Source organism: Lytechinus pictus, chromosome 5 (assembly GCF_037042905.1).
Source record: "Lytechinus pictus isolate F3 Inbred chromosome 5, Lp3.0, whole genome shotgun sequence".
NCBI classification, from domain to species: Eukaryota; Metazoa; Echinodermata; class Echinoidea; order Temnopleuroida; family Toxopneustidae; genus Lytechinus; species Lytechinus pictus.
This window is the reverse complement of record NC_087249.1, coordinates 10110-82198: the sequence shown is the minus strand read 5'-3', so window position 1 is coordinate 82198 and position 72089 is coordinate 10110. Positions and strand designations below refer to the sequence as shown.

Here is a 72089-nt window from a genome sequence, read left to right as displayed (position 1 = left end):
TAATTTTTTTTCTTATCCCTTTTCTTTGTTTTCCAATTTAGCTTTTGACTAATTCCATTCTACCTTCATTTCCCGCTATTGTTTGGCATTTTGTCATCTTTTCATTTATTTCCCATCACGCTATTGCATTACATAGGCCTATTTTGGAATGATTTGTTTCTCAAATAATTTATTCTTTCGTTCCTTTTCCCGCTTTCCTTCCTTTTCCATTAAAAATATTTTTTTCTTTTCACTTTTCCCTTTCCTTTTCCTCCTTTCCTTTTCCCCTTTCCTTCTTCTTTCCCTTTCTTTCTCCCTCCCTTTTCTTTTTTTCCCGTTTTTTTTTTTTCCCGCTGAAATCCGCTAGGGGGGGGGGGGCAACTTGCCCCCCTGCACCCTGCCCCCCGCCTGTTACGCCACTGGTTATTTTGCACGCAGAGAAAAACTCGTCTAGGGGGTGTGTACAGTAATACATTTGACGGCCCCCTGACTTGAACCTGACTTTTTAGGTCTACGTTGTCTATTGTTCGTTAGCAACAACTCTTGTTTGCCATTTTGAGTTCAATGGTCAAGCCGGTGTGGGACCACTATTGGGGGTGATACATATACCAATTGCTAGACTAAAGCCGGTGTGAAGGCGCCTTCAAACCACATCCATGACATCCAAAGGTGGACTCACTCCGACCATGGACCTATGTGTACGAAACAAGTTCAAGGTCAAACGGTCATCGTGACGTCATCTAGCCGCCATTTTGTAAATTTACATTATCAATCATATCTCCATTATCAATTATTAGAAATCAACCATATTTACATCACATTAACTTCAGGTCAAGAGTCAACTGTTCATGTCATCAAAGTTTAAGTAAAGGTCACGACGTGCGCGTACGCGCGGGTCAAAATTTTTAAATGCTCAAAATCACTTTTTGACCAAAGTAGAGTACGTTTCAGGTAATTCTAAGCATTTCAAAATTTTGCGCACGCTCACAGTTACGCGCGCGTTTTCGCGCGTAAAGGCATTACGGAACATAAAATCGCCGTCTGTGTTATATTAATGCATCGATAATATAATTCTTAGCAATTTGATACCTTAATCAACCTTCTACGACAAGTAATAACGGAATTAGCCTCCATCATATTATGTGCATGCTTATACATAATTCACTATTGCTCCTCATAAAGTCCGTTGACCCCCAATTTCTTTTCATATTCGAATAGAGTATGGATGGGAGATCACATTTGACCCTAAATTTTATCATGACGTCATCAATATGATGTAGGAACTCAAAATGTCAATTTTGCTACATATGACATCATCACAGTTATGCAATTGTGACTCTAACTCCATAAATATTGTTCAATTTTCGCTCAGTTTTCGATATGTTGTAGCTGAGAACATACTCTATCTAATGTGTTGGCTATATAACCCTTTTAAGGAACTAATTATCCTTTAAAATGGCAATTTATAGAGGCATGTCATTTTCGCTCATTATGCATGCAATCTCCATGGGAAATTACTTTTTCTCAAAACTGGAATCTACATTCCTCTATTTCGCGAGCAATTTTTCCATTATTTCTTTTCGGCTTTATCTGAGCTTTGAGTTTGCTGTAGCTCAGATTCTAAGCTATCGAAAATGTTTCTCCATTTTCAGATCAGATGCCGGGATCATGCCTGTATTTCACTTGCAAAATTGGATTTGAAATTCTTGTATTTTGCTTATGTGTAAAGTCTATGGGAAATGGTGTAGCTCAATTGGTAAGGCATCAGACTTGCGTTTCAAGGGTCCACGGTTCGAGCCCAAGGGTAAACATGATAATTTGTGTTTCTCTTTTGTTTCTTTTCAACATTTCACAAATGGTCCTTTATGACCATTACAAGGTACATAAAATAAAATATTGCACAATAAAATATATCAAAATCCCTTTTAATATAACTTGTACCATTGTCGCCTACACTTATTTCACAAATGGAACCCATGGAAGAACAGAGTCATTATGTCAATGACTCTGAAATGGGCAATCCATTCGATTATTTTATTTATTTTATCTATTCAACATATTTGCAATTCATTTTGTTTATTTCAATTAATGCCATTTATGTTATTCATTTATGTTATATGTATTTACATATTGTGTTTTTTTAATAATCGGAAAATAAATAAACACACAAACAAACAAACACAAACAAACAAATCTTCTCATTTCCCTCTTTTCAAGAGTTTGACATGTTCTTTTATCGCAAGAAAAATTCAGTTTTCATCATGATGATCATATTGATCTGAATAAACATGGTGATTGTATTCGTGATCATGAGATCAGAGACAGATCACTTTATTCGTCCTCATAACGAATTAAAATCTAGTTCTTCTTCCTCTGCTTCTTCTTTTTCCCCTCCTTCTTCTTCCTCTTCTTCTCCTCCTCCTTCACAAAATATTCCTCAACTTAAACATTAAATAACATAGGGTTAACCATAACCCTATGGATTGTGATAAAATTTGTTTATTTTGATAATATTTACTGAGATGTAAATGTTTTCAGCCCGGATAATCCTTTTAAAAAAAAGCTGCGTATCTGAATAAAAATTCGTGCGCGTGTTAAATTTAGACCTAGAATTTGGGCATTCTAACTAAATTATACTATTATGAAAATCAATTCGCGCGAACAGAAAAAAAAATTATATTCCGATCTGAAAAAGGGTGAATTTAAATACTATTTCAAGCAATGTGGAGGAAAATTCGAAAGTGAGGGGGGGGGGGGGTCTAACATTCGCCGTTTATTTTAATTACATTTCTGTCATTTATTATACCTACCAGATTGCCAGGGGGTGCTGCTTATGGAAAATAAAACACGCAGCACCCCCGCTTCCCAGGGCCATGCCTTCAGAACCCCGAACACTTTCTACTATTATCCGATCACGTTCTTACTCCGATGATTGTGTCCGAGGTTAAAATAATCTTTCTTGTCTGTCTGTCTGCCTCTCTCTCTCTCTCTTTCTCGCTCTCTTACTCCATATGATTCGAAACAATGCTTTTAAATTTACCAATATCCGGATGATTGTATTATTTCCAATTTAGTTTTTGCTTTCGCTAATTTTAAAGGATTTCGTTGGTCAGGTTTTTGACAAGTTTGCTTCGATTGATAAAATGTCCTTCTTTGTGACATTATATAGATAATGATTAACATGTATTTTTTTATCTAAAAGGTGGAATTATATCATCTCTCCGAATAGATATAATTACATGTCTCAAGACACTAAATATAATACAGGGCTTAATTCGTCCTCACTGCAAAGATTATTAACGTTCATAATACTGAATGGTACACATTATAACTCATTAAGAGGACATAATGAAATGTCATAATTGTGGTTGTATAATCGATATCATTTCATTTTAAGTCGTTATCCTTATTTTGTGCAGCCTTCGAATCGAAGTCTATTTTCCGCTTATATATAAGGGGGGGGGGTGCAATTCATGCATCTTATATTACATAGGGCAGCTGCTCGTTTATGACGTCACAAATCAAAAACTTAAGATTCTTATAACTTTCTTAATCTTGAACGGATTTTCCTCAAACCTTCACCAGTTTTTTTGTTGTTGTTATTTTTACGTTAAACTTACATTAAGGGTAAACTTTCCTTTTGAATGTTCGGTCAAAAGCTGATGTACAACAGAAAAAAAGTCGTGCCGTCTGTTAAAAAACGCTATGCATCCGTTGTGTACTCATTGCATACGTGCTTCATACGCTCTATCCATCGAGCATCCGTCTACTGTGATTTAAATAATAATAATATATGATTTGTATAGCGCACGTATCCACCTAGCTAGGTGCTCAATGTGCTCATATATAGCCCAACAATTGCAGTGCGCACAGTTTGTTGAGGAATTACTTCCTGCCGGTACCCATTTACAGCACAATGTTGGTAAATTTCTTGCTGAAGGAAAACACGCCATGGCTTGAAGTCGAACCCACGTCCTTCAGATTGAAAGACGACAGTCTCAACCTCTAGACCAAGAGGTGAATTATCGGATGGTCTAATACCACTTGGTCTACTTGGTCTATCAGTTTGTTCAACTTCACAAAGCATAAACTCATTTCGTCTACAACCAGTTCGTCTGGACATCGTTCTCAAGCTCATAGAGCTTATGATGCTCCACTCATGTATATAATTATATAAAATGAATGATTATACTAATATGAATATTATGTAATGTTGAAAATGATGTATATATATATGAATAAAATAAAATCAAACCAGTTCGTCTGATATTAGTCTCCGGACTTTGAAACACAGGGACGTGGGTTGAAATCCCAGCCATGGCGTAGTTTCCTTCAGCAAGAAATTAATCCACATTGTACTGCACTCAACCAAGGTGAGGTGGATGGGTACCTGGCAGGAATCTATTCCTTCACACTTGGTGTAATATCTATTTATTCTAATATAACTTCATTCATTATTATTTATTTGATCTAGAATTAACAAATATGGTAATAGATAAATACCATGCATCGGTTAATACATGTCGCCAGGATTCGGAGGGGTAAAGCCGGGGTAGAGCTGATGGGCGCAAAACCTCACCGTGAAGGACTATCGATGACGAGTTAGTTAAACCGCTCATCGAATGAATTATTCTAATCAAATATAATTCTTATAATTAGGCCCATATATCGATTATAAAGATGATGATGAAAATTATATCATACTCATAATCATTACATCACCACACGCACATTTACAGAACAATAAGTTGGGGAACGTGTAGCTTATAATGGTCAAATGGCGGGGTTTCATCAGGGAACAAGAAAGGAACAAAAATATAATGTAATTAATTGTGTGGATACGTATCTGGTAACGTAAACATGTTTATGCCTATTTTAAATCATTGTTATGCACCATTACGGACGATACTTGAACTTGATGGAATATAAACAATATAGTTATGCAGTTTGGGGGATTCCAAATGTTACAAAGCCATAAGATCATGTAATTTTGTTATGAATATTTTGTTTAGTTATTTCTATAGTAAGTTTGGAGGCAAATAACAGACCAGTTAGATATAGTGGGGTAGCTGCGACAACATCACTGCGACCATCCTTGTAGCAGCCATGACTCATTCTGACGCGTAATAACATAGTATAGTCTACGCTTGCAGGCCTTTATCAGTCATAACCGCATTGCTTATTCATCTTATCTTGTCATTGTGGCTTTTTTTGGTTCTACTTCTTCGCCTCCTCCTTAAAATGGATTGGCAGGGTTTCCAGCCCATCAGGGAAAGCAAAGAAATCAGGGATTTTTAAAAGATATTTTTCCAGTCAGGGAAAAATCAGGGAAGTACCTCAAATCAGGGAAAATGCCTCAATGAGGGCAAAATCAGGGAATTTCGATCGGCCCAAAAACGAAAGCATGATAGTCAGTCAGACTCTGTTTATATTTTGTTGTATATTAAAACAACATTCATTGAATGACATGTTATGGTATGTTGTTAGTGTAGCCTTTTTTACTACAGTACAAGTAGGCCTACTGGTACTTATAATTAAAAATAATAATAGGCCTACATGTATTAAAAAAAAATGTAATTCACTGCAACAACTTAGAAAAAATGAGAAACTGGGAATGGGTTTAAATAATTATCAGGGAATTTCTAAACTTCATCAGAGAAAAATCAGGAGTTTTTGTTTTCTTGAAAAGCTGGGAACCAGCCGTTGACTATGCAGTGCGTCCCAGAAAAAACGAAACCGAGATTAAGCGACGATTTATCATAACTTAGTCACAAATACAATAGACAAATGACCTACCAATGTAAAGCTTAGAATCTCCTCTGTCATCTGATATTACTTAGATTATTCCTTATTCACGCATGAGTGAGCAAAAACAATTTGAAGAAAGGATACCAAAAAATCATTTGGCGGGGGTATCTGAATTTCAAAAAGAAAATCACATGCCTAAAAAGTTCAATATCTGCTCTTTCATTTGATACCTTAATCACAAAAAATGGTCAAGAGGTAAAAAAGTTATGTTCCTTCGAAACAATGCTTGTATTTCCATAATTTCATTAAATAAACGTATTTTCACCGGTTTCCCACAGAAGCTATCGCATGGCTAACAAAAGACTTAATGCATGGATGATTGTCAACAAAGCAGAGTGTCGAGTGAGTTTGAACGCTAGCCTGTAAAACCTCTTCATTTTATGAAATTATTTAAATTCAAGCCTTATTTCAAATAACCAGAACTTTGTTATTTCTTAACCATTTTCTGTAATTGAGGTATCAAATAAAAGAGCAGATATTGAACTTCTTAGGCATGTGATTTTCTTTTTGAAATTCAGATACCCCCCGCCAAATGATTTTTTGGTATCCCCACTTCAAATTGTTTTTGCTCACTTATGCACACGCTATATACTACCCACGTCAGTTCTTTTCCGTTATGTTTTTTAATGTTTTTTCGCTATTTTTGTCCATTTCTGGAACGGTTGGAGCCACCCCCGAAATTGTGGTAGTCCGCTGTGTCCTGAATACGTTTTGTGTTCCTCGGCCTGTGGAGCCAGGCCTTTAGTTGTCTAGAGTATACAGATAAAAATGGAAATCAAATATTAACAATGATAACGTCAATGAAATTATTCAGAGGTCGGTCTTTGTTCTCGGTGATGAATTATCATTATCATCATTATTATTATTATTATTATGATGATTATTATTATCATTATTGTTATTATTTTTGATATAATTATTATCATTATCATTATTATTACTAAAAATAATATTTGTCCAGATTTTCTATAAAATTAAGAAATAAAAGAAATGTTTGCATCAAGTCTAGCATGCAAATGGATGAAATTAGTATGTTTGCAATATCATGTGGATATGTTTTTTCTTGCATTTTATTGTACTCGATAGCAATTGTAAACTAAACTCTGAATCCGACTTTTGAATAATGTTTGATAAATTTACTTCAACTTGTGTTGATATAATTGTATGAAAGAAGAAGGGAAATGGTGTTACCGTAATGATCAGGATTCCATGAACACTTGATATATCAGAAAGATTGTTCAATATACGAGGGCCACTATGCCTTAATGAATTAAGTAGAATTTGGGTTTTAACTTGGGGATAATGAAATTTATTGCCTGACCGAGTATTATGAGAATGTACTGAACGATTTGGAGAAACATTTGACAGATTTCAGAAGAAATTATGTTACTTTCTGTTTGGAACACCACAGATGCAATATGAAATTTATGAATGTCATATACAATATTTAAAGTTTTAAGACGGAAAAATAAAGGTCGTGCCAATGGGATCTAAAAGGTAAATTCGTACATATTCTTAGAAAATTATTTTGCACTTTATGAGAGGGTTCCAATTTTGTTGTTCCAGTATTTGCCCAAACTATATTGCGCTATTGGAAATAAGGTAAGGTAAGACTATTATAAATCATAAACAACTCTTTTTGTGGCAAAAAGCTACTAAGCTTTAAAATAATACTATCATTTTTTGCAATTTTTTTGCTGTAATTCCAAGAAATTCAGTGGTTTTCAAAGTACTCAAAGGGATTCCATTCGTGAATATGTTAACATCAGAAATGCAATGTTTTATATAATCTTTACTAAAATAAATAAAGTCTGTCTTATCATAGTTTATTACTAATTCATTGCCTTGGAACCAATTCGTAATTTTAGTTCATTCTTCATTTGTATTTTTCACAAGAATATCAAAATTAAAATTGAAAGCAATGAAGTTTGGTCATCTGCAGGACAAAATGAAAAAAAAAATTAATAACGTTGCATAAATCAGTAGTATTATTATCATTATTATTGGGCCCGTCGTGGTCTAGTGATTCTGACTCTCGCCTTTCAAACAGAGGGTCGTGGGTTCGAATCCTAGCCGTGGCGTGTTTTCCTTCAGCAAGAAATTTATCCACACTGTGCTGCACTCAATCCAGGTGAGGTAAATGGGTATCGGCAGGAAATAACTCCTCAAAACGTTGTGTGCACCTGAATCGGTAGCCTAGCTTAGTCGGGTAATGATAATAGCAGGGCCCGCTTGGAGAACAATTTTCGGAACTGAAGTGGCTACCCTGGGTAAATATACCGTTATTATTATTATTATTATCATCATCAATATCATTATATACATAAAAAGCAAGAGAGGGCCTTGTTTGGAGCCCTGAGGGACTCCACACTGGACCCTCTCATGACGAGAGACAGCATTATTATATACAGTATAACTGAAACGATCAGATAAATCATCCTTAAACCACTTAAACGCAACACCACGTATACCAATATAATAAAGTTTAGAAAGTAAAATATTATGATTAATTACATCAAACGCCTTACTACGATCAAAAGGTATACCAAATAAATGTAAGTTTTTATCGGTATTATTGAGGAGATGATCGTAGAGGTCAATAAGTACCAGATCACACGATGAATTTGATCTGAAACCGTATTGAAAATCGCTAAAAAGGTTATTTTTATGACTTATAAGTCTAATATACATTGGCCTGTAACTAGAAAATGTGAGGGTCTCTTTTTTTGAAGATCGGAATAATCTTGCCAATTTTCATGTCTTTGGGAAATTAACCAGAACCCTGCAGAAGAAAATGCCAGATTTATTATATGTACAAGAGGCTTTGTAATGAAATGTATGATATCTTTAATTACAGACAGACTAATGCCATCGAACCCTGAACTTTTACTTGCTTTTAAATGCTTTGCAACTTCAATAATTTCAATATCGTTTGTAACCAACTGCTGTTTAATGTTTAAACAGCCATTGTTTAAATATTTTAAGCAACCACACCTGATTGGGCAGTTTAAAAAAGGTGAGTAGTTTACAGTATCTTTGAGCATAGTGTTCACCGTAGTATCAAGAACAATATACTCTAAAATTTGTTATTCTATTTTGTGAAATTTGACGATATTGTTGCTTTGGCTCGTCATGGCTCATGGCTTGTTGACGAGAAACCGCAGTCATGTGACTCATTTTTATTCAATGTTGAATACTTTTAGATTTCTTTTCCGCGAAAATATCGGTCACGTAACTTGTTGTAGTGAATGTTTACTAATTTTTAGGTTTGATCAATACATCTTTCTATTTTTTTCTATTCATCGCAAAGTTATAAAGCAACTAACTTCTTTTTATACAACTTTCGCGATTTATTTAAAATACAATTCTAATTTAACTCTTGCAATTTTATACGTCGCTTTGTGTGTGTACCTTAATTGCAGCACTATACAATCTAATCTAGTTAAATCATGATTATTGACATGATCGACTTCAAATTAGACCAATTAATTGCCTGGTTAAATTGTTTGTAAATGTTCAAATGACCAATAATTGTTCAAGGAATCGTCTTACAAGCAGTTGAAATTGCTCCAATCAATATTAATCATGTTATTTAAATGGCCGACGTCATCATCTAAATGACGAGTCCATCCCAAGTGTTCGTGAATATGGTGACTACACTTTGTGCCCGTTTTCGAAAAATCAACATTATCAAGCCGCCAGAGTTTGATTATGACATATGTATATGGCGTGGTATTTTGAGCAGTTTGGATCAATTGCAACCATTTTGCAGGAGGGATTTTGTTTGTCATCCACATTAATGTGACCATAGACATGATAAGGGAAACTCCCCTTTCTTGACAGATGATATTGGTCCTCTTTCAACTGTGTGCGTGTGTGTGTGGGGGTTCACATGCTTAGATTGGCGAAAGCATCGTTCTTGTGATAATCGAATAATTTAGGAGTGTATATCAAACGAACTTCCAAGGACCTGCCAACCTCAACAACAAATAGATTGAAATCAAACGAATATTGCGCTGCATATTTCATAAATATCGGATAACAAATATAAAAGTTTTGCTTCATCATGGTGATATCTCTCGCTCATTATGCATTTTATTATAGTTATAATATGAAAGATAATCTTATCAATTTCTGTAGATTTGACTTTAAGAGACTATTCATTGCATTATAAACATGTTAAGTTGCTATGATCAGTAATGGTGATTTTTTTATGGTATTCATAAAAAAGTGTATTTTTGCGCCTTTTCCACCTAGGGTGCAAGATTACACCCCCAAAAAAGTTGGTACAATGTTTCATTTAGGGTTCAAAAAATCATTCTTCTCCCTTATTTTTTATAAGTTTCCATTTCCATTTTAAAAACCTATTTGAATCATTGCAGTTTACTTTGAGCCGGTTAAGGCAGAATGCGTTGAGAAATTGATTTTAAAGTGAGATATGAATAAATCAACAGGATCTGGTGATATTGATGCAATATATGAAGCTTTTATCTTTTCTTCTATAACTAGGTTGATTAATTTGTCATTTGCATCCGATGTTTTTCCCGATGACTGAAAGTATGCTCAGGCTTTTCCATTATTAAGAAAAGTGACATTAATTCTATTGGCACTTTTCGACCAATTTCTATTTTACCGACCGTAAGCAAGATCATTGAAAGGATTGTACATCGCAGTTATATGACTATTTGATTTCCAAAATATCCTTAGCATGGCTAAGAATATTTTTCGACTAGGTTATTCTATAGCTTTGGCTCTCGGTTTTTAACTGATGATTAGATAAATTCTATTAGACAAAGGCCACATTACAGCAGCGATTTTTCATTGATTTAAGACGTGCTTTTGATATTGTTAATATGTCTATTTCATTGAATAAATTAGAAAATATTTTTTTTAAGTGATTGGTTATTAGCATGGTTTGATTCGTATTTAAATAACACAAAACATTATGTTGCGGTGAAAAATGCTGAATCAAATGATCGATGTATATACAACAAAAAAAGTAAGTCCCCCCTAATTCAAATTGCTGTAACTTTTGAACGGAATTATTTTGAGATATGATATTTCGTAGGTGATTTTTTACACTCATTAAGCAACTCCTGGTGAAAAATGAGATTGATCGGAATAGTCATGCATGAGTAATTAAAGATTGAATTAAGAGTCGTTTTTCAGATTGTGCAAATACAAAGTTGGGCAAAAGTTGTTTTTAGGTGAATTTTATGGTGTTATGCTGTTTTACTATCCATCATTTAGCCACTCCACACACAATTTTGATATCGTATGTTCATGGTTGAGTGAGCACAATGTATTGCAGGGGCCGCGGAAGCAGGGTGGGGGGGGGGGGGCTTTAGCCCCCCTCCCCCACTTTTTTCCAAAAGCATGGACAAAAATGTAAAAATGACCATACGATTTTTATTTTTTTGCATGGTCAGCCCCCCCCCCCCCTTTGAAAACCGTTCCGCGGCCCCTGTATTATGACGTATTATGATAGGGGTTTATGGTAATATTCTCTACAACTTGTTAGATCATGTTAAAATTTTAAAATGTTGGTGTCTCCCCCGATTATAGGCCTCTTCCCCATTTTAAAATTCTGGATCCACCACTGATTTGTCCATAAATTAAACTGATCATGAGAAATTGTTAGGAAAGAATACATTTATGCAGTATAAAGAGTATTCATTCCTAAGTTTTCGAATGTGCTCGCTCAACCATGAAAATGTTTAAAGTTCGGAAATTGTGTGGTGATAGAAATGATGGATGATAAAAACACAGCAATTAAAGTCACATTTGAAACCGAATTTGCCCCCAATATTCACTTTATTACCCTTTAAAATGAGTCTGTGACATTGAAAATACAAATTTTCCCACTTTGATGCGTGCTCACTCATCCATAAATAAACAAATCGATTTCATTTTTGCACAGAATTCTGCCCATGGGTTGATAAACAATACTACCAAATGACATCGAAAAAGACAGCCTTGAAAAAAAGTTCCACCATATTGAATAAGGGGTTACGTATTCTTAAAACATATGCACCCATAATATACACAAGTCTATGAGAGAGGAAGTCAACATTCTAACAAATATGAAATGAGGGATTGTTTCATGGACGGTTTTTGTTACTTCTGCCAACACTTATTTCATGAAACTTCGCACATGGCTTCAGAGTAACACTATCCAAAAGGCGCGCACACCAAAATAACCATTCGATACGGCACAGAGTGGGGCCAAGGCCTTGAACTTTTTTCTCATTTGCATAATTTTCGAATATTGTGTGCTCACTGATGCATTAAACATCGGGATTTTCATAAAAATCGAATCAAATGAACTATGCATGGAGGTTTGTGACAGATATCCATAGTTACAAATTGCATTTTTCCAATAACGTAAAAAAGAGCTAATCACATTCCACATGTTCATTCAAGCGTGAACGTTAATTAAACGCCTTTGAATCATTGAAGCATGTTAATTGGTCATGAACATAACGAAAAAGTTGAGAAAAGATCATTTTCAGTTACCAAAATGAAACAATACATGCCTATGATATTTGAAAATCGTATCTTTTGTATTCAATAAATGTTTATTGAACCGTGAAACGATGAATATTGCTGAAGATACTCTTCCCAAAAATAACTGTCATCATATTTTATCATTTTTATTTATAGAAATGTGTAAAAAATCCAATTATAGCAAATTTGGACTTGTGTTTATTCAACCGTGAAATTTAGCCAAAAAGTTGTATCGTCTTTTAGAAAGTACCTTTTACAAGCCTTCTGACTATTTTTCATGATGAGAATGTGGAATTAGTTCCAATAAAATGGAATCAAAGTAATGATATTTGGCTTGTGACTTTTGAAAAGTGAAATTTGCCTTCTGACGGTGCTCACTAAAGCATGACGTAAATATGTCCATAAGATTAACTCAAAGGATAGCTTATAAAATTACCTACACGCTCATGTAAAAATATATTAAAAACTCGCATTGGTTCGGAAATTATTGATGTTTGTTTAACGGGGGACTTACTTTTTTTGTTGTATATATTTCAATTGGAGTTCCACAAGGATCTATATTACGTTTCTTACTTTTTAAAACTTTATATTGATGATATGTTAAACGTTTTGAATTATGGAGAGAAAGTAATGTACACTGATGATACTACCATATGTGTACATGATGTAAGTGCTACGTACGTCTTTTATGATAATACAAAATCAGAATGATTTTGATGCTATCGCTAAGTGGATTAAGTTATTAAAATAAGCTATGGTTAAATGGTGATAAAACGAAATATATGATCGTTGGGAGCAGTGGCATAACTACGGGGGGCACTTAATTGCCCCCCCCCCTCCAATCGGCTGGCCTCAAAAACGGGGGAAAAGAAGAAAAGAAGGATAGAGAAAGAGAAACGTAGTGGGGGGGAACCCCTATGGAACTTTTTGAAACATAATATGCTTAGGGCCTGTGTGTTCACCATTCCTGGTGCTCGCATTGTCTGTTTAACATGTTTAATTTGTTTATATAATCATTATGTAGTAATCCCATTTTCAAGTCAATAAACACCAAATACACCTATATTTCCTCGTACTTCGAGTTATTGTTTTATGTAGTGACATGTGCTTCTTTTTCATGACAACTTTAAAGTGATTGCCCCCATTATTAAAGGATCGGAATATTTAATATTTCCGGTCCGTGCTTACATGCACATTAGTGAATTAGCGAGATCTGGCTGCTCTTCATCAATTCCTAGAAACGGTCCACAAAATTTTCAATTTTCAATTCGCGTTTCGCGCTCACTTCATTTGGTTAGTGAAATACGTATTGTTTACGTGATTTCCTGTAAACAAGCCTTAGAAAGCCCCTCTTAAAGTCTGAATTTCAAACATTTTTAGCTCGCGCTTCGCGCTCGCAATATTTGATTAGTGAGGTACGTTTCATTTGTGTGATTGCAATGACTACAAAAAGAGCTACAAGCTTATAGGTGTAATTTTAACAAATCAACAGGCACTTGGCGCTCGCATTAGATGACTATGGTGAGATATGTATGCTCTTCATGAATTCCTTGAAAAAGTCCTTAAAATGTCTCTGTTTGGGGTCAATATATATATGAATATATATATATATATATATATATATATATAAATCAGCTCGCGCTTAGCGCGCGCATTGTTTGTTTAGTGACGCAGGTACGTATCATGGGGAAAAATATGCTTTAGTCCTGAATATCAAAACTTTTCAGCTCGCGCTTCGCGCTTGCATTATTTGATCAGTGAGATACATATCTGTTTGATGGCACTGTCCTTATAGACTGTGGGATGGACAAGGAAAATGTCTCTAGTTTTTCATTTCCGTGGGGCAGCAAATGCAACCACGGACATGATAATATGTAAAATATTATGAGTGAATACATGCAACATGTTGCCATCGCTAAATTCTGCTCCTGACCTCCAAATTAAAAAAATAATATGCAAAATCGTACCCTTGATTTGACTGGAAATGCCGCCATTCACCCCGTGTGTTAAGGACTTCCGCGAACGCGCGCAAGCGTGTACAATGCATGTAACCTCGTTCGCGTTTATTTATTTTTATTCGCTGTACATGCTTTACGTTATATACAGAATCTACGATGGCGATAAGATGTCGTCGTCTTCGTCGTGTTTTGACAGCAAAAATGACGATTTACAACCAGCAAATATATGCTACATCCACGTCTTACCCAAGGAGAGAGGGCCAGTAAATTTATCTCAAGTAAAGAGCTAAAACAAATTTAAGCCTTTGCTGCATTTGTTGGTGTAGACTACCTTGGACTTCGGAATAAAAATAGCTATTCGTGCAGCAGAGAAGTTTGCGATTGACTTGCAGCCCTGTCCCGGGAGCAGTGGCGTAACAAGCAGGAGGGGGGGGGGGGCAAGCTGTCCCCCCTGGCGGAGTTCACCGGGAAAATAAAAAAACAGGGAAATAGAAAAAAAAGGGGGGGGGGAGAAAGAAAGGGAAAGGAAACTAAGAAAAAAAACATAAAAAGTGAAAACTGGAAAAGGAAGGAAAAAAGAACAGTTAGATTAATTGTCATGAAAAGGTGATTTTATTTTTTAATCTCGCTCGCTCGGGACTTATAAAGCTACTTCTTGCCAAACTTACGCGCCATACTGGGCCCCCTCGAGCATAGAGCATTGCCGATGCTCGTGCATGCAAAATCATAACAAAAATCCTGTTCACCGTGGCGCACAGACCAAGAATAAAAAGAGAAAAGGAAAGAGAGAAAGGTGAAATATATTATCTTCTTTAAAATTATGTCAAAAATCTACAATTTGATTTTTGTAATAAAATGTCAAAATTTTTGCTCACTCGCATTGTTTTATTTTTTACCCGATACACCATATCGCCCCTCAAAATGTTGCCTCATGACGCCACTGCATGTTCCCCTCCCCCTTTTGAGAAGCAAAAATGATAAAATTTGTCATGTAAAAATGCCATTAAAATAGAGGTGTGCCCCCTCTTTAGAAATTGAAGACCCTTTTTTTTGCCTTTTTTCGTGTACGAAATAGACTTAATTTGTGGTTGAAACCTTTAATTTTTATTTATTTTTTTTTGCTTGTCAATTTTTTCGGGTACGAAATATCCTTCATTTGTGGTTGAAAACATTTTTTTTTTAGGGGGGCTTGTCAAAATCTCTGAAAAATTTGCCCCCCTTTTGGAAAATCATGGACTTGGCCCTGATAAGACCGGAACATTTTTTGCTCTTGTCCCTTCTGGCCACCAACCCCTGTTACGCCCCTGCCCGGGAGCCCGGCCCGACCAGCATTGCAACAAGATCCGAATGGATCAAACTAACGTTATAAATGTAACACGTTACATCTTGCCCAGAGCCAGGTCAAACATCGTTCGTATCACCAGCATTCCAGCAAGCAAGTGATCGAAGGTGAAAAAGATACAGAGGATGATTTTGACGAAGGTGATCTTTGTGACAGCGATCTTTGTCCATGCCAAAATTGTTTCACTTTGTGCTCTTGCATTTCATTCTCTGCAAAAGTGAAGCAGTGCAAACTTTGATGATTTTGGTATAGGTGTAGATCTAGATTTCTTAATTGAGTCGATAAATAATGTGACTCATATCATGACTTACTTCACCACCACATTTACAAGGCGTATGAATAGAAGATGAAGTTAGTCATGACTCATGAGTCACATTATTCATCGACTCAATCAAAATATCTAGATCTAAACTTATACAAAAATCATCAAAGTTTGCACCGCTTCACTTTTGCAGAGAGTGAAATGCAAGAGCACAAAGTGAAAACAAATTACCTTCGATAGCTTGATTGCTGAATGCTGGTGATACGAACGATGTATGACCTGGCTCTGGGCAAGATGTAACGCGTTACATCTATATTGCTGATGTCTTGCTGATATGCTGGTCGGGCTGGTCTCCCGGGACCGAGCTGCAGGTCAATCGCAAACTTTTCTGCTGCACGAATAGCTTTTTTTATTCCGAAGTCTCAGGTAGTCTACACCAACGAATGCAGCAAAGGCTTAAAGGTATTGTTTAACTTTGTGAGCAGCCGATTTAAATAATTATCAAACCAAGATGAAACATGTGTACAAGTGCATGTATTAGAACTAATAAACCCTGAAAACAACCATTATTGAGAATGAAAAGCTAAAACTACAAGGCAAACCCCGATTTTGTAATTCCCGACCTTTCGTTGGAAGAACGCGAACGCTTATTTACGACGTTAGTTGATTTTGGAAAAGACTTTTGGGCCCGTCGTCATGGTCTTAAAACTCTGTCCTGCAATGCAAATTGTGTGACATGAGATTTTTTTTTCGTTTCGCATCTGGAACGGAAACATTCAATTTGCGTTTCGTGTGCAAAATTCTGGTTGCTACTATGGTAACAGCGATATATCCGATTTAGGACGGCTTTCCAAATCCACATTTGGTTCCTCCCAGAGCTCGAGAGGCCGCCCGGGGGGCCCACTTTCATTGAAGAGTGGATACCAGGCGCAACAGCGCAATAAAAAGGAAAAGAGTGGGTAAGTACGTTACGTATAGGCCTATGTAACGTTATAAAGGTGTAAAAAACGATGATTAAAATACTGAAAAAAGGGATATATTTCCAATACCTGTAGGGTTTCACAAGCCAAATAATTGTTAAAAGATGCATTTTCATAATCTGGAAAAGACTTGCTTCCCTTGTTAGGGTACTTTTCAAAACCCCATGGTCGTGCCTGGTATCCACTCATCAATGGAAGTGGTCCCCCCGGAATTTGAATCTAACCCCCCATTTCTGGGGAAAGTAAAACATAATACCCTTTACATCGTGTGCTAGAGGCGTATCGTTTGTGTAGAAGGAGTGAACAAAAGAAACAAAAGAAACCCGCATTTTCAAACTTATTGCATACACTGTGTACATATGCGAAATGGGTTCGGCTAGAGAGGTGATCTGACCCATGGAATTAATTGCCAGTCATCCACTAATAATCCACATTAAATGCAATATCGATTCGATGGACTGTAATGATCTATATCTAAGCCTTAATTTAGTAAGTTTTTCCTCACTCAATATGTACTCGATTTGTTTGAAAAACCACTTTCTTATCCATGTCATATTCTATTTTAGGTCCTGCATTTCGAATATCTCCAGCCATCAGTCGTAATACATGCATGTATGGCGCGCGGGTGTCGCGGGAAAGAATTTTGCACACGAAAAGCAGATCTGTAGGGCCTGTAACCCCCCTGTAACACAAATCTTAGCATTGATTGTAGAGCAGTTTTCTACGTTTGATTGTATTGACTATAATGTACAATCAATCTTAAAAATCAAGTGTATGATTAAGCGTCAACTTTTGTGTTATAGTCCAGTAGATATGTGAAAAAGATGCTCGAATCTGGCAGAAAGTGTGAAAATTGGCATACAGGGGTATTATGAGGCACTGATTTCAAATAATGCCGGCCCCCAGCAATTTGACCATTTGGTCGGCGGCAAAATGGCTGCCATCTTGAAATCCAAGATGGCCGCCATGATATATTATTGCAATCATTTTCTCGAGTTTTATATGAACTGCGGTATTGAAATTTGGCATATAGGCTTAATTTGGGGTGCTGATTTCAAATATTGCCGGCCCCAAGTGATTTGACCATCGGGTCAGCCGCCATTTTGAAATCCAAGATGGCCGCCATGAAAAATCATTAAATGTAATTTTCTTGAGTTTTACATAATATGTGACACTGAAATTTGGCATATAGGCTTAATTCGGCGTGCTGATTTCAAATATTGCCGGCCCCCAGCAATTTGACCTCCAGGTCAGCGGCAAAACGGTCGCCATCTTAAAATCCAAGATGGCCGCCATGAAATATTGTTGCAATAATTTTCTCTTATTTTGTATGAGCCATGGTATTGAAATTGAGCATATACAGTGTAGGTGTAGTTTAGGGCACTTATTTCAATAGTCTTACCACCAGGTCAGCTGCCATTTTGAAATCTAAGATGGCCGCCATGAAAATCACTAAAAATCATTTTCTTGAATTTTACATGTGTTCTGATAGAGTACCTATTTTGGGGTGCTGATTTCAAATATTGCCAGCCACAAGTGATCTGACCATCAGTTCAGCGGCATAATATGGCTGCCATGAAAAACCATATCAAAATAATTTTCTTGGATTTTACATTATATATGACACCAAAATTTGGCATACAGAAGTACGTGGCACTGATTTTTGCCGGCCACCAGCAATGTAACCACCGGGTTTCGGCAAAATGACCGCCATGAATTAAAAGTAATGATAATTGTCTTGAGTTTTATACGAACTCTGGCCCTGAAAGTTGTCATATAGGCATATATTTAGGCACTGATTATTGTCAGATCCCTGTTTGGTTGCCATTTTGAAATACAAGATGGCCGCCATGAAAGATAATTTGCTCAAGTCTTACGTGTGGCCTATAACACTTTGAATTTGGAGAAAAACTTGATCTTTGCATCCTTGATCAATGAAAAAAACATAATAAATAGATGCTATTTTGAATTCCAATATGGTTACCAAGTTTGAATGATGTACAACATTATAATGGTGAGTAAAACCCATTGTATTGGCACTGAAAACAAATCCAACACAACCACATCCTTAATTGCTGATATAGATGTTACGTAAATATGAAGCACCATAAATACACAAACCAGCTAGCTTCTTCTGCAGTTACACATTTGAGGTGGCTTTGGTTGAACAATAACCATCCGGAACAATCATTTTCTGTTGAGAGGCTGTAAATTATTTCTTTGAGTTTCATATGATCTGCAGTATTGCACTTTGACATATCGATGGAGTGCGGGGTGCTTATTTCAAATATTGCTGGCCCTCAGCGATCTGATCCCCTGAGCCAGATGCAAAATGTCAGCCATCTTGAAATCCAAGATGGCAGCCATGAAAAAAGATCATTGAAAAAAATCACTTTATCTAGTATCACGTAACGTATTATTTTAAAATTTGGCATCTAGGGTAAGCTTAATCTAGGGATATCGAAATTGCCCCCAGTAATCTGTCCAATAGATATGTTGCAAAATGGCCACCTTCTTGAAATCTAGAGTGGATCGACTGTCATGAAAATTCATTAAAATCATTTTCTTGGTTTTAAATAATTTGAGGCACTACATTTTAGACATACAGGCAGGTTTTTGGCCTGCTGGTTTCAGAATATTGCTCCAATAATTGCGATATTTTGTTACAAATCGACAAGAAGAAAACTGCTCCAGACTTGAAGTACTGATGGTTATATAGTGGTAAGATGATGATGATGATGAAATTAATATCAATGATGGATGATAATAATACATATTTTATTGTTCAAAATAGAATTCAGTAACAGAAATGCTCCGAAAATTTATTTCGCCCATACCCTGTAGATCATAAGCCCGGCAGCAACTTAGCAGCGCCACATCGGTTGTTGCTCTATCCATTAAAAAGGGAAGTTCACCCCGGAGAAAAGTTTGTTGTAAAAACACAAGAAAATATGATATAAAAAGGATATTGGTAAATCCATCAAAGATATTAGAATTTTAAGTTTTTGATTTGTGACGTCATATACTGTACGAGCAGCTGCCCCATTATGTTGTGTGATTTAAAATGGCAGATAAAGTGTGTTATGTGTTATAATTATGTTCATTATCTATCCATATTTGAAATTAACATACAATACAAGTTTTTGCTTCATAGTACCAATTTACAGCGTCACAGGTAATGTAGAATTCAGGAAAACATTTTTGAAAGATATTTCGTAGTAGCCATCTTAGATTTCAAAGTGGCGGTCATTTTCAGCTGACCCGGTGGATCAATCACTGGGGCAGCAATATTCTAAAACCAGCAGGCCAAAACCTGCCTGTATGTCTAAAATGCAGTGCCTCAAATTATTTAAAACTCAAGAAAATGATTTTAATGAATTTTCAAGATGGTGGCCATTTTGCAGCATATCTATTGGACAGATTACTTGCGGGAAATGTCAATACCCCAAGATGCCAAATTTCAAAATAATACCTTCGTTATAATTATGATACTTGATTTTTTTAAATGATTTTTTATGGCAGCCATCTTGGATTTCAAGCTGGCTGCCATTTTGCAGCTGAGGTATCACGGGCCTAAAACTTTTCCCATAGACTCGTGTGTTAAAGAGGCGCTCTAAAAAAAATAAGGATGAACTTCGAGAATTCAATGTTTACTACCTGTCCATGCAGTGGATAGGATACATGTCTGACATTCCATATCTGACCAGAAAAGGGTACCTCGACCAGCTCATTTTAAAAATAAATCCGCATTTATGAAGACTACACCTGACAGGGTCATATTCATCACTTGAGACAGTAAAATGGCATTACTTCTTCCGCCAGTATAAAAATAGTTCCAAAGTGGTGATATATCTTCCCAATTTGAAAAAAGGAAGTTCAGTAAAGTTACCCTCCCTAGAATCAGTGTTAGATTATCAATCATATTCATTCATTTTTGTCAATCAGCAATATCAAAATTAAAAATTGAGAATTAAATGGGTTGGCTCGAATGAATATCTTTGGCCCGTATAACCCTGACTCAGGGGATCAGATCGCTGAGGGCCGGCAATATTTGAAATAAGCTCCCCACACTACTTCTATATGTCAAAGTGCAATACCGCAGATCATATAAAACTCAACGAAATAATTGCAATATTTCTATGGCAGCCAGCTTCGAATTCAAGATGATGGCCATTTTTCCGCCGACCAATTGTCAGATTGCTTGGAGCCAGCAATTTTTTTAATGAACTCACCCAGATACCGATATACTACAAATTTCAGTGGCACATATTATGTAAAATTTAAGAAAATGAGTTCAATGATATTTCATGGTGGCCATCTTGGATTTCAAATGGCAGCTGACCCGATGGTCAAATCGCTTGAGGCCGGTAATATTTGAAATCAGCGCCCAAAATTAAGCCTATATGCCAAATTCAATACCGCAGTTCATATAAAACTCAAGAAAATGATTGCATTATTATATCATGGCGGCCATCTTGAATTTAAAGATGGCGGCCATTTTGCCGCCAACCAAATGGTCAAATTGCTGGGGGCTGGCAATATTTGAAATCAGCACGCCGAATTAAGCCTATACACCAAATTTCAGTGTCACATATCATGTAAGACTCAAGAAAATGACATTTAATGATTTTTCATGGCGGCCATCTTGGATTTCAAAATGGCGGCCATTTAGCCGCTGACCAAGTGGTCAAATTGCTGGGGGCAGGCAATATTTGAAATCAGTGCCTAAAAATACCCCAACATACCAAATTTCAGTGTCACACGTCATGTAAAACTCAAGAAAATGACATTAATGATTTCTCATGGCGGCCATCTTGGATTTCAAAATGGCGGCCGACCCGATGGTCAAATCACTTGGGGCCGGCAATATTTGAAATCAGCACCCCAAATTAAGCCTATATGCCAAATTTCAATACCGCAGTTCATATAAAACTCGAGAAAATGATTGCAATAATATATCATGGCGGCCATCTTGGATTTCAAGATGGCGGCCATTTTGCCGCCGACCAAATGGTCAAATTGCTGGGGGCCGGCAATATTTGAAATCAGTGCCTCATGATACCCCTATATGCCAAATTTCAGTGTCACATGCCATGTAAAAAAAAAAAATGACATTTAATGATTTTTCATGGCGGCCATCTTGGATTTCAAAATGGCGGCCGACCCGATGGTCAAATTGCTTGGGGCCGGCAATTTTTTTAATCAGCACCCAAAAATACCCCTGTATACCAAATTTCACATTTTCTGCCAGATCCGAGCATCTTGGCCATTTTTTGTCACATAACCGCTACACTATTAGGGGACCCTAATATTAGCGTCCGTGAGGATTGCGAAAGGTGGCAAATAGGCGTCTTATAGACGCCTAAATAGTACACATAAGTGTATAGGATGAAATTAAGATGGTGTTTTCGGTCACTTTATATTTCAATATTTGAAGCACTAAATAATTATTTTCGATCGCAATTTTTTCTGGGCTTCATTTTTGTAACATATTCCAGACACAGGTGACAAGTGTGACCTTCTGGCTCAGATTTTTCAAAAGTCAAACCAATTTTTAACCAATCACTTTAAATTTGTTCTTGCTCTTTACTTGAAAGAAATTTACTGGCCCTCTCTCCTTAAGTAAAACGTGCATGTAACATATATTTGCTTGTGGTAAATCGTCATTTTCGCTGTCAAAATACGACGAAGACGACGACATCTTATCCGCCATCGTAGATTCTGTATATAACTTATATCATGCACAGCGAATAAAAAATAAATAAACGCGAACGAGGTTACATGCATTGTACACGTTTGCGCGCGTTCGCGATAGTCCTTAACACACGGGGTGAATGGCGGCATTTCCAGTCGAATCAATGGTACGATTTCGCATATTGTTATTTTAATTTGGAGGTCAGGAGCAGAATTTAGCGATGGCAACATGTTGCATGTATTCACTCATAATATTTTACATATTATCATGTCCAAGAACCGTGGTTGTATTTGCTGCCCCACGGAAAGTCACAATTTTAGCGACCATCCCACAGTCTATTATAATGTCTCTGTTATGTCATTATACCTGGCAATTTAGCGCGCTTCGTGCGCCCACTAAGTGTAGCAAAGTTTTTGCTGCCCCACCCCCATGCCGTGACCCACGGTAAGTCCACTGATATGAAAGTAAGAAAACACTGAAGTATTAAAAGATATTGTAATGTCATTAAGTATAAAAGTATTGAAATTGACAAGTGTAATAATTTTAATGTCTTGGTGTTATTATTTATGAGAATTTGTTATTGTACAATCATGTAGATTGTGTATGTAGTAAAGTATTTGCAGGACTTGCCCTAGAGTCAAACCATTATTATGTTGATGAAGCATCAATTAAATTATCATATTTAAGTTTTATTCAAACACACATTGATTACTGTTGTGAAATTTTGGGGAATAGATATGTAGATCAAATTGCTAAGTTGACTAAACTGCAAAAGAGGGCAGCAAGACTGTTTTCAAAGAAATTTCTCATAATGTAAATACTTGAGTGCTCATCACGATATAATTATATGTAGATGCCAATCAGATTATTATTAAAAAATGTTTTATGTTATGATGGCTGCGTTCTATGTGGAATAGTCTCCTTCAAAGTATAAATGATATTAAATCCCTAAATAGTTTCATATGAAGATTAAAATTGCCACCCATAAGTTCATAATCATCTCGTCATGTCTACATCTCTTAGAGAAAATGATAAGATGACAAGATCTCAGATCTCTTAGGCCCGTATTCTGAAGCCGGTTTTAATTCAAACTTAGGTTTAAAGTTGTGGTTTAAGTATGGGAAGCCAAAAGTATCAAAATTTTTAATTAAGTTGAACGTTTCTTATGTTTACTGTGCTCTTTCCTGATTCATCGGTGGTGAAGACAATAATCTTTTCATATTTCCTAGACAATTATGAATGATTTGAGAGCCAAATGAGCTGAAGTATGATATCTCTACTGTTAGTGATTAATGAAACAATTGGCTGTCCATACTTAAACCACAACTTTAAACCTGAGTTTAAGTTAAACCCGACTTCAGAATACGGGCCATAATGTCTACATCCCGTTGGAGAGATGATCAGACGACAAGATCTTAGATCTCGTCATGTTTACACTTTTTAAAAGAGATGATGGCAAGATCTCGGATCCAAGATCTTGCCATCTGATCATCCCTCACATTATGAGGCGCCGAATGTACCATTATTATATAGAACAATTATTTGTTATATAATCATTATTTATTAAATAATAACTATTATTTATATATAATTTACATTTTATTTGTAAATAACTACTATTATATAAAATATCATTTCTAATTATTTATATATAATTCCAAGTAATACTTCATTATTTGTAAATAATAATAGTTCGACATTCCATTATTTATAAATAATGATTATTTGTTTTTCATTATTTATAAATAATGATTATTTGTTTTTCATTATTTATAAATAATGATTATTTGTTTTTCATTATTTATAAATAATGATTATTTGTTTTTCATTATTTATAAATAATGATTATTTGTTTTTCATTATTTATAAATAATGATTATTTGTTTTTCATTATTTACAAATAATGATTATTTGTTTTTCATTATTTATAAATAATGATTATTTGTTTTTCATTATTTATAAATAATTTGTTGAGTTTTCCATTATTTATAAATAATGATTATTTGTTAAATAATGAAAACGTCTACTTCATTATTTATAAATAATTTTTTCGAGTGCACCATTATTCTCATTATTTATAAATAATCATTATTTAATGTTCGAGTTTTCCATTATTTATAAATAAAGATTATTTGTTAAATAATGAAATATCTACTTCATTATTTATAAATAATAATTTTGTTTCAATATCCCATTATTTATAAATAATCATTATTTATAAACAATTTTTACAGTTTGCCATTATATACAAATAATCATTATTTATATACAAATAACCATTATTTATTAAATAATGCCATTATTTATTAAATAATGCCATTATTTATTAAATAATGCCATTATTTATTAAATAATGCCATTATTTATTAAATAATGGAAAACTCGCTATAACATGCAAATGTGGGACCGCCCATGATATGAATATTCATGATGCGATTTCCTTTTTCGTGATTTTTCTTCACAAATTTTTGTCCATTTCCTCTTCATAATGACATTTCTTGAAGCAATTTTCTAGGGATATGGTCTGATTGTAATATTCTTCATTTTCTATATAACTTCGTCTTCGTAGAAATATCAAAAAGTGTAATTTTATACGATTTTTCCTACAGTTCACAATCCCCATAGGCGCGCGTGTACGGTAGGGACAACCGGTGAATCGACGGAGTGCTCTTCATCGAAATACTACGTTGGTTGGTCCCCGGAAGTGGCGGGCGGAATTTAGCCCGAATCCTCGATGGAAGTCGATCAAGTGCATATGAGCTGAGAGAGTGAAATATCAGTGTACTTGTACAGGCCCTTCTACTTTTTATAAATATTTCTTGTTGCTTTTTTTGTTAAGTTAATTTTTCCTGGTGTAGAGATAAGTTTCAGTTCTAATAATGCACTTCAAATACATTTTGGAGTGTCTGTTTGAGGCGTTTGGGGCGATTTCACCCTGGCCCCAAAATGCTTGCAACGACAATACGGGGGCATGATGACCCCTAAATTTTTAAAAACTTATTTTTCTATTGAAAATTATCACAAAATTCACCAAAAGTGTGCACGAAAGCCTTCGTATTTCACTTTTAAAACTCCGAAAAGTGCCCAAATGACAAGCTTGGTCGCTTCGCTGTGTCGCTTTCAACTTGAGAACGTTTACGCGTCTGCTCCCCTCCCCCCCCCCCCTCCTCCGAAAGAAATTCTGTATACGGCCATGCTCTAAAGAGCCTGGCACATTGATTTATGTATACTTTCATTTTCATTATTTTTATCTCATTATCAACATGGCCTTACGCAGAATTTTTTCCAGGGGGGCCGGGGCCGGAGCATGACGCGCGTAAACTTTCTCAAAAAAATCTTGAAAGCGAGACAGCCACGGGACCAAGCCCAAATGACAAGCTTTGTCGCTTCGCTGTCTCGCTTTCAACTTGAGAACGTTTACACGCGTCTGCCCCCACCCCCCGAAAGAAATTCTGTGAACAGCCATGCTCAAAAGAGCATATGGCACATTGATTTATATGTACTTTTCATTTTCATTATTTTTATCACATTATCATCATGGCCTTACACAGAATTTTTACCGGGGGGGGGGGGGCAGCTAGGACGCGCGTAAAGTTTCTCAAAAAAATCTTGAAAGCGAGACAGCGACGCGACCAAGCTCAAATGACAAGCTTGGTCGCTTCGCTTTCTCAAGATTTTTATGAGAAAGTTTACGCGCGTCCTGCTCCAAGCACCCCCCACCCCGGAAAAAATTCTGCGTAAGGCCATGTTGATAATGAGATAAAAATAATGAAAATGAAAGTATACATAAATCAATGTGCCAGGCTCTTTAGAGCATGGCCGTATACAGAATTTCTTTCGGAGGAGGGGGGGGGGGGGGGGGGGAGCAGACGCGTAAACGTTCTCAAGTTGAAAGCGACACAGCGAAGCGACCAAGCTTGCCATTTGGGCACTTTTCGGAGTTTTAAAAGTGAAATACGAAGGCTTTCGTGCACACTTTTGGTGAATTTTGTGATAATTTTCAATAGAAAAATAAGTTTTTAAAAATTTAGGGGTCATCATGCCCCCGTATTGTCGTTGCAAGCATTTTGGGGCCAGGGTGAAATCGCCCCAAACGCCTCAAACAGACACTCCAAAATGTATTTGAAGTGCATTATTAGAACTGAAACTTATCTCTACACCAGGAAAAATTAACTTAACAAAAAAAGCAACAAGAAATATTTATAAAAAGTAGAAGGGCCTGTACAAGTACACTGATATTTCACTCTCTCAGCTCATATGCACTTGATCGACTTCCATCGAGGATTCGGGCTAAATTCCGCCCGCCACTTCCGGGGACCAACCAACGTAGTATTTCGATGAAGAGCACTCCGTCGATTCACCGGTTGTCCCTACCGTACACGCGCGCCTATGGGGATTGTGAACTGTAGGAAAAATCGTATAAAATTACACTTTTTGATATTTCTACGAAGACGAAGTTATATAGAAAATGAAGAATATTACAATCAGACCATATCCCTAGAAAATTGCTTCAAGAAATGTCATTATGAAGAGGAAATGGACAAAAATTTGTGAAGAAAAATCACGAAAAAGGAAATCGCATCATGAATATTCATATCATGGGCGGTCCCACATTTGCATGTTATAGCGAGTTTTCCATTATTTAATAAATAATGGCATTATTTAATAAATAATGGCATTATTTAATAAATAATGGTTATTTGTATATAAATAATGATTATTTGTATATAATGGCAAACTGTAAAAATTGTTTATAAATAATGATTATTTATAAATAATGGGATATTGAAACAAAATTATTATTTATAAATAATGAAGTAGATATTTCATTATTTAACAAATAATCTTTATTTATAAATAATGGAAAACTCGAACATTAAATAATGATTATTTATAAATAATGAGAATAATGGTGCACTCGAAAAAATTATTTATAAATAATGAAGTAGACGTTTTCATTATTTAACAAATAATCATTATTTATAAATAATGGAAAACTCAATTATTTATAAATAATGAAAAACAAATAATCATTATTTATAAATAATGAAAAACAAATAATCATTATTTGTAAATAATGAAAAACAAATAATCATTATTTATAAATAATGAAAAACAAATAATCATTATTTATAAATAATGAAAAACAAATAATCATTATTTATAAATAATGAAAAACAAATAATCATTATTTATAAATAATGAAAAACAAATAATCATTATTTATAAATAATGAAAAACAAATAATCATTATTTATAAATAATGAAAAACAAATAATCATTATTTATAAATAATGGAATGTCGAACTATTATTATTTACAAATAATGAAGTATTACTTGGAATTATATATAAATAATTAGAAATGATATTTTATATAATAGTAGTTATTTACAAATAAAATGTAAATTATATATAAATAATAGTTATTATTTAATAAATAATGATTATATAACAAATAATTGTTCTATATAATAATGGTACATTCGGCGCCTCATATCACATTGGATGTAGACATGACGAAATCCGAGATCATGCCATGCATGCCATCTGTCCATTTCATCTTAAAGAAGTAGAATGACGAGATCCAATATCTTGCCATCTAATCATCTGTCACAATATACGAAAATCTAAGATCTTGTCATCTGATCATCTCTCACACGGGATGTAGACATGACGAGATCCGAGATCATGTCATCTTATCCTTTTCCATAAGAGATGAAGACATGACGAGATGATTATATGAACATCTGGATGGCACTTTTGAGCTTCCATAAATTTCAAACTCTCTGTCAGGAGGCATTTCCTCAATCTTGTATTATAATGATGTTGTCACTTTATAAGTATGTATTTTAACGAAATCTTATGACCTGATGATTGTACATGTACTATGGTTCTGGAAATCAATTCATTTAATTTCTATATCAATACGTTTGGCAATCAGTTGCAGATCGGATTATCTTGAAAATAGCATTGCAAGTTGAAAGTCCGGTGATTTATTAGTGCAAACAATTACTCAAATCCATCAACGTGTTGATGTACATCAAATATCAAATTCATCCCAAATGACCATCAGACGTCTGCATTTCGTTTTGTGTTTATCATCAGTAGTAATATTGTTCTGCTGATTCACCTTTGTTGGGATACCAACCATATGGGACGTTGTTGATTTGATAGAGCGCGGAGAATACTAATTTACTACTTCCTTGCTTCCCCCATGCAAGACTCGTTGACAGAGCGGACATCCAGTTCTTCCAAATTTTAACATTGCTTTTTTTTCTTTCCTGTTGGTATATAGAGAATAAACATGAGAACTATACATACTCCCAACGCGTCCCATTGAATCAAGTCAATGATGACTCATTTTGTCGGACATTATTCATCTATTTTTTATACCTCTTTTACAGGAGAAGAATACAAATATATACATGCCACTCTCCTTTGATGCAGTTTGAATTGTTACAGGAGTTATTTTGGGGGATAACCCAGTGTCATTTTATACGGGATACAACCAATGCACTCTTAACAAATATTGGACAAAAAATGAATATGATCCATAACCAAAAATGGGTAAAAAGCCCAAACTTTGGTCGGATGTAAACGAGGATTTTATTCTTTATTGGATGCAATCAATTCAGTTCCATTACCAATACTTTTTAAAAGTGCAGATTTTAGTTGACCGTTAAACGTTGATGTTTAATTCTGCCCCCCCCCCCCCAAAAAAAAATAATAATAATAATAAGTGAAACACTTCATATACTTAAAGGTCAAATCTACCCCATCAAAAAAGTTGATTTAATTAAAGTGGAAACTCAAGCCACTATAACACTGAATATTGATACATTTAATGGATGTCCACCCTGAAAAGCTTGTTATGAAAATACCAGATAAAACATTGGTGAAGAGGATTTGAGGAAAATCCATCAAAGATAAAAAAAAAGTTTATAGAATTATTAATATTTGATTGTTGACGCCATATTCGAGCAGCTACCCCATATGCTAATTGATCATTAAAAAATGCATTTCTTTAAAGAGCGGATGTGAAATGATTTGTTTGTTCATACAGTCAATGTACAATAAAAGTTAATTTCATCTTGTGAGAAAATCACATTTCATTTATTTTTTTACTACTGATATTTGGAAAGTTGCTTGCACATGACGTCACAACTACAAAAAGTCCTAATAACTTGCACATTCATTAATTTTTGTTTTCTATTATTTTCTATACTATTATTTAAATAAACATTTTGTTAGGGTGATCTTCCCCTTGAAATTTCACTTATATTCCACAGAACAATTATTGCACCACACGGTGTTATTCAAATGAGACGATTTATTATGTCACACACCAACTGGTTTTTTTTTTGGTGGGGGTATTTTATTATATGAATATGAAATATTTCACTTTTTGAAAATTTTACAATAAAAGAAACCTCTTCATTCATCAAACCACAATATGTTACAACAATGGTAATTTTACATATTCGGGGGAGGGGGGGGGCGGGGGTGATCAAGAGTTGTTTGATTTTGGTGATAAATACCTACTCTCGTGGTGCTTGAAGAACGTAATGTCTTACCGCCACTCACGATTCTTAATTTTTCTGGTTACGTTTGCAAGGTCGAATGACGTTCACTCTTTACTGTGTTGTGATAGAGATATCGAATAGAAGAGAAAACAAAGCGTTTGACACTGAATGAATAGAATGAACTTCTTGATTATTCATGCTGTTACTAATTCAATCCTAGGAATGAACAAGTCACAATTGATTTCCAAAACTGTTTATGAGTCAAAAACTGATGATCGCTAGCATTAGCAACTAGGGTAAGTCTAGACATGAACGGTATGAAGAAAATAAGATTGTAATCTTCACCTTTTTTTTCTCCCTTAGTCAATTTCCTTCACCATTTCGAAAAGAAAGACAATGTCAAACATTCCCCTTTTGTTGACAATGTGTTGTGATTATGTTTGTTCAGAAATTTAAATGTGATTGATTGTTAAATTGAATTCCACGATATGCTAATTAACTTTCATAAAATAAACCACATTGTAACGAATTTGAAATTTCAGGAAAACGAGATTTCTATATTGAGAAGATTTCTATATTTTGGGGAAAATATCATATTATTGAATTGGATTTGAATTCAATTTAGATATCGATGAACACGTAGTACATGAAAGGTTCTACGTTTTGGCAATAAGGAGGGGGTGGGGTGATATTTTCATCCATATTTACCCAACACCCTGCCGATCGTTTAATAAATCAGAATAGTAATACAATCTCTAAAACAAACTAAGTTAAATATGTGAGTGTATCATGTATTTGAAAAAAAAAAGTCTGCCTGAAGATCGCCGAAAGCGTGAAACCGACGGTAGTAGACCGAACTGACCAAGGTATCAATATATATACAGTATATATATATAAACTCCTCAAAAAAGTTTGGAAATCTGAATTTGATCGATAATCCCTCCTGGGTTTTATTAAATATCAATGTGTAATTAATATCAATGAATAGATGCAGAGCCTTGAAATGTGGGGCAAGGTCAAATGTCAAAAATTGCAAAATTACACAATATTGAAAGTCACTGTTCCGTTTTTTCTGTGGTGATGAGTGAGGTTCTCAGCTGTTTCTTTTAATTGTTTTCATGTACCTTAACATCATCATTAACATGGAATCAAACACACCTCTGCACAAGCAAACACATAACAAATAAACATGCATGGGTATTTCAAACCACGAATCAAACCATGTTATCTCACAGAACCATCACTACATAAACCACGACAAAACATAAAAAATGAAGAAGCAGGGGTTTGATTTGAATGGATTTTCATCTCTATTGACACTATTGACATAGAGGGAGAGAATGAGACAGGCAAATAGAGAGGGTGGTAGATGGGGTTGCAAAGAAAGGAAATCGAGAGGTATAACTAAGAAGAGAATGGTAACGGATCACTAAGAAATTTATATGCATAGAACGGGTACTTTTTATTTTGTCGATTTGATTAATTATTAAATAAAATATGAGATATATTACACCATAAAGACATTAAAAAATGCTTTGTAATGAAATTTTATAATAGAGTAAACTAAAAAATATGTGAGCATCGGAATTAGCATTAGACATGGTTATATAGAGTATCGAAGTGTGACGTCAGTTGCCATGCTGTCATGGCGGGCTGGTTCTAAACAGAGTCTTTGCAAACGATCGCCTGTACACATTTGTATGACTTTGCCTCGTCTGATAAAAAAAATAGGTTGCAAGCGATCAAATTCTGATAGAAGCCATTTTCTCCAATCAGAAACACGTCGCTTTCATTCGGCGGATTAATTTGTTTAGAACCAGGCCGCCATAACACCATGGAAATTGACGCCATCGATTCGTTACTTTATACATCTAGGAGTGACTTTAAAAACTGTCAGGAAAATGCTTGCACACAAAATAAATGGAATAAAACTATTGCCTTAAAGTACATGTTTATTGACATAATAATCAGCTAACAGAATTACATCATTTACCACCACATATGAAATCATTTACAACCACATGTAAAATGGGTGTGAAATGTTAATAAACTCCAAGTGTAATCCGCGACAAAAGAAGCAATGCAATATGTTCTGGTTGAGAATAAAACAAAGTTATTGCCCTTGATTACATCATCTGACAATACACCTTTTTAAAGCTATTTCAAGTGGGAAAGGCTTTAATCAATAGTCAATCTGAAGTTCTTAGAGCAATGCTCATTGATTCAAGTGCAGGTGTAGTAAACAGTACACATGGTAATCAACCGCTTACCAGTCAACTAGACTTACTGCTTGGTACTGTAAACTGTCCATCGTTGACAAGGTTGATCATAATTCTATAGTTTCATGTTGTTAACTGTCCTGGCTAATTATGGTTCCGTGATTAGTTGAAGCATGACGCGCTTGTAAATATCCCCCTCACTAAGGTTGGGGCCACGTAGCAGTCGGGTGGAATACACCAGTCATCCAGACGGTTCACGGGCGTTGATTTGTTTTCCCATAAATTAGGAGCCACCTGAAAATTAAAGCAAACTTCCTTATGACATGTATAACAGAACAGGCTACACATTAAAGGAAAACCAAACATAAATACGAATTCTCATTAGCATTAATGTCACGTCTTAATATCAACTTTGTCCTTCTGTATCAATCAGGCCAGAATGTTTTTAGCAAAATCTCTTTTTGTGAGTACATAAATTTGTGATTTCAATATATCATTTCACTTGACTTGTTTTACTATAATTATATTTGTCTAGTAGCATTATCAATACCAATAAAAGTTTAATACTTTCATAACATCTTAACATATCACGGCTACGAGAAGTTTGATTGTCCAAATTAATACAAGTATAAAAATATCAAAGACTTACACTTGATTTCTTGGAAGTTGAATATAAAATAAAACCGCCAGTTGATACTTTAAAGCTAGCTGGCAAAACCAGTTGGTATCTCAAAAGCTGGCAAAACAAATCCTCGAAGAAACTCCTCTCTATGAGGGTCTGATAGTTTCCTCTGCATAAATCAAAATGGTCCCTGCTTTCTTTGGAGACCTCTCCAGCACATCCAATAACGGCAAACATAGCTCCACGCCCCACTACCTATATGACCTATACGAGTTGTTCAGTCAATCTAGAGTAGTTAGTGGTGGAGTTGATTTGCATAACAAAGATCAAGTGCAGTTACTTTCAAATGGATCATGAGAATTCAGGGTAGAGGAAAAAGTAGTAAAAATATTTCAGGGGCACTCTGACATAACCTATCAAGATCGATACGTGTGCTTTACAAATCATTTATCATTAATGAAAACTACACGTACTTAATTCTTGAAAATTAAGGATATGAAACAAATGTGTTTATATATATATATATATATATATATAAATTCGCGATACGTGTACCAGTACCCTGATCACGTTGGTTGTATACAATTACAATATACCATGTTGACCTGCAATCTTTTCTTGCCAATTAGCAAGATTAGGGAATTATTTTCTAGTTGTTTTTTTTTCTTCAAATGTTGATACTTGTTTTCCTCTGTTCAACTGCAAGTAATTTTCGTTCTCACATTCCATTCCAAATAGGTTGGAGACACAGTTGACTTGGTGTGTACGTCAGAGGGCGGTAATCCAGTCCCTGACCTGACATGGTTTCGTGGTGAAGAGGAGCTTGAGGAAAATGAAGGTCTTCGCTACGCAGTTCATCGCCAGATCCTACGACCACAAGACACTAATATGAAATATACATGTTTGATGCGAGGTTCAATGATCACTACACGACGTGCATGTTCAATTCGACCAATGGATGTACCCTCTAAGGTCCAGATAGAGCCATCGGTGAACTCTGTCAAGGTTGGAGAAACAGCCACTTTCACTTGCGCATTGATTACTACTAGCAATGTAGGTGTAAGGGGTTACTCCTGGAATGTAGAACCATCAGTAAGAGACATTCACCAGAACATACCTGGTAGGATGCAGCTAATGCACAATGACAAGGTGTTAGAGATACAGAACATTCGTGAAGAGGATGATAATACACTGGTGACTTGCCAGGCGCAGACAATCAATGGAGAGTTGCTTACCGGTACTGCCACATTGGTAATTTCAATTGAACCTACAGGGATGACGACCGATAATCCAGACTTAACGACTTTTATTCTCAACGGTGGTAATGATATGAACACGGATGAGGCTGATTGGCAAAGTGCAATGAAGCCAACACAAAAAGGTACCGAGTTTCCAAACATCGTTAAGATCAATGGCTCAAATGTCACTGTTGGTATGAAACCAAAAATTCCAGCATTCCTAACCGGGAGGACATTTATCATGATTTCATCTGCTGCAGGAGCATTCATCTTTATCGTCACTATCGTGATCATAGTCGTCGTTAAAGTTGTGCGACGACGTAAAGGCAAACGAATCCCGATCACATCTCCTATAACTGTAATGGAGCACGGTGGAAACGATGCCTACGCAACTATTCTTGAGATGAAACGTCAGACCGGAAGTACCTACAAGGGATCTTCTACACTCCCAATTCTCAAGTCTGAACGTAAGATTGGTCTTCCAGACATGATGCGAGGTGGTAGTAGCCTTTCATTGGCAGCTCGTAACGCAACATCCAGAGGAAATATCACCGAGCGTTCTCCTCTATATGCAAAGCCTGAAAAAATCCGAAACAGCAAACATGGGCTCTTTGGTGATTCCAAAAGACAGAGTCTGGAGGAATCGGCAGAGGAACCAGGAGTCATAGAACCCAAACAAGATGGTGATGAAGAAAATAAAGCAAAGGAATCTTTGAATCAAGATCTGAATGCTGAGGGGTTAATCTACGCAGATCTTGTTCTCGGTGAAAAGGACACACATTTTACATCAAAAAGGGGAACTCAATATGCCAGTATTGTACCATCCGGGAAACCATAGAGCTATAATGGGCACATGATGTTATCAACGCTACGCTACATTAATTTGAAGAGACATTCAAGATTAGCTTTGAAACCAAGGTTCTATTTTCATGACAATTCTCATGAATGAGACTCCTTTTCTGATAATTCTCCTGGAATTGCTTTCGAGAAACATTTTATAGTCAATTTATCAATGAAATTCATGTTCTCAATATTTGTTTATAAATATTTGCACTAAGCACTGTTTTTTGTCGTAGTTCGTACTTTTCATGTAAATTTATCCGTAGTATGGTAAACCCAAGTGCATTTACATTAATGCTTTTGTATTGTTGTAAATATTTATTCATATTATTTTGTAACAACTAAATGCTGGTCCATTTGGAAACCAAAGCAAGTACTCTTTAATGTTACTCTTTAACATGAATATGAAAGATTTATCTCTAATTGTCCTTGGCATTAATAGAGAGTTATTGCAGTGGACTCTGTTTACATCAGAGGCAATATACTGTGTCAGACGTGTTAGTCAGTGATCGTAATAAAATTTCCTAGGCAATTCTGATTACCAATGTCACACGCCCAATAGCAGCTAAAGAAGGCCAACATATTCATTCTAACAAAACCATTCCGAAGATTTGTTTTAATTTGATATTTGTCTAGACTGCAGGTCCCTATGCTTATGAGCAAATAAGCGAGATTTATTCAAATCCTCTAGTGGCTGAATTCACTCCCCAGCAAGATCTCGTGAATTGTGGGTCTTTCTTTCTCAAAGAATTTTACCACCTCATCTTCAAGTTAAATTGAATGTTATTCCACCATAGGAAAGAGTAAATGTTACTCTCTTTATATTGGTCTTTTATTTCGAATTTAAAAATATGAATATAAGTGAATTCTAGGCCTGAAAAGATGACTCAGAACGGAATTATTTTCATTTTTTGAGCCTATCATCATGAAACTCGTTCTCTGTACTTTCTTACAATATCACTCTTGATATGTGGCGCCTTGGAAATGGGTCAATATCCATATTTTGCCGACAAGATACAAGACCATGTTTCTCTAATTGATGAGTAGCATGGAATCCATAGTTCTGAATTGCTGGATGATGTTTCAACAGAAGAGGCGCGGGTAATTTGAAGATATTTACCGCATGTTGAGTGTGAGAATGGAGGGCCCCACCATGGAAACCGTTGGAATTCGGGTGGGCGTGTGGTCTCTTTGACCAATCTAAGTGCATATTCTTGTTTTCAAGCTGCAAAATGTAACTGGCCTATTAATAGGTGGATCTTTACCCATTTGAAACACATTTTTTCTACAATCTATATCACATTAAAGCTTAGATCTTAAGCTTCTTATTGATCTAAAATCATTTGGGCTCAAATAGAAATAAAGAGTAAAATCAAAAACTTTAGACGGAATGTTACACTTGAGTGAGCTCTGTTAATTTTTGTAAAGCTTGCAGAAGTCGGTTTGCGCAGGAAAACTCATTTGCATGCTGTGTCAAACAAAAAAGGCGAAAACAAACTGAATGTGAGATACATTTCTAAATATTTATTTTGCAATTTTCGCGAAACGAAATAAATTAGATACATTTACATATTTTGTAAAAACATTGCCACCCAAATTAACATTTTAACCCTAAGTAAGAACAACCTTTCACCCTTTTTTTTGTGGCAGCTGGATCAGGGGACACAACTGAATGTAAACAAAAAAGTGGGACAACATTTCATATTTCATTTATTACTTGTTCCTCCACACTTTACCTCAGCTTGATTAGGATTACCAAACCTTAAATCAAGCCTAAGCCATTTAATGTGAACCACAGCTCTGTGTAAAGCAGATTATCATCACGATGGCCTCGGTGTGTGGGGAAGGGGGGGGGGCACAATGACGCTCTATGAAGTGTTTAGGGCAAGGAAACAAGCAAAAAAGGTAAAATGTATCTTCAAATCAATCTTCCTAGCTAAAGTAAATGTTTCCTTCCTGATTAACGTGTACTTTTATTTTCAAGCTCTGCGCCAATCATTTTCCACGAACCTTTCAAAAGTATGTGGTGCTCACTCAAGCCAAACTTGCTCGAAGATATCTATACCAATGTTTGAATGTGGAAAAAGCTTCAGGATATTACAAATATATAAGCCCCAGTCACATATAGACACGGATCCTCACGGATGTACACGGACCATGCCGGCAGAGCACGTCGTCAACACGGACCAACACGTCAGCAACACGGACCTACACGTCAGCAACACGGACCAACACGTCAGCTACACGGACCAACACGTCAGCTACACGGACCAACACGTCAGCTCAAGGACCAACACGGCAGCTATATTGACCAGCACGTCAAATGAAAATCTGCTCATAATAATGAGCTGATATTTATTTTTTTTTTTTCTCATCCTTGTCGCAACATTAAAATCTGTTGTTTTTTAAAAAAGATATCAAAACTCAAAACTTCCTTAATCAGTAAAAACGCGTTTTTTTATACAACACAGTTTACTGTTTTAACAGTAGATGTTGAGTACTTTAAATCTTGAATGACAAAGTTAATTTTGATTTGATTTGATATCACTTTATTGAAATCAGAATAAAGGAAAGAAATTTACAAAGTCAATAGAAAACATAATAAGAATTAAGATAGGCCCAGGTCATGACGCATAACTGTCGATGCAGGGCAGTAGTATGAAACTTAATGTACAATTTCGATGTAACAGGTACATAACAAATACATATGACATATAAAAAAAATGAAATGTGAAATAATAATAACAGACAAGGTTGGGGGTAAATATTAGAGAAAAAAAGAGAAAAAAAATTTATTAATACATTCACTAAGTTTACAAATATTAGGTTGGGGCCAATCTCCAAAGCGTAAGAAAGTATCCTGAATTATTTAATCATCCATGTAATCATAAATAAATTAAGCATGTTTTTGCCAACTGTTTAACAACTACTGAAAAGTTCATAAAGTAAATAGCGTTGAAAAGATTTGATGGGAAAAAGAACACGGACTGCCAAGGATACTCCAGGCAGCCACACGGACCTACACGGCAGCCACACGGCAGCTACACGGACCATCCCGGATGGCTTTGCCAACCCGGCAGTCCACGGATGACGCCGGATGTTTTTGACAGTCAAAAACTGCCGTGTTGGCCTCCCGGACGTTCAAGGACCAACACGGACCACCCCGGACCTCCAAGGATGCCCAAGGCGCCAACACGGATCTCTTCCCGAACCACCCCGGATCTGATCCGGGGTGGTCCGGGGAGAGATCCGTGTTGGGAGTTTTTGACTGTCAAAAACATCCGGCGTCATCCGTGGACTGTCGGGTAGACAAGCAATCCGAGATGGTCCGTGTAGCTGACGTGTTGGTCCGTGTAGCTGACGTGTTGGTCCGTGTTGCTGACGTGTAGGTCCGTGTAGTTGCCGTGTAGGTCCGTGTAGCTGCCCGGAGTAGGCCCTATATTTAGCAGTCCGTGTTTTATTTCCATCAATGTTATACAACACTGTTTATTTTATGAACTTTTCAGTATGTGCTAAACAGTTGACGTTAACATATGCTTAATTCATTTAAGATTAAATATTCAAAATTAAATTTGTTGTTTAACATTTCAAGAACTTAACAACTACTGTAAAAACAGTAAACTGTGTTGTATAGAAAATAAAACAGCGTTTTACTGGTTAAGGAAGTTTTGAGTTTTTATATAAATTTAATTTTTTTTTTTGTAATTCACTCAGAAAACAATTACGATGTTGCGACAAGGATGAGAAAATGAATGAAATAAATAAAACAAAAATCAGCTCATTTTTATGAGCAGATTTTCATTTGCCGTGCTGGTCAATATAGCTGACGTGTTGGTCCGTGTTGCCGACGTGTTGGTGAGTGTTGCTGACGTTTTGCTCCGTGTAGCTGACGTGTTGGTCCGGGAAGCTGACGTGTTGGTCCGTGTAGCTGATGTGTTGCTCCGTGTAGCTGACGTGTTGGGCCGGGTAGCTGACGTGTTGGTCCGTGTAGCTGACGTGTTGGTCCGTGTAGCTGACGTGTTGGTCCGTATTGATGACGTGTTGGTCCGTGTTGCTGACGTGTTGGTCCGTGTGGACGACCAGATGATCCGTGTAGACGACGTGCTCTGTCGGTATGGTCCGTGTAGATCCTTGTGAAGATGATGTGTGTGCTATCATCAACGCTCGTCGACGCTTAATCCGGGGCAAAACGATCCCGGAGCTCCCCGGATCATGCCGGCATTGCCGTGTTGATCCGTGAGGATCCGTGTCTATATGTGAATTTAAAGGGAAAGTTCACCCTGAAGAAAACTTTGTTGTAAACATAGCAGAAAAAATAGTGAAAAATATTGGTGAAGGTTTGAGGAAAATCTGTTAAAGAGTAAGAAAGTTATTAGAGTTCAAAGTTTTGGATTTGTGACGTCATAAACGAGCAGCTGCCCCATGTGTTATGTAATAAAATGCATGAATTTCAAATTTTGTATGGTTCATGATGACTTAATTTTGTTTTCTATTCATGATCGGGTGTGAAATGATTTGTCTATTGATATACAAAAGGTACGGTGAAAACCATTTTCAATTTTCTGAGAAAATTACATTTCATTGTTTTTTTACCATTCGCTATGTAAGAATACGGTTCCATGACAATTGCTCCGCCGACATTTGCTCCGCCGACAATTGCTACGCAAAATACGACAACTGCTCCGCCGACAATTGCTCCGGACAGTTGCTCCGCCGACAGTTGCTCCGTCGACACTTGCTCCGCCGATATTTGCTCCGCCGATATTTACTCCGCCGACATGTGCTCCGCCGACATCTGCTCCGCCGAAAATTGCTCCGCCGACAATTGCTCCGCCGATAATTGCTCCGCCGACATCTGCTCCGATTATACGACAATTGCTCCACGGATATTTGCTCCGCCGACATCTGCTCCGATTATACGACAATTGCTCCGCCTATAATTGCTCCGCCGACATCTGCTCCGCCGTAAATTGCTCCGATAATGCGACAATTATTTATTTATTTTTTTATTCGTACTTTCATACGCATAACAATTGTAGCACAGGCTGAGGGCGTCAATTTACCATGGAGCATAGCTCCATGAATTTACAAAGTAAACTTAAACTATGCTTGCATGATATATTATATGTCAAACACAGGGGCCGCGGAACGGTTTTCAACGTGAGGGCTGAGTCAAAAGTGGGGGGCTGTCCATGCTAAAAAATCACAATCATATGGTCATTCTTACGTTTTTTGTACACGGCTTTGGAAAATTGGGGGGCTGAAGCGCCCCGGCTCCGCGGCCCCTGATACATGCATATAGAAAGAAATAGGAAAAAGGGGTAAGCACAAAGGAGGGAGAGATATTCTTAATGCTTATTAATGGTGGGGGGGGGGAGCATTTGTGTAAGTTTTATTACGTGCCTGGCGATGTTTTCATGTAATTATTATAACCATATAGCTCCATGTTATAACAGTAGAAACAAATTAGACATACCCCATTCTTAGCGTCAAAATCGCTCAGACTGGCGAAATATGCTCCGAAGTGGAGACATTTGCTCCAGGTGAAATTCAACGGTATACCCCACCTTATTTTGTCGAAAACCTGTACTGTAGTCACGCAAAATGTTTACTGTCGGCAAATTTTGTGCCACACAAACATGACCAAGACATTCAGTAAGTAAAAATTAATATTCAAGAAAATACCAACTTGTGAAAGGCTACATGTCGTGTCACCTTCTCGGCACACCCCTCCACTCTGGTTTCCATATCCTCTCGTACACACAGTGCTCTCAGTCCGGTCTGGGGGGCGTTTCATGAAAGGACTTGTCGGACGTTTTATCCGACAAGTCCCATTTTATCCGACAGTTACCATAGTAACAGTACCTCTCAGCCAATCAACATCAGAGAAAGATGTCAGATCTGACAACTTGTCGGATTAAAATGTTGATGAAACACTCCCCTGGTCTTCACATCCACATCATGTCATACACACCGTATGTTTTTAGATTATGATAATACTGTGTATAATAGTGAGTTGCTTTTTTGTTTTATGTTGATCATGATTGTTTTCTTCACTGATAGAAAAAGGGTAATTAAATTTTTAAAAATAATCCAAAAATAAAATCCATATGTTTTGTTTTATATAGTTATTAGTCAAGGTTACTTTAGTTCGCATTAGTTCTCATTGTTTATACGTTCTAATTCTTATGCATTATTCCGATTGATATTTGTACTTTAAATTTGACTATGTATTGTTCCTTTTATTTTGTTGTGCTTTGTGAACGGAAATGAATAAATCTTAATCTAAATCTAAATATGGTCCGCCAATAGTCGAATTATATTCATTATGATGTTATAATGTAAGTAACAATTTGTTGTTGATGGGGGATATAATTTTACACGTAGTTTCAAAAAAAAAAAAAAAATCAAACAAGATTTTCTTCTATAAATGATATACCTTCATGTGTATATGACCGCCTATGTATTTTCCAAGAATGAACTATATGAGAAGAAAACGTGTGTTTATGTACTTATTATCATTATCATTGTACCATCATTATCATCATCAGCATCATTATCAGCATCTTCATCATCACCATCATTATCATTGTCGTCGTCGTTTTGCTTATGCGGAAATCAAACAAAAATGATTGTGAAAAGGGTTATGGAGGGAAAGAGAGAGAGAGAAAGAGGGGGAGTGAGTGAGAGCTTGAGGAAAAAGGGAGGTGTATGACTTATTCTTTCTGAATATCGCGATTTCTGTTTATTCATGGGTCTTGAAATAGAAGGATAAACTTAACAAGTTCTTGTCATTATCATTTTTTTATTTGATTTACTGATCAGAACATGAGATAAATGAAATCATGAAGACTGTACGTTCTCGACAGTTTTATTAACGTTTTCCAACCAAAACTACACTTTAATGACTGCAAACACCTTCATTTTCACACACTCGCAACTATGGACAGAGTATACATGTAATTGAGAGTAGTGTCATTTTCAAAACCTTTCTTAGCTGCAAGGAATACTGAATCTCATTTCCACAATGTGCATCTGAATGCACAATGCCTGTGTTTCTAACATGTACCCAAATTACCAAATTTAAAGAACACATGTTAAGATCTAATGAATCAGCAAAATAATCCACATTCTATCATGATCAGCAGGCATAACAGCCTATATAATCTTCAATACTTCAATTACAGTTTGTCGAAATAAATAACACAAAGAAAAAGAAATATATAGAATTGTAACTCTGGTAAATATATCTAAAATATTCAATTAACGCATTGTGCTCTCATTTCTTTTACGAGATATCTCCCCCCCCCCCCCCCGAGATATGCTTCATGTTTACAATTTTAAAAAGGCGTATAAATGTCCCCTTTCCATGTCAATAACAGCTCGTGCTTTGTGCTCGCATTTTAAATTCAGTGAGATGCGTATTGGGTTTCATGAATTTGTAACTATATTATTGCTGGTATATATATTATTGTCTTTTAAAAATAACATTATTCGTTTAGACGTAATGAGAGAGATACATACATATATTCATTTATTATAATATATTTATATTGTCGCTATTGCACAGAATAGAACAAAAATACAACCGAAGTCTAGTTTTATAGTAACTCACCAGTAGCGTAATGAGCAAACAACAAAAAATGGAGGGGGCGAGACAAGGATGACATTTATTTTCCTTTCCTTTATTCTTTTTTTTTTCATTGGTAGGGAGAATGGGGGGATCCGTGACCCTTAGCACGCCCCTTTCCCATCTGTACGCCAGTGATGATCATACTTTCGTTTGAAACAAATGGAAGGAAAAAAAAGTGCAAGGGTAGATAAGGCCGAAGACGTAAATAAAAATGATTGATAAAAATATTAATAATTATAATACTGATAAATATACAACAAATCAAGCGGTCACCAATGAAAATAAACAACGTGAAAGAACAAAACGAGAGAGAGAGATAGAGAGAGCCCGCGCGAATGTATGGTGTATAAGTTGCTGGAAAGCAGAAGAGATATTGTGTCCAGCACCCCCCCCCCCCCAAATTCTCTCCCCGCTCAAGACCGGAGTGAAACCAATGATAATAATATAATATAATAAAACAAAAATCCAGATTCACAATTTCAATGGGGAGTGTGTCATTCCCCTTCTCCGTTACAATTTATCAAGTGGCAGCGGCAGGGAGAACAATTTGTTTTGTTTTTCAAGCAGAAAGCTGTGACGATAGGGGGAGAATAAAATAAATAAAACATTAACGAATAACAAGAACAAAACAACGACAAAACAATTTGTATCAGGATGAATTTCCTATCATTTAACATAGACCAACTTGGAGAAATAAGATGTTCATGCAATTGTCGTATAATCGGAGCAGATGTCGGCGGAGCAAATATCGGCGGAGCAATTGTCGCGGAGCAATTGTCGTATAATCGGAGCAATTTTCGGCGGAGCAAATATCGGTGGAGCAATTATCGTATAATCGGAGCAATTTTCGGCGGAGCAAATATCGACGGAGCAATTGTCGGCGGAGTAATTTTCGGCGGAGCAAATATCGGTGGAGCAATTGTCGTATAATCGGAGCAATTTTCGGCGGAGCAAATATCGGCGGAGCAATTGTCGGCGGAGTAATTTTCGGCGGAGCAAATATCGGTGGAGCAATTGTCGTATAATCGGAGCAATTTTCGGCGGAGCAAATATCGGCGGAGCAATTGTCGGCGGAGTAATTTTCGGCGGAGCAGATGTCGGCGGAGCACATGTCGGCGGAGCACATGTCGGCGGAGCAAATATCGGCGGAGCAAATATCGGCGGAGCAAGTGTCGACGGAGCACATATCGGCGGAGCAATTGTCGGCGGAGTAATTTTCGGCGGAGCAGATGTCGGCGGAGCACATGTCGGCGGAGCACATGTCGGCGGAGCAAATATCGGCGGAGCAAATATCGGCGGAGCAAGTGTCGACGGAGCACATATCGGCGGAGCAAGTGTCGACGGAGCAACGGTCGGCGGAGCAATTGTCCGGAGCAATTGTCGGCGAAGCAATTGTCTTATTTTGCGTAGCAATTGTCGGCGGAGCAGATGTCGGCGGAGCAATTGTCGGGTCACCAAGAATACTGCTCGCATATGACGTCACAAATCAAATAATTGAAATTCTAATAACTTTTGAATTATTTGATGAATTTTTCACAAACCTTCGGCAATATTTTTTATTATTTTTTCTGCTATTTTTACAATAAAATTTTTGTCAGGGTGAACTTCCCCTTTAAGTGTAAACCTTTTTATACGCACTGTATAACGAATTTATTCTAAAAAAATTCAGACAGATGGCATGGCCTGTAAGAATGATTCCTCTTTATAAAGGTAAAAAAACATGAAATTTGATTGATATTGGGTGCAGCAAATGGCCAAATGAAGAGAGTTGTTTTGGTCCTCATTTAATTCATTAAACATGTTATGCACAACCTTTCTAGCCATTAATGCCACTTGGATAAATGAGGCCACTTTTTGTGCCGACTGGCGGTAGATTATTGACAGTTCGCCATATAACAGTAGCTTGTTGTTTCTTGGAACGGGACGAAAATTATTGTCACTTTCCTGGGTTTTTTTATTAGATTTATTTAATGGTTCAGAAGAGGACTAAGATCTAATCTCGAGATATTTCCAAGCATGCTCAATTATTAAGAAAAACCTCTTAACATTATAAAGATGTCAAAATAAATATGCCCGCCTCATATTAAGCGCTGATTATTATACCCCTACTGTTCAATTACTTAATAGTTTGAAATGGCAATCCATACACTCTAGGTATAATTGTCAATATTGCGTTTTAGTTTATAAAATATTAAATGGATTATCCCCTTTTATATCTAAAAAGAAAAAGTAATTACTTACCACCATGCCATCTACCCTACTCGACATGTTCTTAGCAATCGATTATACCTGCCTAAACCCAAAACAGATAACAAAAACGTTATTTTGCCTATATTGCAACCAAACTTTTCAAATCCCTACCACTCCATATTCAAATATCCCCTTCCTCCAAATCTTCAAAAGACGCCTTAGGCAACGCCAGACCCATTGAACAAATTTACCATGTAACCATAATGACCACTGTCTTATCATGTTCTTTTTTTTTCGTTACTTGTAATGATGTTTTGCCCATCATGCTTTGTCTTTGTGTTTCTATATTATTTTCCTTGTTTTATACTCATTTCATTTATGATTATTTTAATATGAAACCCTTTGCCTTTATTTATTTTCATTCACTATTTTGGTTTCTATATATGACATGTTAATTTTGTATGTACATTTTGACAGGGCTCCCTTGTAAAGCATGACATTTGACCTGAATGGGACAACTTTAATGAATAAATAATTTCCAACATGAGCTCTACTTGAGAAGGGGGTGGGGGCAAGGATGCTTTTCATGAAAAAAATAGTTTCCTGGTTTTCACTGACAAATTTTGATATTTTTTTCACCGACTAATTTCATTTTACATACATGTACAGTTTTACTGAAATCGAATTTTCATTTTCATAAATATTTGTGGGTGAAAAAAGCCTAAAGATTTCCCCAAGACCAACGACCATTTTCATAAACGTTTCAGGTTGTCTTGTACCTCCCCACTTATGACCATTCAAGTGCCTTATCAGTAAAATCAGTCAATATCTAAACGATTTTTAAACTTATTTTTTTAATATAGAAAATTCAAATGAAATTTATATTAGTCATTGACAAAAAAATAGTCAAGATTTCATGATTTTTTTTCTATGACTTACATATATTGTGGATATTATTTTGTTCCTGCAACAATTGCCGTTAACGTGTATAAGAATAAAATAATGATTGCTCATTTCGAGAAACAAATAATATGAAAAAAATGTTACCTGAATGACCTTTGTTCGGGAGTTTCAATTAGATTTATATTTCATTGGTGTCATGACTGTTTCTGCTGTTGTTGCTCGTTGATGTTGCTGGTGCATTGGTTGTTGCATCCCTATTGCACTTATTGCTAACGCTGCTGTTGGATGTTGCCTGTATGATTGTTTCATCTCCTGCAGCAGTTATTGTTGCTGCTCATGTTACAGCTCCTTTAGTTGTTGGGATGAGCTGAGATTTCTAGATTAATTAAGCTAGGATGGATGTGCAGTTACAAGGAAATAATAAAAAAGAACCAATCAATCGAAATACGCATCAAGACAACTACCCCCTGGACAATCCCCACCGGACAATCATCCTTCGGACAACTACCCCCTGAGGACAATTACCTCCTTCGGACAACTACCCCCCCCCCCTCCCCCGAGGACAATTAACCCCCAGGACAATTACCCCATTGACAGCAACCCCGGAAAATTAACCCCCGGACAATTAACCTCTGAGGACAACTACCCCCGAGAACAATTACCCACCAGACAATAACCCCCTTGACCATGACCCCGAACAACTACCCCGGACAATTACCCCCGAGGACAATACCCCTGGGAACGATTTTCCCCGAGGACAATTACGCCCAGCCAAAGGGAGAGCACAAAGTCATACGACGGCCGTGCGTTTGACGTAAGAAGTACTCAAGGCATTCTCGACTGTCTTAGAAGCAAACGAACGACGTAAGAAAGACGTAAAAAGAGAGCCTCATCTGCAAATCGTTACGAAACCCAGAATTCGTACGAGTTTTTATATTAGATCATTCGTTTTGGCAGTCTTCGTATGACCAGCACCATTTTTTTTCTTGGATGACTCGCCATACGGGCCACCTGAAGATGTGCTTGAAGCTTATACATTCCATTCCGCGATGTAAACGTCGCGCATCAATACTCCCCGTGCGTTCAGACGTGCTAAAATAGAGGGGGGGGGAGGAAAAAGAGATTTGAATGAAAATGTACAATATAATAAGAAGGTATACAGTGATGGATAAGGTAAAAAGTGATTGGATTTTTTTTTTTTTTTTGTCAGTGGCGTAACAGGTGGGGGCAGGGGGCTAGCTGCCTCCCTCCTGGGTGATTTTGCCGAAAAATAATAACAAAAATGGAAAAAAGAAAAAAGAAAAGGGAGATAGAGAGAAAGGGAAAGGAATCAAAATTAAGAAAAAGAAGAAAGGGAAAGAGGAAAGCGAAAAAGTGAAAAGAAAGGGAAAGAAAGAACAAAAATAGGGATAATTGAATGAAAGCGGCAAAAAGGAAGGAAAGAAGAACGTGAGAGAAAGCTCAAAATCCTGAAATACTAATAGATTTATGATTAGCAAGAGAGGGATATAAAATAAAAAGATATGACTCAATGCCACGGGCAAGAATGGCGGGAAAATGGGAGAAAGAGGCTGTAGCGCCCAAAAGCAAACTTGATTGTAATGTATTTTTTTTCTTTTGGAGCCGTTTGAGATATGTCACAAAGTATAGGAAACGTATCACTTATTTATTCGCCCGCTGACTAAGTAGTCCGGTTTACTTATGAATTGCCTGAAAATATTTGTATACATGAAAATGAAGATTTCTAGTCACGTTGAATTGTGTTAATATGGTTGTATAATACATTTTTATCCAAAAGCTATAATTCACTCAATCTTGGTAAAGTAGTTCACCGATATGCAAATTATCTATGTTAGGCAAGGCCTGTTAAAACCGATAATTGGGATCTTTCGCAATCCTCACGGACGCTAATAATAGGGTCCCCTAACACAAAAGTTAACGCTTAATCATTCACTTGATTTTTAAGATTGAATGTACATTATAGTCAATAGAATCAAACGTAGAAAACTGCTCTACAATCAATGCTAAGCTTTGTGTTACAGGGGGGGGGGGGTTACAGGCCCTACAAATCTGATTTTCGTGTGCAAAATTATTTCCCGCGACATCCACACCATACATGCATGTACTTACGACTGACGCCTGGAGATATTCGAAATGCAGGACCTACAGTAGATTATGACATGGATAAGAAAGTTGTTTTTCAAACAAATCGAGTACATATTGAGTAAGGAAAAAGTTACTGAATTAAGGCTTAGATATAGATCATTACAGTCCATCGAATCGGTATTGCATTTAATGTGGATTATTGGTGGATCACTGGCAATTGATTCCATGGGTCAGATCACCTCTCCAGCCGGAACCATTTCGCATGCGTACACAGCATATGCAATAGGCCTATACATTGTATGCTAGAGGCATATCGTTTGTGTAGGCGTAAACAAAAGAAAAAAACCCTCAAAATCGACTGAAATTCAGACGTATTTGCGGGTTTTTTTTTTGTATACTCCTTCTACACAAACGGTATGCCTCAAGCACGCAATGTAATGGGCATTATGTTTTACTTTCCCCAGAAATGGGGAATTAGATTCGAATTCCCGGGGGGACCACTTCCATTGATGAGTGGATACCAGGCACGACCATGGGGTTTCGAAAAGCACCCTAAACAAGGGAAGCCAGTCTTTTCCAGATTATGAAATGCATCTCTTAACAAGTATTTTGGTTGTGAAACCCTACAAGTATTGAAAACATATCCTCCTTTTCAGTATTTTAAACATCGTTTTTGACACCCTTATAATGTTACTAGGCCTATACGTAACATACTTGCCCTCTCTGTCCCTTTTTACGCGTGGTCGCGCCTGGTATCCACTCTTCAATGGAAGTGGGGCCCCCGTGCGGCCTCTCGAGCTCTGGGAGGAACCAAATGTGGCTTTGGAAAGTCGTCCTAAATCGGATATATCGCTGTTATCATAGAAGCAACCAGAGAATTGCACACGAAACGCACATTGAATGTTTCCGTTCCAGATGCGAAACGAAAAAAAATATCATGTCACACAATTTGCATTGCAGGACAGAGTTTTACCACCATGACGACGGGCCCAAAAGTCTCTTCCAAAATCAACTACCGTCGCAAATAAGCGTTCGCGTACTCCAACGAAAGGTCGGGAATGTCGCACCAACGCATAATAGCCACCTTTCGCAAACCTCTTCAACGAGACATTAGAGTCCGGTAACACAAAAGTTAACGATTAATCATAGACTCGATTTTCTAGATTGATAGTACATTATAGTCAATACAATCGAACGTAGAAAACTGTTCAACAACCATTGCTAAGCTTTGTGTTACAGGCCCTATAGATCTTGCTTTTCGTGTGCAAAATTCTTTCATACGATACCAGCATGCCATGCCATTTGCCTGCCTGAGCTCGCGGCGAAACTGTACTATCATGACTATCATGACTCCAGCTGGCTGGAGACATGCGAAATGTAGATTGTGACATGGATAAGAAAGTGTTTTTTCAAACAAATCGAGTACATTTTGAGTGAGGGAAAACTTACTGAATTTAGACTTAGATATAAATCATTATAGTCCATCAAATCGTTGCATCTAATGTGGATTATTGGTGGATCACTGAAAATTGATTCCATGGGTCAGATCACCTCTCCAGCTGAACCATTTCGCATGCGCTGATATGTACACAGCATTATGCAATAGGCTTATTCGTCTGAAACTCACCCAACTTTGCGTTTTTCCCCTTTCCCTGCTCCTCCTACACAAACGATATGGCTCTAGCACACAATGTAATGGGCATTATGTATTACTTTCCCCGAAATGGGTGATGAGATTCAAATTTTCGGGGGGGGGGGGACCACTTCCATTGACGAGTGGATACCAGGCGCGACCATGGGGTTTCGAAAAGCACCCTAAAAAAGGGAAGCAAGTCTTTTCCAGATTATGAAAATGCATCCCTTAACAAGAATTTGGCTTGTGAAACCCTACAAGACTTGTATTGGAAATGAATCCCCTTTTCAGTATTTTAAACATCGTTTCTGACACCCTAAACGTTACATATAGGCCTATACGTAACGTACTGCACCCTTTCCCTTTTTACGCGTGCTCGCGCCTGGTATCCACTCGTCAATGGAAGTAGGCCCCCCTGGGCGGCCTCTCGAGCTCTGGGAGGAACCAAGTGTCTGGAAAGTCGCACCAACGCATAATAGCCACCTTTCGCAAACCTCTACAACGCGAGATTAGATTCGGGTAACTCAAAAGTTAACGATTAATCATAGACTCGATTTTCTAGATTTATTGTACACTACAGTCAATACAATCAAACGTAGAAAACTGTTCTACAATCATTGCTAAGCTTTGTGTTACAGGCCCTATAGATCTTGCTTTTCGTGTGCAAAGCTCTTTCATACGATACCAGCATGCCATGCCATTTGCCTGCCTGAGCTCGAGGCGGGACTGTACCTGTATCATGGCTATGACTCCAGCTGGCTGAAGACATGCGAAATGTAGATTATGACATGGATAAGAAAGTGTTTTTTCAAACAAATCGAGTACATATTGAGTAAGGAAAAACTTACCGAATTCAGGCTGAGATATAGATCATTACAGACCATCGAATCGATATTGCATTTAATGTGCATTATTGGTGGATCACTGGCAATTAATTCCATGGGTCGGATCACCTCTCCAGCCGAAACCATTTCGCATGCGTTGATATGTACACAGCATGCAATAGGCCATAAACCGTCTGAATGACATCCAAATTTGCGGGGTTTTTTCTTTTGCCTGCTCCTTCTACACAAACGATATGCTTCTAGCACACAATGTAATGGGCAGTATGTTTTATTTTCCGCAGAAATGGGGGATTAGATTTAAATTGCCGGGGGGACCACGAGTAGATACTAGGCGCGACCATGGGGTTTCGAAAAGCACCCTAAACAAGGGAAGTAAGTCTTTCCAGATTATGAAAATGCATCTCTTAACATGTATTTGGGTTGTGACACCCTTACAGTATTGGAAATATATCCCTTTTTCAGTATTTTAATCATCGTTTTTAACACCCTTATAACGCTACATAGGCCTATACGTAACGTACTAACCCACTCTTTCCCTTTGTACGTGTGATCGCGCCTGGTATCCACTATTCAATGGAAGTGGGCCCCCCGGGCGGCCTCTCGAGCTCTGGGAGGAACCAAATGAGGATGTGGAAAGTCGTCCTAAATCGGGTATATCGCTGTTACCATAGTAGCAACCAGAGTATTGCACACGAAACGCACATTGAATGTTTCCGTTCCAGATGCGAAACGAAAAAAAAATCTCATGTCACACAATTTGCATTGCAGGACAGAGTTTTACGACCATGACGACGGGCCCAAATGTCTCTTCCATAATCAACTACCGTCGCAAATAAGCGTTCGCGTTCTTCAACGAAAGGTCGGGAACATCGGTTGTAACAAGGCCCATACCATGCATACGGGTAGGCGCGCTATGGCCACCGCACACCTTAAGCCCCTTTCACAATTGACGTAGGACCAGTTTACGACCGCCTCCAACAGTTTTTTTCTTGTTGTTGCACGATCGATCTCTTGGTGTTTTGCGATTACTCGCAGTCGTTGTAGATGATCGCACGAACTCGAGGTGGTCGTGACTGGTCGCATCTGAACATTGAACATGTTCAAAATCCAAACGCGATCAAAAACGATCGATTTACTTGCATCAGATCGTACCATCGGTCGGGCGATCATCTAGTGAGTGTTGTTCAACGTTGTACGACTTGGTGCGAGAGGTGGCACAACTAAGTTATGTGAGTAGTCGCATTTAAGCCCCTTTCACAATTGACGTGCGACCATTTGCGACATTTTGGTCGTGCGATAGGCTGCAACAGGCATCAATCGCTAGTCATCTCATAAGATTGCACAGAGGCTTTCACAAATGCAACAACTATCGTTCAACAACAACAATCAGTAAACCCTGTTGCACGAGTAAGTCGCATATGCTCTTATTGTGCTCGTGCGATCACATGTGAGTGTTGCACGAGGGATTGCGAGTGGAAAGGTCGCATACATACTGTACGAATGCAACGGTAGTCCAATGTAAGCCGTGTTGCGATCGGTCTTACAACAGTCGTATGGCCTATATAGTATTGCACCCAGTCGCAAGACTGGTCTCTATAGGTCGCTAGCACATACGCAAGTGTTGTACGACCTCCAGTCGACTAACTGCGAATACTTAGTTGTGCCACCTCTCGCATCAAGTCGTACAACGTTGAACAACACTCACACGATGATATCCAGACCGATGGTACGATCTGATGCAAGTGAATCGAACGTATTTGATCGGGTTTGGATTTTGAACATCTTCAAAGATCAGATGCGACCAGTCACGACCACCTCGAGTTCGTGCGATCGTCTACAACGACTGCGAGTGCTCGCAAGATACCAAGAGACCAATCGTGCAACAACAGGAAAAAACTGTTGTAGGCGGTCGTAAACTTGTCGTACGTCAATTGTGAAAGGAGCTTTGGTCGAATGGAGGTCGTATAACACTTGCACATGTGCTAGCGACCTGGGTACGATAATACAGTGCGTATAAAAAAACGGGACAGATTTGAAAAGTCTTAAAATTTTTTGTTTCAAATTATGATCTCTATATTTTGGTGTCAATAGGTGCTCTGAAGTCTTATCCTTCAAATGCCATTAAAAAAATTTAGTCTCGTTCATGCTTGAGCGAACACGGAATAAAAGGAGGCTTGCGCCAAAATGGCATAAAATCATAAGATGATGGTTGGACTTCTTGCTAATCAGCAGACTTCCTCTTAATTTATTATCTTTGCCATAATTTTCGAATTATACGGTCAAAATTCGTTTCCAAATATACTTATTTGCTTAAATTGTTCTGTTGTTCCTTTTTAATATGTTTTCTTTTAGCTTTGAATATTCCTTCTTAGGCAAGAACATTTTTATTTTTAAACCGAAGTATGGGAGAGCGTGTTTTTTTCTTCAAATCCTTTGATTGTGTGCTACAAAGGTTATGGTTCCTTTGAACATTGGCATACTGATGGGTGGGGGCTTGGGGTGATCCCCCCCCCCCCCCGCCGATATAAAAAAAAATCATGACCAAGAAAAAAAAGTGGAAAGGAAAATAACAGAAAACATAGAAAGCGAAGTATGATATCATTTTCTGTATATTATGTCAAAATCACAAAGTTTTATATTTTAATAATAAAGTGGAAATTTTTGCTTGATGGCTTCACAACTTTTTAAATACATTTTACCCGATCTGCCATATCTTGCTCCTTCAAAATTGACTCAATGCACCATTGCAATTGAAAGACATGAATCCTTTCCTTTTTGTCCTGTCAAGCACATAAGCTTGGTGAAGGATTCCATAACCCCTTGAAAATAGGATTCATGTCTTTTATAGGTACCATAACATTATTTGTTCACATAATAAAAGGATTTGAATAATTACAAATTCTCCCAATTAATAATGCAAATCTTCCTACTTGGGGTGACAAAAGTCTTCTTTTCTTACTTATGAAGGAAAATTCAAAGGTGAAAGAAGTTTAAATGAATAACAAAATAATACAGGTAACTAAATAAATTTGTAAACAAAATTTGACAGCCTAATCTAAAAATTATGGCAAAGACAATGAAAAGATTAAGAAGAAGTCTGCTGATTAGCCAAAAGTCTAATCATCAAATTTCTCATTTCTGCCATTTCGGCGCAAGCCTCTTTTGAACCCCCAACAAAAACGTCCCATGTTCACTCAAGCATTAACAAAACTATTTTTATATGGCATTTCAAAGATAACATCTCAGAGCATCTATTAACATCAAAATATAGATATAATAATTTGAAACAATTTTTTAATAGACTTTTCAAAACTGTCCCTTTTTTTATACGCACTGTTTATAGGCCATAAGACTGTTGCAAGACCGATCGCAAAACAGATTACAACATTGCACAACCGTTGCATTCGCATGTTTGCGACCGTTCCTCGGTGTTACAAAATAGGAGTGAAGAATGAATAAAAGAGAGGGCAGAAAATATTTATAAAAAATTGTAATTCAAACTGCACGAAATTAAACATGTTAAAAGAGCAAGATGAGTTTATATTTTTGTCTTTTGAATAACAAATCAAACTTTTCCGAAATAAAACCTGAGGAAAGAATGGTTTAAATTAAACTCTTTTAAGGTTGTGGTTTAATTATGGACAGCTAATTGTTACATAAATCTGTACTGGTGCAGGTTTAATTTATTATCTCATTCAAACAAAAAGATATTTACATACGCGTATGTAGCTCATTGCAGATTGACTGACAGCCCACTGGAAGCCCCAAGCAATGGCTGCTATATTACATTGCTCTGAGTTCGAATTGGCCTATACCTCACATCAATCACACGAACACTTGCACTGGTTTCATATCACGACTATGCAATCAGTCGTGTAACTATAATTGAGACTAATATGAAACCACTCGCAATCCCTCGTGCAACACTCGCATGTGATCGCACGAGCAAATTACGAGCATATGCGACTTACTGGTGCAACTTGGTTTACTGGTTGTTTTTTTTTTGTAAGACAGCTGTTGTATTTGTTACAGCCTCTGTGCGATCTTATGAGATGAATAGCGACTAATGCCTGTTGCAGCCTGTCGCGCGACCGAAAGGTCGCAAATGATCGTACGTCATTTGTGAAAGGGGCTTTACGACCCGACTGGTCTGCGACTGGCTTGCGACTGAGTGAAGGGAGATGTGATGTCACAGCTCTTGTCAGCTTGAGAGTCGCAGACGTAACGGTCAGAGACAAATCGCAAGGAAAATTGTAAAGACTTGACATGCTGAATCATTACTACTGGATCGCCAGCTCAATTCATCTTCCAGCCAATCAGACAGCAGAATACCGACGCTTACATGATATGCAACGCGCATACGCAGCGTGAGTCGCAGACAGCATGGTAGTCCGATCGCAAGGTGTGCGGTGTCGAGGCTTATGACTACCTTGCGATTCATCTCCCCTCACTCAGTCACAGACCAGTGGTAGACCAGTCGGGTCGTAAGGTGTGCGGTGGCCTTTATGCATATTGGCCCCATGACAAATCACCAAACAACTGTATTTCTGATGACTTCGTGCACTCAATTTCTGTCCTGCGTACGAATGGGGAGTATACTGCAGGTATCTTTTGTTCAGAAGCACTAACTCGCTCTATGAGGCTTTTCCTTAGCGTATTGATCGGTAGCCGGAGGGTTAACCAAAATATCGCGTATTTCCTGGGGGCGTTTCATCAAACAATTGGTCAGTGGTTTTTTCCGACTAATTGTGATTTTCACCGACTAGTTTCATTTTCACCGACAATTTTGCTATCACCGACTAAATTCCATTTCATGAAAATTTGTTGGGGATTTTGTCCAAAAAATCATTGGTAACCACCGACTAATTTTGCCGGTGGTCTTCACCTACCCACAAAACCCATTTTCACCGACTAATCAGCCTTTTGTGGACATTAGCAGCTAACATCAATCAATTTTAGTCGATTTTGAAGATATCATTTTAATAAATTGCTTATTTTTCATTTCATTAAGAAAATTGAAAGAAAATGTTTTTATTTTTAGTCATTGACAAATAAAAAGTAGACATTTCAAGAATCATATTTTTATCTTTAAAAACTGTATTTTAATAAATAGTAATCGATACATAGGAAACATCTTTAAATATACACTTTTTTCGAACATAATTTTCTTCAACCGGAATAAATCATTTTGCATTTTTTAATCAATAATGTCTGATAATGTTTGAAAATTGTTGCCTCATTGACTTTTGTACAAGTTTTTCAATATTAATGAGTGTTGTTGCTGCTGCTGTTACCATCGTGGTTGCTGGAATTGCTGTTGTTTTTGCTGCTACTCTTGGTGTTGTGGGTGTGATTGTTGCATCTCCTGGTGCTGTTAGTTATTGTTGCTACTGATGTTGCTCACGGTGTTGCATGTGTGGTTGCTGTTGTCATCGCTGCTAATGCTGCTGTTTACGAGTGTGGCTGTTGCATCTCCTGATGTATTTATTGATGTTGCCGCTGATATTGCTTGTGTTGTTGCCTGTATGGTTGCTTGTTAGAATCCTTGCTGTTGGCTATGTTTCTACTGTCGTTGTTGCTACTGCTGTTGATGTTTACCAGTGTGGTTGTTGCATTTCTTGGTGAAGTTATTTATGTTGTGCTCGATGTTCCCTGCATGGTTGTTGGGACTCCTGTTGCTGTTGATGGTGTTGGTGTGTTTGTAGCATCTCTTACTGCAGGTGTGGTTTCGGCTGCTGATGCTGTTGTTGCACCTGCTGCTGTTCATGTTTATTGAAGTAACTGAAATTGAATTAATTCATAAAGCACATGATATTGTATTTCTAAAGATATTAATTTCCATCATTATCAATCTTAAAGTCATTTATTCCTAATTAAATTAACCTTGTTAACACTTACATTTTGTTTTACCTTTAATGTTTGAAATAATAACTTTAAATTCTATATGGTTAAAATACTGTCACCAAAGCCTTATCAAAAAATGAAAACAAAGAGTTAATAACAAAGAAATAAGAAGCATAAGAAAATGATTAAAATGTACATGTATACACAATTGATTTTAATGACTTGAGTTTTTATTGGTTTACCAAAGAAGGGGAGTTAAAATCCAGAATTGTTACAGTTAGTCTATATGTTTTAATTTAGAGCCAAACTCTGATTTCATGCAAGATAGTCCAGGATAGAAGGGGTCGAACCTTGTTTTTTTATATATACAATGTTTTTTTATGGTTTCTTGTCAATTCGAGGGTGCTGATTCCGAATCTGAATGATGCCACTCGTGTAACCTTGAGCATTTTCTGCAAATTGGCAAAATCCAATATGGCCGCCAAAATATCCAAATTACCCATGAAAATCATAAAATTTTCCACACATTGGATATAAAGTACATGCAATTGTGCTGCCGGAGTGAAATCATATCTGAAAAAAATGATTTTTGTCAAAATATTTATTTTCTTGATATCAAAATGACCGTCATCATAGACCCCTGTACAATATGAATGGGGAAAATTAATTTTTACAAAATTGAGCACTGAAATGCAAGTAATTATAATCTATGAGTGAAGCAATTCTGAAAACATGATTGCTAACGATATATATCGTTTGTTATGTCAGTTATGTGATAAATCCTGTATTTTGATATTCAAAATGGCCTCCAAAAGCCCTAACACTATTATGTACAATGTGAATGGTGACAAAAAAATCACAAGAGTGAGCACTAAAATGCATTTTGTTAAGATAAACGAGTGGAATACTGACTAAAAACATTATTGTTAACGAAATTTATTATTTAACATGTCATGTATGTGATAAACCCTGTATTTTGATATTTAATATGGCCGCCAAAGGCCCTAGAATTATGATCTACGATGTGAGAGAGGACAAAAACAATCACAAGGTGAGCACTAAAACGCATTTTTTGTGGTAAATTAGTGGAATACTGTTTTCAAATATAATTTGCAACGAAATATATTATTCGGGTTTCATATTTGTGTTAAATATTGCATTTTGACTTTCAAAATGGCCGCCAAAAGACATTGACTGTATTATGTACAATCGATCTGGGAAACCAATTTTCACAGGAGTCAGTACCATAACATGCATATAATTGTGATTTAAGAGTAAAATATTGTCTGAAAACATAATTTTTAACAAGATATATCATTCATTCTGCCAGGTAGGTGATAAATAATGTATTTTGAAAGTCAAAATGGCCGCTACAGGCCCTAACGGTAGGCCTATTATGTACTTTGTGAATGGGAACATAAAATTTTAACAGAATTTGGCTTTGCTTGACTAAAATGGTGCTGCATGTATGAGTGAAATATCGTCTGAAAATATTATTTCTAACCAAATAGATCATTTCTTATGTTATTTAGGTGATACATGCTATATTTAAAATTCAAAATGGCTGCAATATGTTTTTTTTGTGGAAATTATCTTTCCCCATTCAAATTTTACATATTAAGATAAGGGACTATGGCGGCCATTTTTCATTTTTAAAAGGCAGCATTCATCACCTTTATGACACAAGCTATGATATATTTCGTTAGAAATCATTGGATTTAGATTAACACTTATATCAAAATTAAGCCATTTTCATAGTAAAAATTCTGTCAAAATTATCTGTCCCCGGTTACAATGTACATACTACTTTTGGCTATGGCATCAATTTTGAATTTCAAAGTAAGGCCTTTATTACCTTTTCAACCATTATGTGATGTATTTAATCAGAAATCATGTTCAAGACCAAATTTTACCTATACATCACATAGTTACGTGCGTTTTTGGTTCTCATTCTGGTGATTATTAGTTTCCCTATACGCATGTTACAGAATTTATAAGGGCTTGTGCGGCCGTTTTGAAAGTCAAAATACAGTATTTATCACCTACATGGGAGAGGAAATGTTATATTTCATTTAAAGTATACATCCAAAGAATCAAAAGTATTTTATAAGACTTTATGTGGTCATCATTGTAAAGGGGAAGTATTACTAATCAGATATATAACTTCACTTTTCAAAATAGTGATCAGAGATTGCAGAAATCAGCTCTCAAAAATGATTTATTTTCATGCCATATTTCTGCCTTCCACCGGTCCTCTTGCGAGCTCCAGCTGAGTGACGTCACACAATGAGCAGTGAGCAGCTGAGCTGACAGCAGCCCATTGGAGACGATCTTTCCAATCAGCGTTTTTTGCTCTTAGAATTGTTTATTCCTCTTAAGATTGGTCTTGTTATATAGATAAAAGTTTGAATTTACTGAACAGTGAAAAAAAGTGCACATTTAACGTATTTTGGTAACCGATATTTAGCTAAGAATTTTTTTTTTTTTCAAGAAATATATGTGAATAAACAAAGCATATTTTCACGTAGAAATCACACTTGCGTCACATTAATGTTATAGTCAATATAAAGCATAGACATTCTTCTTTATGACTGAACAAAAATTATGAAATGTCATTAAGTAGCAAAGTCAGGAACCACAAAAAAAACACGGCAATATCCATCGCGAAATGACTGAAATTGCAGTTGAATTGCCGAAGCATTATTAGGAAACAGCGGCGAGCGGACTTTCTTTCATATATCTTAAAAATGCCTTCCTGTCAGGTCGATGGTCTGTGGCCAAATGCGTTGGCCATTGTTTTGTCATGTGCGAGGACCCTGGTTCGAAACTCGGATTTTTTTTTTCTGGGTATTTTTTTTTTATTCCTTCCCCGTCCCTACCCATCTTTTTTTTCTCTTTTTATTTTCTTGTGAAATTCTATTCAGACCTGTATTTATCAAATCTTGCTTCTTAATTGCTGCTTTTGATTTTCAAGTTCTTGATTAGATTATTTCTACTCTTATTTGGGATGGGAGGGGTAGAGTTAAAAGTCAAGTCCACATCAACTAAAAATTATTTGAATAGAGTAATTTCCCTTGTTGTTTTTACTCAAAACAGTCATATACACAAAACAATGATATGCAAATTAGAGTTGTCACTCACATCACATTCGTTTCTATTTTTTGTGGCATTTTGTTTTTTATTCTTTGCAGATTTGACGATAGGAAACTCTTCATCTGATCACAATAGGTTATATTTACGGAACTGTTAAAATAGTAATTATAATTATATAAATTTGAATCAAAGTTTTTATGAAATTTCCTGCAATATCTTGTTATTTTTCTTTAAATTCAAATGAATTTTTGATTGCGTGGACTTCTCCTTTACTCTTAATGTAGGGAATGCATAGCAAAATTTATCCAGAAACAAAATTGTCTTAGAATATGCAAATCAGTAATTGGACACATGTTCACTTTTCTTTCATCCAGGCCACTTCCTCACATCCACCAGGCTTTCAGTCTTATAACAAAAATGATGAACCATCACACAACATTCACAGTGCTTCACAATAAATATTTAACTTCTGTTCATACATGCAATAAATATTGTGGAAAACAAATAAAAGGCGTACCCATATTCAAATACCGTTTAAAAGGACAAATATATTATACCTTTCGAGAAAAATCAGCACGTTAAATATCTGATAACAAAACATAATTATGGGGCACTGCAAGAAACTTATGTTCAATTGCAAATCAAGCGTAAGTCTTAAATTCAAATTCAAGCGTAATAAGGTCGAGTTGCAATCGCAATTCAACTACATGTTTAATCAAAGGACTTACCCTTGATTTGGGACGTGTGATTGAGTATAACATTTCTCGCAAAATGCCCTAGTAACATTAAAATTGTTCTTTCGTTTAAATTGTGTGTTATTATTTTTGACAAGCTGTATTCCTGTCCAAGTCAAATTTCTTAGTTCTCTCCAAAACTGTGCTCTAAGTTGTTTCCAAGATTGATAAAGAAAATTTTTCTTTTGTATCATTATCAGTCCACAACTTGCAAACCGTAGGTCCTGGAAAGAGTGAAGAAAAAAATGGCTATACCCAAATCATAGTAAAAGGACATGATGGAATCTCCCAGATTGAGGTAGCAAGCAGAGACCAGAAGTCACCAGAGTCAGCAAGTGTGCAGATATGTGTGTAGAAGAGAGAACAAAAGAAATAGTTTAAATAATCAAATCAAAGTATGAATTTAATTATCGTGATGATTGATGGCGTGCGGTGGCATGTAATTCCCGGTCAACAACAAATGATAGTAGGTTTAGACACCTGAAAAGTTCCACTCAGAACACTGGTGCTCTACCTCAAGTGATGTTTGTGTAGGCCCCACTCCACTTCACTACCGCTACACTACCGTACATGTACGCCACACCTACCCGGGTAGGTGTGTAGCGTAGTGTAGGCTGTAGCAGTACTCCAGTAGTGAAGTGGAGACTACACGAACATCACTTGAGGTACGGTGCTCTCTGAGTCTCTGTGTCATTACAAAGATTGCATTTATCTTCATTGTTGAAGGCATTACGCATACATATATGCAGCAACACTCTAATCAGAAAGAAACACCAGACTCTAATTTTGGCCCACCCAAGGGTTCATTACATGCCGCCGCGCACAGAAAATTCAAGCCATAGAAGTCGTGGACCCAAGAAGTGAGATCCCAGCACGCGCGACCCACTAGTTAGAAATCCACTGCCAAACGCGGTTTCGTGGTTAGTATACTAATACTAACCTCGCAATACGTACTAGTAGTATACTAATACTAACCTCGCAATACGTGTGAGTGATTTTGGCCAGGAATCAGGGTAATCACTGCTGAAAATTTGTCTGGCTTCATGACATCGGCATCATGGTGATATAATTCTGTGTATAATAAAAACTTAAACATTCCTCTGAAACAGCAGATTTTCAGCCATGGTCCATACCACTCAGTGCTCCTAAATAATTTAATCGCCTGCCTGAGTCCTGACCAGTTTTAGAAATCTGAAGAAAAAATCGGCTGGAATTGTGCCACTCACACGTATTAAGTATACTAACCTCGCACCACAAACCGCGTTTGGCAGTTGATTTCTAACTAGTGGGTCGCGCGTGCTTAGCCTGGAGGCGTCTGGGATCTCACTTCTTGGGTCCACAACACACGACTTCTATGGCTTGATTTTTCTGTGCGTGGCGGCAAGTAATGAACCCTTGGGTGGAATTGTGCAAAAACATTATAAAAACTTTTTAATTTTAATAGTACTAGTAGTTATGCCAAAATGCATGATTCTAAACTTATATCAGATCTGTATCTGTCATCTGACCTGAATGCATCGTCAGAACAAGTACAGTTTCCAAACATGCTTACCTTGACTTTTGACTGGATCAAACAGCGTAGCCTGCAACATGCATCGGGAGCAAGTGAATGGGACCGTGCAGCTTGGAGTTTTTCAATAGTTAGTAGAGTAACACAACGAAGACTGTCGAGTGGACAAAATCGATCTTTCCAGTTCACAATTCAATAAAAAACGGGCAAAATAACACAGTTCTGGTTCCCTTATAGTCTGAAGTTGTCGAAAACAGAATTCGGATGTCACATTACATGAAGAAAACGGTAAATTCGGAAGATATTGAAGAGGTCAGTAAGGTGATTCAGTGTATTATGCACAGAGGGATGATGAGCTCGATGATTGTGTGACGTCATTATTCTCGACTGTTTTCACTGCGTGAACTGTCGGTCTGGGGGCGGCTGGGGGGCTTAGAATGGTCTCTAATAATTTCATTTCTTGCATTTCCACGACATCAATAAGACTTTTTAGTGACATATTTGTGTATAAAAAGACAAGACCTTTCCATTCATATATAATTTGTCTATAATCATCACTTTCGTGAATTTTCTTTGGATGTATACTTTAAAAAAAAATAACGTTTTCAATTAATATTTTCCTTATACAACAGAATTATATGGATTTCATAGTCAGGCAAATGCTAATTATCTCAAAAGTATTTGTCCCCATTTACATTGTAGTTAATACTGTAAAGGCCCATAGGGGCCATTTTGAATTTTACAATACAGCATTTATCTCATGCATGAAAAAGGAAATGATATGTTTCGCTAGAAAACATGTTCTTAGACAATATTTCACTCGTAGATTACAATTACATTCATTTTACTGTTTTTAATCTTGTGAAAATTAGTTTCTTCATTCGCTTTGTTCATAATACAGATAGGGCCTATGGCAGCAATTTTGAATGTCAAAATGCAGCATAATTATCGAAATTGCAAGGGAAATAATATGTTTCGTTAGAAATCCTTGTTGTCAGACAGTGTTACACCAATATTTCGCAGTTATTGGCATTTTAAAGTCAAACAAATTCAAAGGTTGTGAAAATTATTTGTCCCCTTTTATATATTGTACACAGTATAATGGGTCTATGACAGCCATTTTGAATATCATAATACAGCATTTATCACATTAGATAGTATACAAATGACATAGTTTTGTTAATAGTCATGTCTTCAGACAGTAGTCCACTCGCAGGTCACAATCACATGCAATAATAGTGCTCTTGTTTAAAAAGAATATTTTTCCCCATTCATATTCTACATAATGAAGTATACAGGGGTTATGGCGGCCATTTTGAATATCAATAAAATAAATATTTAATCAAATATCGCTTTTACAACGGGTATTTGACTTCTGCACAACAACTACATGCATTTTATAGCTAATGTGTGGGCAATTTTATGATTTTCATGGGTAATTTGCATATTTTGGCGGCCATATTGGATTTTGCCAATTTGCGGAAAATGCTCAAGGTTACAAAAGTGGCATCATTCAAATTTGGAATCAGCACCCTCGAAATGACAAGAAACCATTAAAAAACATTGTATATCTAAAAAAACAAGGTTCGACCCCTTGTCTATGGGGCCTATCCTGGACTAAGAGTCATGTTGTCATAAATAAAACATTTATAAGCAGTTTCATCTACAACATCAGGAGCAGCAACATACCTGCTGATTTCTGGATTGAGTGGGGGTTGGGGTTGGGGTTAAGGGTTAGGGTTAGGGTTAGGGTTAGGGTTAGGGTTAGGGGTTAGGGTTAGGGGTTAGGGTTAGGGGTTAGGGTTAGGGTTAGGGTTAGGGTTAGGGTAAGGGTTAGGGGGTAGGGTTAGGGTTAGGGTTAGGGTTAGGGTTAGGGGTTAGGGTTAGGGGTTAGGGTTAGGGTTAGGGTTAGGGTTAGGGTTAGGGTTAGGGTTAGGGTTAGGGTTAGGGTTAGGGTTAGGGTTAGGGTTAGGTATAGGGGCACTTTGCGCTAGTGGCGGATCCCACCACCCATTTTCCATAGACTTTGTACACACGTGTTATACCTATGGGGAAATTCGAAAAAATGTCAAAGTATTTAAAAAAAAAAAATTTTTATAGCTATAAAATGGTCAAAACATGTAAAAAAACTATAGTTGGGGGAAAAAAAATTCCATAGGGTTTGTACATAAAAAAGGGAAAATATATCATAAGTCCGAAACTCCCATAGACTTTGTACACATGCGTGTTATACTAATGGGGAAAGTCCATACAGTCAGGGTTATGGTTATTGTTTGGGTATAGAGGCATTGGCGCTACTATAGGCCTTGTACAGTAATACATATTTTCATTAAAAACATATTTTTTAAGTCTTTTTCTTTCACTTGTAAATAATTTGTGTCCCCCAATAGTGTTCCAAAAGATTTCCTTCAAATAAAATACAAACCTAATAAACAAAAAAGTATTTAAAAAAATAACATTTAAGTATATAGAACACTAGCTATTTCCTGTTTTTAGTATACATATAGTAAGAATCCTAAAATGAGTGTCCAGACCAATATTTAAAGTTTCAAGAGCAATATTATTGATTTGCAGCCAAAGTATGATCATATGAATTAATTAGCATAGTCAATCAAAAATTAATTTCAAATATTTTGGCATTATTGAGAGATTACGACACGAATAACGTGCGTGCGAATTTTCGGCGCGATTGCGCGATCCTCGACCGAGATCTTAGTGAGGGGAGGGGTGGCCAAAAGTGCCCCTCCCTGCTATGAAATTACAAAATAGCTATGAATGGTCAAATAAACACTTTAAAACCTAAAACTGTTGTAATTATTTTGTTACCAAGCAGTTGATGCTCCTTGTCACATGGATCAAATCGTGGAGCCATTAGGAGCTCCTGTCAATGATCATACTATAATCAGGTCATAATACTTTCTTTTTCGCTACCGTATAAGTCCACGTTCTTGCCCACTCCAGCGTTAGCTCAACTTATGAATTGCTCATTTCTTCCATTGCGTTCGAGGCATGGAGACAACATTGGACTGCCTTAAGATGCTGTTTGTCATTATGGCTGTGATTTTGTATTTGTTCATTTGAGAAATCGGAGTTTGCTGTATCCGAGAATCCTGTAAGGACCAAGACCATCAGGTGATTTACTTCTGTAATGTATCTTCATGGTTGATCTAGACTTGTATAAATACAATAAAAATGAGTTGTTAACCATACTTATAACCCTTTTTTTTTTGTCAAACCTTGTATATAGCTTCCCATCATGTAGTCGTTGTGTACACACCCTCGATTGTTACCTTATATATGCTGTAAAATCATTAAAGTTTCCATACTATAATTTCAATTCATATACTTATGAGCTTTATTTCTTTCAGTATTGATCAGTGACATGTAATCCTGAGTTGTTCCGAAAGTTCAAACAGGCAAACCCTTTAATCTGCAAATGTAAAAGGAATATTCAGGGAGACGGTACCCTGAGTCATACAAAACATTGGAAATTTCTTCAGAAACGGACATGGAATAACAAAGTTATGACATTTTAAAGCTTTTCAAACTTTTTGCTAGTGACGGATCCCGCCACCCTTTGAATATGAATATATTTTTATACTGATATTAAGAGAAATTGCTTTCACATTCGGAGAATACTATCACTGTTGTCTCTCGGTTGTGTACAGAAAGGCGACTGACGTTTTTATTGGGGTAGCCCCAATAAATCAAGGTTTAATCGGGAAATCCCTGAAGCTGGATAGAAATTTCACGGATATTCATTGGGAATTATTTGGATATTCTTGTCTAAAACTGTTGGGTATAAACTACAATACCCTACTCTCGAATGCATACACTGATTGAGTTTATTTTTTTTTTGTCCTTTTGTATTCTCCCTTCCCCTTCCCCTTTCCCTCCCCTTCTCTCTTTATCTCTATTTTCTTGTCCTCTCTTCTTAATCGAAATTCTGCTAAATATTTGAAGAAATATATTTTTTTTTAATGAAGAAATAATGGTATGTGATGGTTATTGTTGGTCTGTCATAAAGAAATATATTTTGCTACTGACGGTTCCCGCCACCCTTTGAATATGAAAAAGATTTGTATTCTAATATTTCGAGAAATTTCCTTCATTTTCGGAGTAATACTTCCAAGGATTCCACTTTCCTGCTAAAACAATTCTCTCTTGAATGTGTAATACAACCACCATTTGCTCTCGGATGTGTACAGAAAAGCGGCTGACATTTTTATTGGGGTAGCCCCAATAAATCAAGGTTTATTCAGGGACGCCCTAAATTCGGATAAAAATTTCACTGTTATCCATCAAGAACTGTATGGATATTCTTTTTAAAAATGTACCAAATCCCGTGTATACTTTACCTTTAACTTTTAATTCCCCCTCTCTTTCTATCTCTCTATATCTCTTTTCGGTCACTCTCTCTTTAACCAAATTATTCAATGTCATTTGAGGAAATAAACTTATTTGTTTATTAGGAATAGGCTTTAGTATAGAGATTTTTTTTTGCTAGTGAGGGATCCCACCACCCTTTCATTATCAATGAGGTTTTTTATACTAATATTATGAAATTCCTTTCATTTTGGGAGGAACACTACCACCAGGGAAGTGGAAGATTATACTTCCCTACTAACCACAATCGTCTCTTGGATGTGTAATACCGTAATGCTAACACTATTTGCTCCGGGATGTGTACAGAGAGGCGGCTGATATTTTTATTGGGGTAGCCCCAATGAATATATCGCGGTTTAAACGGGGAAGCTTCAAAGTTGGATAAAAATTTCACTATTATTCATCCAGAACTATACGGATATTCTTTTCAAGAATTCTCGCGTATCCTTTACCTTTAGTTTGTTATTTCTCTCTTCATGTCTTCCTCTCTCACTCACTCTCCTCTTCCTCACTTTTTCTGTCACTCTCTCCTCAACCAAAATTATCCAACCTATTTGTTGGTTAGAATAAGATTTAAGTACAGACAAATTTTTTGCCAGTGACGGATCCCGCCACCCTTTCAATAATAATTAAACTTGCATACATTTTCGGTGTAATACTACCACTTCTGACCATCGTACGTGTACGGAAAAGCAGCTGACATTTTTATTGGGGTACCCCCAATAAATCAAAGTTTAATCGGGGAAGCCCTACCATGCTTACTGTCGGATAAAAATTTCACTGTTATCCATCCAGAACTATATGGATATTCTTTTAAAAAATTATACCGACTGCAGTGTATAATTTACCTTTAACTTTTCATACTCTCTCTTTCTTTCTATCTCTCTTTTTCGGTCACTCTCTCCTTAACCAAATCATCCAATGTCATTCGAGAAAATGAACTTATGTTTGTTAGGATTGGGCTTTAGTACAGAGATTTTTTTGCTAGTGATTAATCCTGTCACCCTTTAAATATGAATGAGATGTTTATTATGTTATTAAGAAAAATTCCTTTTATTTTGGGAGGAATATTACCACTATTGGGGCTCGGATGTGTACAGAGAGGCGTCTGACGTTTTAATTGGGGTAACCCCAATAAATCAAGGTTTAATCGGGGCAGCCCTGACGTTGGATAAAATCTTCACTGTTATTCATCCGGAACTATACGGATATTCTTTTCATGAATTATACCCACTCTCGTGTATCCTTTACCTTTTGTTTGTTATGTCTCTCTTCTTTTCTCCCTCTCTCACTCACTCTCCTCTCCCTCTCTTTTTTCTGTCACTCTCTCCTCAATCAAAATTATGTAACCTCTTTGTTGGTTAGGATCAGGTTAAAGTATTGAGAAACTTTTTGTCAGTGACAGATCCCGCCACCCTTTCAATAATAATGAAATTTGCATACTGACATTAAGCGAAATTTCTTTCATTTTCGGAGTAGTACTACCACTTCTGACTCTCGCATGTGTACGGAGAAGCGGCAGACATTTTTATTGGGGTAACCCCAATAAATCAAGGTTTAATCGGGGAAGCCCTGAAGTCCGAAAAAAATCCTTTACCTTTAACTTTTAATATTCTCTCTCTTTCTCTTTTTTGGTCACTCTTTCCTTAACCAAATTATCCAATGTCATTTGAGAAAATAAACTTTATTAGGGTTAGGCTTTAGTATAGAGATATTTTGTTCCTAGTGAGGGATCCCACCACCCTTTCATTATGAATGAGATTTTTATACTAATATTAAAAGAAATTCCTTTCATTTTTGGAGAAATACTACAACCAGGGAAGTGGAAGATTCTACTTCCCTCCTACCCCCCCCCCCTCCTACCACAATTCTCTCTTGAATGTGTAATACTACCACTTCTGACTCTTGAATGTGTACAGAAAAGCGGATGTCATTTTTATTGGGGTAGCCCCAATAAATCACGGTTTAATCGGGGAAGCCCTGAAGTTGGATACCAATTTCTCTGTTATTCATCCAGAACAACATGGATATTCCTTTCAAGAATTATACCTACTCTCGTTTATCCTTTACCTTTAACTTTTCATTCTCTCTCTCTTCTGTCTATCTCTCTTTTTCGGTCACTCTCTCCTTAACCAAATTATCCAATGTCATTTGAGAAAATAAACGTATTTGTTTTCTAGGGTTAGGCCTTAGTAAAGAGATATTTTTTGCTAGTAAAGGATCCCGCCACCCTTTCAATATGGATGAGATTTTTATACTAATATCATGAGAAATTCCTTTCATTTTGAGTGTAATGCCAACACTTTTGACTCTTGGATGTGTACAGAGAAGCGGCTGACATTTTTATTGGGGTAGCCCCAATAAATCACGCTTTAATCGGGGAAGCCCTAGAGTTGGATAAAATTTTTACTGTTATTCATCCAGATCTATACGGATATTCTTTTTTAAAATTGTACCCACTCTGTTGTATCCTTTACCTTTCATTTGTTATTTCTCTCTTCCTGTCTCCCTCTCTCACTCACTCTCCTCTTCCTCTCTTTTTTCTGTCACTCTCTTCTCAACCAAAATTATCTAACTTATTTGTTGGTTAGGATCCAGAACTATATATATTCTTTTAAAAAAGTATACCGACTCCCCTGTATCCTTTACCGTTAACTTTTCATTCTCTCTCTTTCTCTCTATCTGTCTTTTTCGGTCACTCTTTCCTTAAAGAGGGTGGATAGTTTTGGTAATTCCTCAAAATCGGCATGTCACCATTCTAATTAATTTGTATATTATATGAATGTGTATGTCCTAAAACAGTCATGATGTGGATGATATGAAATGAAAAGGTGTTTTTCATGATAAATTATGCTCTTACATGTGTGGATTTTACTTTGTCGGGATACCCAGCTTTTTGAAACGTAGCTGCATGCAGACACTCAAGAGTGCGCACCACCGCCTCTGCCGTGCGTGTGCTACGCGAGAACGATAATGTAGTCCTCGCTACACAATTGCGTTGTCAATCAGTTTTACCATAGAGCTATTACAGCTCTATGGTTTTACAAAGCTCATAGTCGTAGATACATTGCCGTTTCCAGACTTTCCTTGCATGATTGCATCACATTACAACGAACGGCAGAGCAGACTTTAGATCTAAACAGCCTTGATCGATATTAGGAGTACGTACCTCATTCCTACCTTCCTTGAAGTTTGAACTTGCCCTTGGCTGGGGGCCGCTTGCATATAACAAACCTCGACCGTCCCATCTTCCCCATTAAAAAAATGCAACCACGATATTAGCTGTTGCAAATAAGTATCTGCTCTCTGATTGCTAATATAACACTGGAACAATTTATAAATCAGAATGAATATAACGTACAGCACAGAATTAGAATTGGAAAAACTTCTTTTTTTTGTTCTTCTCCGACTTCCCGCGTATTAGCCTCAGCTCATGTTGTTTCAGATTGACAAAAAGTTTTATTTTACGATTCTAATGATTCAAAAGAAAAGAAAGGAAAATGAAACCAACAGAAAGAACCCTTACATTCAAAGAAAATTCCAAGATTGTGCATCCTGTTTATGTTTTGGAAATGCATTGATTTAATTCTCACTAAAATGATATATAAACAGTCTTTGGGTTAATTGTGTCTGAATTCGTAGACTAGTACAGTGTGCACGTTGGATGTATGTTCTGTGTATGCAGTAGGACTGGCCGGGAATTTCATTCACTTGTGCGTGGGTGTACGGTATGAGTGTGTGTGTTTGTGTTGAATAGTGCGTGTGGAGACGTTACGTAATAAGGTCAACAGATACATTGCATGCAATGATCTTGTATACCGGGCCTCCTAAAGGTCATGAAGAGTTCAGTTCACTGGTCATGTACATGGAGAGATCCTGCGTGTCCCGAGATAATTTGATTCAATCGAAACCATGGGCCTAGTATACAGCTCAGCATGCCGAGTTTCAGAAAACTGGCTATCCTATGGAATAAGTAATTTATTGGATAAAGTTCTGTAAATAATGTTATTCAGTTTGATCGTATATCTTTCCATAATATGGCCATTTCACATGGTAATAACCACTATCTCACTAACTAAATAGGCCTACCAAAAGAACAATAAAAATAATAATGTGGGTCGGGTGTAACGTCGATATAGGGCCTCGATATCATTTTATATATTTCCCCATAATTTTATTTTTTTCCTGAATATGTGGAATAACCGCTGAGGATTATATCTATGGTTCAGTCAAGTTGGTCCTTATTTTCAAATCTCTAATTGAAATATAATTCAAACAAGCCAGGGGGGCGGTGGGGGCGGTCGCCCCCCCCCCCAAAAAAAAAAAAACGTCCCCAAAAAGAAAAAAAGAGAAAAAAGAGAGGAGAAAAGGAAAAGGGAAGGGAGGAAAGGGAAGAAAGGTATAGCTTTGAGTTTTTTTTTTCTTTTTATTCTTTTTTTTTCTCAAAAGAGAAACTCCTTCACTCTTGCTCTAGATTTATATATGAATTTTGCTTCCGCGCTGCGCGCGGTTAAATGACAATATTGAAGATCTCCATTGTTCCCCCCACCCTTTCTCTAACCCTGTTTTTCCACCTCAGCTATATATGTGTTTCTTGCCGGGTAAAGTTCAAATGTATACATTAGGGCATGGTTAGGCCGAAGTATATGAAGTTATCTTTTTTTTTTATTGATCGCGCAACTTCTGGTCGGGTCGGCTCCGGTTGGGTGAAATCTTTATATCAATTTCTGCCGTCACCTCCATAAAGTCAACTTCTCCCGCTTTTCAGCTCATTACTAAACAACCATAATTTTTGGGGCAAACAGGTTCCTATAAAATTCGTATCTTATTAAATAAAAAAGTACAATATTTTTTATCAAATTCTATTAAACTTCATGTCATTTCCCTGCACATTCATCTCCTGTCCTGTTTTGCGCCCTCAGTTTGAAATTTTGAATGACACCAAAGTTTCTTTATAATTCAAAATGAAGCGCTTCAGGATAAGTCAAAGAAATTAGGTATCCTTTTTATATAATTTCAATAAATCACAGAAGTTTCAACTTTTTGCGCACTATTTTCCTTGTAATGAAGTTCAATAATCTTAGAAAATTAATTGAATTAGAGCCGATCGGGTATTGGAGATATCTGCATTTGATGAAACGTCTGCCCTTTGAAATTTCAGAGTTTCGTTGTTCTGCGCGGGGAGGAATATCTTCCTCCCGGCATATACACTTCTTCTCCTCTGTTTTGCGAGTTAAAGATATGCACTGTCGCTAAATTGTTTGTAATCAAATCTGATCTTTCCAAGGGAAGTATCCAATATGTGTTTGAGAATACCGTTTTTTCTCGGGACCCTTTTCATGGCAAAAAATTGATAAAACGCTTTAGTTTCCGCGCTTCGCACGGGGTTATCATTTTAATTTCGTCCATTGTATTCCTTTTTTGTGCGTTCACAATCTTTTTTGAAAACAATGTTAAAAAATCACAATATAGTCAACTGAATTGGAGCTGATATATAGGTACTAAAGACAAGAGAGACGGCTCCTTTTCATTTTAATTTATGAAACACCAAAAGCTTCGCCAGGGAGGGGGAAACTCCCCCTCCCTGCACCCACCCCCTAGGGAGCGCGCTTCGCGCGCTCTGTAAGTGTTGGCACGCTTCGCGTGCATTTACCGCCCCCTCCAAAATGAAATCCTGGCTACGCGGTTGGTAGTGATCGAGGGACATCATCAACTCTCATTTGCATAATACTGAGTTGTGCATATAACTATTTTGTGAAAAATATAGGCTATGTGAAATTTGGAAATGCCATACTGATTTACTCATTTTTACATCCAATTTTGATGAATTTTTCAAAATTATGCTTGTTGGATTTTTTTCTATTGATTCAAATCAACATTTTTTTTTTCTGGGGTGGACTTGACCTTTAATTAAACATTGAACTGTGGGAGAGATGCAAAAAAAATGGCAGGGACAATGATTTACAAGCCAAGCACTGATCGATTTTCAAGTCATTATCAGAAAAAGGAGGTGAAAGAGCGGGAAGGGGAAAAAATGCAATGAAAGAAAGAAATTATATAGAGAAAGAAAGAACGTAGGGGAGGGGGGTTGGGTGGGGATCGAGCTGCATGGGAACGAGTCGTTGGGAATTTGTCTAGTCTGACAAACTTTATTATTGCAATTCTTTGTTTCTAACTTGACAACCAAACGATACACGTCCCTCATGAATAACCGGATATATATTGTCACTCGGACTG

General features: G+C 36.7%; 1 protein-coding gene across 1 annotated transcript; it reads left to right on the top strand.

Moving 5' to 3' along the window:
• Positions 1 to 33156: 33156 nt before the first annotated feature.
• On the top strand, positions 33157 to 38163 carry LOC129261975 (uncharacterized). Its single transcript, XM_064099289.1, has 2 exons — positions 33157 to 33177; positions 33636 to 38163. The coding sequence occupies exons 1-2, from the start codon at positions 33157 to 33159 to the stop codon at positions 34971 to 34973; spliced, it is 1359 nt and encodes a 452-aa protein (XP_063955359.1). The 3' UTR covers positions 34974 to 38163.
• The last annotated feature ends 33926 nt before the right edge of the window (positions 38164 to 72089 follow it).

Excerpts from the sequence above, each read along its gene's own strand:
- LOC129261975 (XM_064099289.1), top strand. The coding sequence starts at position 33,157 with ATGACCTATACGAGTTGTTCA. Across the intron at positions 33,178-33,635 it reads TGACCTATACGAGTTGTTCA|GTTGGAGACACAGTTGACTT; the intron begins GTCAATCTAGAG and ends CATTCCAAATAG.